The sequence below is a fragment of the Passer montanus genome, unplaced genomic scaffold (genome assembly GCF_014805655.1).
Source record: "Passer montanus isolate IOZ18808 unplaced genomic scaffold, ASM1480565v1 scaffold14, whole genome shotgun sequence".
In the NCBI taxonomy this organism is placed as follows: Eukaryota; Metazoa; Chordata; class Aves; order Passeriformes; family Passeridae; genus Passer; species Passer montanus.
In genome coordinates this window covers 1,521,430-1,586,220 of record NW_024360941.1, presented here as the reverse complement: position 1 = coordinate 1,586,220, position 64,791 = coordinate 1,521,430, and the positions used below count along the sequence as shown (strand labels likewise).

The following is a 64,791-nucleotide window of genomic DNA, read 5'->3' as shown; positions in this document are numbered from 1 at the left end:
CCCCCGGGCCCCGCACACCCCGCAATGGCCCCGGCCCCGCCGCCGCCCCCACCCCCCGCGCCCCCTCACCTGGGCGGGCAGCAGGAGCTCCCCCTCCTCGGCTTGCCACAGCTCCACCACGCCGGGGATGGGCTCGATGGCTGCGGGGGCAGAGAGAGAGAAAGCGCGGATGGGCAGGGGGCGGGCGGCCGGAGCCGCAGGCGGCGGCCCGGGGCTCCCCGCGCCGGGGCGGGCCGGCACGGACGCGTGGCCCGGCGGGTACCGCGGGGCCGGCAGGAAGGGAACTGGACTCGGGGGGAGAGGGGAGAGGTGAGCCGAGTCCCGGCTGCCTTTGTGTCCCCGGGCTGCCACCGCGGCAGCCGCCCGAGGGACGGGGGCGGCGGCTCCGCTCTCGAGCCCGGAGCGGGCAGTGCCGGCATCCCCGCCCCGCTCTGCCCCGCCGGTGCCCTCACCTTGTCCCTGCGCCTCCCCGGGCCGAAAGCAGGGCAGGAGGACGTGGAAGACGCCGAGCAGGAGGTTCATGGCCGCGGCCGCGCGGCAGTAGCCGCCGTGCTGCGGGAAGCGCAGCCCCGCCATGCCGAGCCGCGCGGCTGCGCCCGCCCCGCCCCGCCCCAGCCGCGCACATGGCCCGGCAGCCGCCCCAAGGCCCCGCAAGGCGGGAGGGAGGCGGTGGGGGAAAGCCGGAGCCGTTCTGTGTAGCTCGGCCGTGCGGCCGAACGGCGAGCTGCCCTGCACCCCATGCCCTTAGGCCCGTGTGCGATGTCACCGCGCCGGGGCTCCACGGTGACTTTTAGAAACAAAAAAAATGTGAAAAGTGCGAAGGGAAGAAACCGCGCGAAGGGGGAGGGGAGAGCGCAGCGAGGAAGGCGGGGGCGCGTGGTAGCGGGGAAAACAATCAAAGTCCCCCCGGTCCAATGGTCCCACTGCGGATCGCGCAGGATCGTTAGGAGCGGAAGGAAGCTCTGCACATCATCGAGCGCACACCCTGCCAAGGCAGGGTCACCTCGAGCAGGTGGCACAGGAACTCCTCCAGATGGCTGTTGAAGGTCTCTAGAGAGGGCAGCCTCTATCAGTGCCACCAGTCCGGTTAATTTGCCTCAGTATTCCTTGACTGCTTGGCAGCGCTGTATGTCGAGGGTCGCTGCTGCTGTTCAGATCCGTTTCAGATGGCTGTTGGATCTCTCAAGGAATTACACGGTGTTTGCAAAATAAGTGTAGAACAAAGCCCAAAGATAGTTGTGCGGGTCACGTGGTTTTAACATGTATCTCACATACCCTTCTAATTGCATTTTAAAGTCCTTTTTTAAAAGTCCCTTCTGCTAAAAATAATAATAAAAAAAATGCAGCCCCCTTAAATGCTTAAATTACAGGAAAAAACAGTTGTTAAACTAGTTCTGCAAACCTCCAGGAGAAAACTAAAGCAAATGCTCTGCTAACAAGGTTTGCACAGGCCCCAGATTGCCTCTGGTTCTCCCCTTACCGATCACACATAGTAACTCACACAAACACTGGCAGCATGGGAATTGGTCAGCAAAGGCTCGTAAATAAAGCCAAAGAAATGACATAAACCATTTTTAGCCCTGAACTGAGACAACACATGAGGACATTTGGGACCTTGGTCCCCAGCAGCAGTGGGTCACCTGCCCAATGCCCTTTCTGCTCAGTGCTTGGGAAAGCTTTTCCCACCCAGAGGCCATTCAGGTTTGACTGGAGATGCAGGTGGGTCTCCACAAAAGAAATGCTGGCTCCCTTCCTAAAGGAGAAGACTTTGGCATTTGATGTTGCACAACCACCAAAGTATAGCCAGTAATGCAGCCTTGTCTCCTGCCCATATCCTCTTCCTTCTGTCTTCTCTTCCCTCTTTTTCCTGCTCCCTAATGATTAGACAGGTCTTTTGTTTTCCACGCTGTCCCCCTGTGTCTTTAATCTCATTGTCTGGGCTTTCCCACACGTGGGCAGAGGAACACTGAGGCACCCCTCCACCTGTGCCCGAGAGCACCCCAGGGCTTGCAGAGAAACACAGCCTTTCAAAATAGGAATGGTTGGATGTTTCTCTGTTGGCAAACATGTCTATGCTTGGACAGGTGCCTGAGTACCTGCTTTAGAGAAAGAGAGCTACAATGGCATCAACCTTATGTGACAACCCCATCCAGGGGCTGCATGGCACCTTGAACATGCCAGTAGGAAACAGGTCCCATTGCTTCTGCAACTGGTTCCAGTTGGAGTACTCATTAGAGCTGTAGACTAATATTATTTTGACTTAGTAGCTTTTTCTTTATGAGTTTTTAAAATGTTGTGCCAGCATGAGCTGATGATTTTTTGCCTGTCTAAAAGTCAACTCCATTTTCAGCGCCTGCAGGAAGGGGTCTGGCTGGACATAAGTAGGGATTTAAAGGGAAACTCCTAGACCGTCTTGGTTTAGCTAAGCAGGTTTAAAAATGTTAGGTGATAGAGTTGGCCTGAGCTGTAGTCCAGGTTGGGACAAGATTCACCCTGGAAATGCTTCCCCCTTGCTCTGTGTAAAGCAAGAGGCATGTTTGCAGCATTCCATGTTTGGAAAGGGTTGGGGAGCAGGGGAAGTGGGGCTTTCTACAGTCATGGTAGAGCCACTTTCATCAATCAGCACAACTGAACGCTTTGCTTTCTGGAGGCTTTTTCAGATGCAATGGGCAGGACTGGGAGGAAATCAGGGCCGAGATGCAGAGTTGTGATCGCATGGGGAGATACTTGTTGTGTAACAGGCATCAGATGGGAGCAGCCTGATTACATCGCTGCTCTTGTGCCTCTGTGCATCCCTTTACCAGCAAAATGTGCCCCAGACTGTTCCTCATGTGTGAGATGAGATGAGATGTACCTGATGCCATGTACATGGAAATGCTCAATTTTATTTAGCGCAACCTCTCTTGTCTGACTGCAGAGCCATGGGTGAGAAGGAGCTCGCCCATGTGAAAGGTGTGAAAGGGGAAACAAAGGCTGCCGGCAAGTCCCTGCCGGCCCTCTTTGATGGGCTATCATGGTTCTTTTCTGTTCCTCAGAAAATACTGACTAATCTGGAGCGAATGGATTCACCCGACTCACCGGGTAAAGCAAACAATTGCTAAAATATTTGGATGAGGAACTTGTTGGACGATGCACTGGTGGGACATGGCCCAGCTTGTGAAGCACCCCCGCTATCTGCAAACATGACAGTGCTCTTCCAAGCTCACAAACCTATTGATGATGCTGTTTTTCAGCTAGAGAAGATTTTTCTGAGGGTGTAGACATACTTAGTATTCATGCAAAACAAATCCCTGTGCTGTCATACTTTAAAATCTTTGAGTTGTTTTTTCAGGAGTAGGATGTGCTGCTGAATTATTTATTTTTACTGTTTGCCTTGCCCTTGAACTACAAGGAAAAGGAGCTGAGTTTTACCTACAGCACTCTGGAAATACTGCTGTAAACTTCTGCAAATCATAAAGCACACAGAAATTAATCCAGCCCTAAATGCCATTACAAATCCCCATTACTTGCAGTATGGGAATAGTTACTTGCTTTTCAAAAAAGACGTAAGATTTTACAGAAACATTAGGCAAAATTAATTTCTGGGTGAACTGAACCCAGCAGAAGACTTTATAGTATGCAATCATATCATTTGCAGCCATGTATATGCAGTCAACGCTCCACTAGAGTTGAGTATATTTAGGTATTTCAGTTAGTTGCAGTTTGAGAGACAGTATGCACTGAAGGTAAGATATTTTTCTTTTAAAAGCCCCAGGAAAGTGGTCAGCTCACTCTGGAGTGTTACCTTCACTTTGCCAAGCCCCACTGGCATGAGCTGATACACCCATCCTGGGGTCTGCATCAGGCTCCAGTGGAGCTCCTCCTCCCCAGCGCCTCCCTCCCTTGCCAAGTTCCTCTTATCAGCCCCATGGCTACACATCCCCACGCCCGGGGCCAGCCCTATCAGCAAGTGCAGCGCTGGGCAGTTCCCCCTGATAAGGCTGCAAATCCCTAGGAGAGATTGAGAGGTGATAACGCCTTGCCTTGGGTCATCTCCTCGCCCAGCTAGCTCATTCCTCCCCAAAGGGCAGCCTTTCCCCAGACACGCCCTGCTGGGCGACCGGACCGTCCACCGAGGGCTCAGTGCCACACAAGGACAGCCAGGTCCTTCAAACCTGAGCACACACCTATGTGAGACCAGCTCATGGGTGAATGCACAGGGAGGGGGGGGAAAAAATGAGCGAGAGAGGACCTGGCAGGGTACAGCCGTAAAAGTCTGCTCGGGACAGCTGAAGATAAGCAGCCCTCCCTTTCCTCCCTGGCATTCGCCCCGCTGCCTTGCTTAGCCAGCCGGCGGCCTGGGAGCAGGCACTTTCCCTCCATCGCAATGTTTGTGTAACTCCCAGCAGAGCGGAGCTGCGATCTCCGCCGGGGCCCCTCTGCATCATTAGAATAATAAAGCAGTACGGGAACAAGAGTTTCTCTCTTCCTTCTGGTGACAATTACTGTCATGCGCTCCATCACTGCACGCTCCCCCCCGCCCTAGCAAAGATTCTTAGCGAAGATTGTGAGTGCAGCTCGAGCTGGGCTGAGCCTAATTCTTTTAAAGACTAATTCAGCCTGATAAGAGTGTCTGGGACAAAGCCTGCCCTGGCAGCGTAATTAAAGAAGTACAAATTGTTTCTAAAACCACACGCTGGCAGAATTTTTACAATTAATGACCAGTTGTCTCTGCTGGGGCTTGTCAGGGAGGAATCGCTCTCGTCTTACGCGTCCGATCTGGGTCAGCAGCCCATCCATCGCCTCTTTGAGGACGGGAAGGCGAACAGGCAGCGGCACTGCCCCAATAAGCTGTTAATGACACCGCACTCATTACTGCGGATAACAAACATCTTGTTTCTAAGCAGAATTTTTGCCAGCTCGCTTTGACTTTCTAGGCTGTGATTAAACACAGACAGAAAAGTAGCGTGCTTACCTGGCCTACTTTTTTTTTCATTTTCCCTCTTCTCATGCATTTTTGATTGAAAAAAAATCTGCATGGTAAAAGAAGCATCTATATGATCACACAGAAGGCTTGATGAACATAGGACAATATTAAGTTATTTTAATAGTGCAACTTCTGAAATATTGACAAGAAAAGTAGTATGGTTAAGTGATCTATTAAAAAAAACTGCTTACTCTGGAATCTCAAGTATACATATTTTTATATATATCTCTCCCAAACTCCTCCGTGTACTGAAGAAGAAATGATAGTAAATATTTTTATTTCAAAAAGCTATGTTACCATTGTGGTATCAATCAAATGCTAGGTAATTAAAAAAATATGCTGATGTGCTCTGTCCTTTCCTTGCCCTGCTCTGCCTACATTTTTTAGCACATACACTGCATCCACTTGAAAGCGTGGTGGATCCTTGCACACAGCAGGATTTTGCAGTCTCCTGCGGGACCCACCATGTTACAATAGCGTTCAAAGCTTTATAAGCTTCATTTAGTTTCAGCAAGCCTGCTGGAGCATTGTCTGTGCTTAAAGAGGCATTTAAAACTAAAGCGAAGCTTTGAAAGCTTCAGAGACAATGACGCTGGACTCCCTAAACCCATGAGTTCACTGCACGGTTTGAAGTGATGGCATCATGTAGAAAACATGACACGCTGCTCTGAGAGCCTGGCAGGACCTAGGCACAAAAGAGGAGGGGGAACAGAAAATCTGGGGTGCACACTGAGTTTCTATCACTCAAAGTCACGCCTGGACTAAAGGGAAGAAAAGCATTCTAAATGTTTTTCTGCCTTTGAGATCTGTACCTATGCATATTTTTTCTCTTGTTCTGGAATGATTTCTAAGCCATTGATATGTGTGTTTCTAAGCTGTTGTGAATAAAAGAAAACAACAGCCAGAGCGCACACAATAAAAACAAGGCAGGATGCAGCAGCCATGCTTCCACAAGATGTCCAGCTTTTGGTCTAGGTGGTTTGCACATCCCTAGACTGTTCAAAAGGCAGCATTTAATGCAGAATTACACTACCTACAAGCTAAGGGAAAGAACACTAAAACAGGCATCAGTAAAACTGTGGTTTCCTGAAAAGACATTCATTCATTTTTCAATGTACAAGCCTGCTTGTCACCATTTCTAGGCAAGGGCATGCAGTTTGTATAACCACAGTGAGAAACTGCATTGGTAACATCTCAAGGCAAGAGGAAAAGATCCTCTTGAATCCCAAAAATAAGCATCCACCCTACCCATGCCACCTCACTCAGGTGGTGAAGGTTACAAGTATTCTTGGGCTGCATGAAGTCCCCATTCCTGCCTTGTCAGGCTTCCCTGGCAAAACCCCCAGTGCTCTTGATCACCAGGGAAAATGAGGAGGAGAGGGAGACCCCCACAAAAATGGCAATGATCCATGTGAAAACAGCACCTGTGGATCAAGTCAGCTACAGGACGCCCATAAGTAGATTGAAAGGACAGTCTGTAGCAAAGAGGTGTAATAAATACCAGCTTTGTAAAAAAGCCATGGTGCCTGAGCAGGTTTAGAAATAAAACAGTAAAATTGGATTTCACAGCATGACAAATGCTGTTCAGCAGTGGCTGGGCACACCTCAGCAGCACTCAGAGAGCCATGTCGTGTCTCGCAGGCTGCATCTCATTCCTAAGACCACAGTATTTCACTGGGGCACAGCTGCAGGCAAAGCTCGATGGGCTGGAAAAGGACATGGCGAGAACCACAGCAGAGTTACCATGTGCCTAATTTTTGATTTTGATAGCTGTAGAAGGTTTTACTGGGGGTAAAATGTAGTCTTATTTAACCTCAGTCCTCAGCCCAGTGGAGCTATTTTTCACTGCAATTGAAAATAATGAACATAAACTAGTTGGAGGCAGATAACAGGCCTCCAACTAGTTTGAAATTTGAGCTCAAAGGGGTGAAGCCTGGACAAAGTGTAAAGCAACCGGAATCAGTTTAGTACCACAGTATGTCACAAAAAAAGCCTAGCTGTCAAGAATGCAGCACTTCCACATGTGTGCAGATGTTCTTGAGAGAGGAAGATGCACTGATGACATTGAAAAAACATAGCACAAAAGTAAAGCACATTTCAAAATACACCCAAATTGGAAACAGTACTGTTAGAAGCTTACTAAAACACAGTAAAATATTGTTGTAGCTCTTTTTTAAGTCCTGAAGTGTTACTGTAACAAAAATAAACATGCTGATGAAACAGTAATGCCAAACTCCTGGAGAAGTGAATGGCAAATTTGCCAGAGCTGTGCTTCCAAAACTGCCTGCGCAGTCCAGGATCCTATGGTAATGGGTCACAGATGTTCTCCTTTCACAAAAAGAAGTTGAATGTGTTTATTTCTTTCATGGTACCGGCCAGAGGGCAGTTAGGGGAGCAATTGGAAACCTGTGAGTTGCAGTTACTTGATTGAATAATCTGTTTAAAAAAAAAGATGTTGCCGTGCAAAATTATCCTCCCCCCTCCACCACCCCACTGCCAGTTTTGACAGCACATAAGAGTTTCACTTCTATCCAAAACTGAGAGGGAAATTTAGGTAACCCAAAACAACGTCATGTACACAGTCTGTGAAGTACCAGGGATTTTTCACGCCACAGACATAAGGCCATCTTGTTTTTAACATGCCCAAAGAATCCAGGGATCTGTTTGTGCCCAGCTCAAGATGCACATGCAGGTCAGGTTCTCCAACTGGAGCCAGGTTCCCTGCCTGCTGTATTATAGTTGCCATGAGGATCACCTCTAGGCATGGCTTGACTTCTTGGCTCACCTATCTGCTGAAAACTTGTGTGGCTGCAGCCACTAGTTTGTCACCAAGTGTGGTCCTCCAGCACCTAGCTCGTTCCTCCTTTAGGGAAAAGAAAAGCCACAGTATAACAAAGGAGAAATTAAAATCCCTCCCTGAGGACAAGGGGTGCTATTACAAAGCCTTCCTGACCACCCCAAAGCATTGGCATTAAACAGCACTCATGTCAGGGGTGGTTTTAATGTGGGATAAGGAGAAGCAGTGCCTTGCACCCAGGCTGCATGGGCAGCAGTGGCATGGGTGACAGGGTACTTAGAGCAGTACAACTCAAATGACATGAGGAGAAAGCTGATGGTTCCCATACTGAACCCACGGCGTGAACAGTCCTTTCTGGATACTTACACCACAGAGCAGTAAAATCCTAGGCAGGAGTGGAGTATCTCATGACACTTCTGCAAAACAGGGTACTCAGGTCCTCTTCAGGGGCCCAGCTCCATCACTGAAGTCCAACATCACATGTAAATGTGGGATGCTTCTTCAGGGCTGGCAGGCATGGGTGCCCAGTTACAGACAAGCTTTCCTCTGAGGCACAAAACAGACATGAACCCACACCTTGCTGACCTGGAACTGAGTGGTATCCACAGACAGCTCAGCCAGGGGTAGGGAGGCAATGCTGGGACAGGAGCCACATGACTCCCCTCACCTGAAATGGTCTGGTTGCTGAAGGAGTCTCTGCAGAAGCCCTTGACACGTGGCAGACCCCAGAGCACCGTGGGGAGAAGGGAGGCCCAGCCTGTCCTGGGAAGAGCTGAAAGAGTAATTTTTCTCTCTATTTCCTATAGCCAAGAATCAGCTTAGATATTTACAACTTTCTAATTCACTTTTGAATGCTGCCTAGAAAAGTGCTGAAGAAAAATCAGGAGATCTGGACATTTTGAAGACTTGTTTTACTTCCCAGGGCGCAATTTTAGGCTTGTTCATTTCTTTTCACAGAACATCTGCAATTCCCTGCAACTGTAATTTCTATCATTGTCTTTTGAAAATGACACTTGTACAGCCTCCTTCCAAATAATTGCAGAAACTTTCTGTTCATTAGGGGAGCATATTTTCAATGCACAGGTCTTCACCTCACAGCAGCTCTGCCCTTTCCCCAGGGATGTGCAAGCATTCAGCTGCTGTACTGACATCCCAAGGGCTGTGGCCCCTTGCTCACCAGCTATTCCCAGTGGCATGGCACTCACAGCTGGACAGGAAGCAGAACAGCTCCAGCACAGTCTGGATGAGAAGCCGTGCACATCGTTAGCCACAGGAGCTGGATGCCTCATTCTCTGCTTGCTGTGCCAAAAATGTACTCTGCCAGGTGCCTGAAGGCCATGCAGGGCTGCTTTTCCAAGCCTATTGTATACGCTGAGTGACATTCAAATGAAATGCAACTGTGCTGCTCCTCTACAGGCCTTGATAAAACATCACACCTCTGAAAACACCACATCTGCCCTAGGAAATACATTTTGGTTATTGTAATTAATTACATTTTTACATCCGAAATCTGTTTCGTTTCCAGCAAGCAATCAGAAGATGGCTAACATGAAGTATTTCCTTAGATTCTGCCATCACAGCTACCTGGTGGCTGGATAAATGCACAAGGATATGGACTTCCTTTAGGACACTAAAGACAGCCCTACAAAGAGGTTACCAATAATAAGTTGTGTTTCTATGTAAAACTGTTAGCCTTTTAACATTCAGAACTCCAGCTTTGCTCTCAGCTTTCCAAAGCATTATTCCTTATGCTGCTGACTGCACACTTGCACTTACATGTTTTCTTATTTTCTTGGCTCAGTGGAGCAAGCAGTCAGCTTTTCCCTCATTCCTGAGGGATATCAGGTTACAACGAATGTTGTCCTGCTATTATATACTTACCCAGTGGCATATTAAAAATGCATATTTTCCATTTGATTTTTCTCCTTGCCAGAGTCAGGTTTAAGGCCACTTTTCTTCTCCCACTTGCTAGGTACTGTTAACAAGCAACTAGCTTATTCCCACAGGTAAAAAGGCAGGCAACAATACATGCACTGTTTAACTCCAGCTGGGGATATAGTCCCTGCACCAGTTCATTTAGACCAAGGAAATTTACAGTGCATCCCTGCAGCTAAATTACTTTTGAGTGTATTAATTTTTGGAGAAGTGGGAGAAAGATGTACATATGGTGAAGGGCTGGTGAAGGGCCAGCTTCCTGCAGCTGTATGCACTCCTGCCCTGCCAATGCAGGTCTCAGAGGGTCTCAAGTCCCTGCTGGTGGGTGCCATGTCCCCCCTCTACCCCGCCACATGGGAGCAAGCTGACAAGTGAGAGGCCATGGATGAGCACTGCTGCTGAAGCTCTGGGGCACCTTGAGGGCCCTGTCACTTGCAGATTTGTTCCAACTTTGAGATCTATTCAGTCATTAAAATTGAGCAGCAAATTCAAAATAAATGCAGCCAGAAATACAGTGCAGGCTTGTTAGAGCTGTGTGCTGGAGCCTGTGGGACAGGGAATTTCCTCACCCACCACTAATATTGCTCGGTTTAGCAGCTTCATCTAAGTGTCAGAAGAATGAAAGCAGCATAGAATCCCAGTGGACGGTTTAACTCCCCACAGGCATTATCCAGCACTGCTCCAGCAGCCTGCACCACGACACAGAGCCCCATATCTGACATGAGGAGAAGCCCAAACACCACAGTGCCAACATCTGCCCATGTTTTCCCTTTGGGTGCTTCCTGCTGTGGAGGGGTGGTTCATCAACCCCACATTCCCAGGTCAAGGTACTGCAAACACATGGGGTAACCCTGGTACCTTGTTCTCAGTCTCCAAGCCCTTAATGTCCAGAAGCACATATGTGTGCACTCAGCAGTACGATAAAAACCCCAAAACCTTACCAACTGACTTTTTTTCCTGGTCACAATTAGGTTAAATACCTTGAATAATTAAGTAGAACTGATGCTAAGAATTTTCTTTTACAGATATGCTAGAAACTGGTAGTATAGGAATCTCAAGAGGCAATTTAATCACTATCATGATTCCCTGAAAACCAAAAGGAGGGATGCAACTGTTTTTCCTACAGCAAAAAAAGGGTGAAAGGTTCAGCCTGAAAATACATTTGTGGTCTGGTAATTGCCATGTGTAAAGAGCATGAACTAGAGGATTACACAGACAGAGAGGGACAGTAAATCATATAGATGTAAAAGCATGTTACCACTCAAGCTAGAAAAATACTCCTTAAAGGAATTACATTGTCTGTTGGCATATTTTATTTGTTCTTAATTGAGCATATCAAGAAACAGATCATTACTCAGTGCAGACCTCTGATTTGGTGCCTCACTGCTTGGATTTGTCTGTGGCCATACAATTATGGATGATCAAAATCAATTAAATGCATTCACTAAGTAATCACCTTAGCAACTGAAAAAAAACTCACCAAAAAAAATTCATAGGAGAAAATGTTCTGAAATTATTTATATATTTATATTCTAACATGACATGCAATAGCAAGGAGGACAGGCTGGTATTTCTAAAAGGACAAATTTTTGTGCAAGTAACCAGAAAAACATGAAGTAAAAAGCTAGAATCTTATATTCCCCACAATTCATAGTCCTGAGAACCAGAGGTTAGGAGTTTGCATGGACATACTCTAACTCAACCCACAACAGGACTTATCTAGTTTTTATGCCAACTCATCAGTCTTCAGTCAGGTTAGGAATTTGCATGGACATACTCTTAACCCACAACAGGACTTATCTAGTTTTTATGCCAACTCATCAGTCTTCAGAGGAGAACTAGGCTATCTTCCTTAGCTTTATACAAATCTAAGCATCCAATTCTACCCATTTGGGAAAAATGTATAAGATTTTCTTTATTATACTTAGCATGACAAGCATGTGAAAACAGAGGATCCTTCATGCAACTTTCTCAAGGAAAAGAATGCAAACTCACCTCTAAGTCTCCTAGGAAACACTCCCATTCCAATCAAGAAAACATAGGGAAAGCATAATGGATTAAATTTGAAATCTGATTTATTTTGATTTATGCTTTTAGTAATTGAAGGTTATGCATCCATCTTTCAAAAGTATTAAATGTGGATGAGACTGATTGTCAAACTGGGGAAGGACACGACACTACTGTCAATTCCAAAAACAGTTATTCCAAAAAAAAAAATCTACTGCTGTTGAGACCTCAAATCCTGTCCAATGTATTTTTGGGCCCTAGAAACAGTAGTAAGCAAAATGACATTAATCTAGTTTGCCTATTTCTGCTGTATTCAGAACCTGGCTCAATTGCTCCTACAGAAAAGGATGATTTACAATCCTGCTGTCCATAACAATAGCAAAATGGGGAAAAAACCGTCACAAAATCTCCCTTATCTATTTTAATGCATCTGGTAGGGAAGAGACCTGAGACTAACTTACACAGATTTTTAGGCTCCCAGTAATTTCAGTAGAACTTGGTCTCCTGAAAAGCTCTGAAGAAACACAAATGCCCAAATGCCTCCCATGGCATTTAGCACAGCTATACTCTGAACCACAGGGATGTCCAGGCAGATGTTGAAAAATGCTCAATAACCTGCCTGGGGGCTAGGAGCAAAAGATGCTGTATTGTACCTAAAGCACGCCAAGAAAGCTTCAGCTGAGAAACTGCACTGTAGAGTAAGATCTTTCCCTAAGTTTGCAGGTGAGATGGAGGTATAAGTAAAATGTAATTAATTTAAAGACAAAAAATTAGCAAGACTTGTTTATGGTGTTCATGCAAAGATACGTTCAGGCTGGTCTCTTCCATAGGCCAGGTTGTGCAACTGTACTTTAAGAGGCATTTGACTGAAGCACATTTTCCACAAAAGCTATTCAGTCTCAAAGCCACCTGATGCTGCAGAGAGGCTACTTTTCCCCACAGCAAGCTAAAGCTAAAGCTGCCTCTTGTGTTTCGGAGCAACACCAACAGCTGTTTCTGCAGCAAGACATTACAACACATGCAGAGTTCAAGACTTGCTTGCAGTCTCTGCATGACTGATCTCTGAGCAATCACTGGTTTTCCTCAAGAGAATCTCCACACTGTAGCACAGATCACTGGGCTCTGCCTTGGCATCCAGTGCTGTGGCTAAAAGGCATCCTGAGGCCGAGCTGTAAAAACAAGTCAGCAATAAAAAGGGAAAGGTGAGAAGCTTGATATCCAGCAGCATCCTGCATTACACAGCCTCACAGAATTGCTGCAGAGAGCACTCCAGCAAAGTTATTCTGTTTTCATAAAAATCAGGTGCAATTCAAGAAGCTTTGGCCAGAAGGTTAAGATAGAAGCCACATGCCAAGGAATTCTGGAGCACAAACATCACAGATTTTTATCCCTGAAGCAAAAGTAATGATTTAAACTCAAAAGGCAGAAAGGAGTAGAAGAAGGAAATTGTAGGGGTGAAACCTTGAACACACTTGGTGGAGGTGAATGGAGATAAGAATCCTGATTCCCTAGAGGCAAACAGGGTTCAAGCAAAAAGGGAATTTTACTGAGCAGAGGATGCCTAAAAAGGAAATGATTTTCCTCCTTTTCATCAACAGAAAGATTGTTCCAGCGACAGAGTTACCATGGAAACCAATTTTGAGAATAACAAGAAAGCATTTATGGTACAGAGCTTATTTTAAAGGATGGTGAATGACCAGCATCCCATTCCTCTAACTGAACCAATAACCTGACCAGATGACCCACAGAACTAACACAACACATTTTAAAGTGGCATGGAATGGCAGTGCTAAATGTAACAGTCACAGCTTCCTATTGCTGTGCTTTTATGACCTTCAAAGCTATGAATATGGGGCTCAAAAGCTTCTCCCAGGACATAGCTTTAGCCAGGCTGAGTGCCACTGCATATCTCAGCATGCAAAAACCAGAGACAGGTGAGCACCTCTGTTCAAGGTAGTTCATACAGGCTGTAATTTTCTTCTGTCATTCAGTTCTACTATGAAGGAACAGACTGAAAATTCAATCAAATTCAAGGGCACATGGGACTGGCTGAATCTAGGAGGGCAGCACTCCTGGTGCCTTTACAGCCACAGATTTTGCTTATTCCTGTGGCTGCCACTCAGACAGGGCAAAAATGCCTGTTACCCAAGATAGTGGAGGGAGGAGGGATTCCTAGGCTCTTTCTCTTGTTAAAATGTTGACTTCAGAGTAGAAATCATGAGGCTTTTTCCTCACCCTCATCTTCACTCTTTGGTCTGCTTTGCATTTACTTTATATTTCACTTTTATTGCTTCTCCTTGCACTATGAAGGCTGAGGGACAGAAGGCTGGGCACAGACTTGAAAAGAGAAATAAATTAATATGAGCTCTAAAGTAAAGGGAATAAGGTTCTACTGGCACTGCCACAAATATTTTCCATGCAAGGCTATCAAGAGCTTTCCAGCTTCCCAGATAGAAGGCTGTTCTCTGCACACAAGAGCCAAGGAGCAGTATCTCTGCTCACAGCCACCCGCAGCACTGGAGAGCAACCCCGCTGCCCCAACTCCCGGGCCAGCCTCCAACGGCTCAAGCCCAAGATAAGATGACACCTGTCAGGTGCAGCAAAGACAAGAGGCAAACCCCAGGCTGGATGAGAAAATACGTTCACTTAATCAGATCTAGATGCTTTTTCAAGTACTCAGAAATCAAGCAAGCTGAAAGGACTTTAATGTAGAAATGTCTATTTTTCAAGGAGACAGAACCTTTTGAGCAGAATCATTCTCCACTGGCTTCCTGGCAAAACTTCTTTAATTTTGGTAAAAGCTAAGGCCACGTGTCCCATTATCATTGCTGTTGTTCATACAAGAGGTGACAGAACTGTGCAATTAGCATTGGCATGGTGTATGAAACTAAAGCCTCTGAAATACTTTACCTTGAAAAAAAAATTACATTATAAAGGAGACAGCTTGACATCGAAGGATTTCTTTCAGTAACTCCATAATACACTTGCATGCCTGGTCCTCAGAATTTTTTAAAATTTAATTGTAAATCATTGCTTGCACTGTTGCATACTGGTTTATGATGCAAAAGCACCTATATTAGAGTATGACTGCTCACTACTCACTTGCCAAGATAAGCATTCGTTAGGGTAAGTTTGTCAAAAATAAAGCTGTCTAGAAGGGCAGAGAGGGGAACTCCCACCAAAGGTGGATCTAAGCATAGCTCTTACTTGTGCTTTTTGAGCAGTGAACCCTCCTCCCTCTGGCCCTATTTCAGGATGGAGACATGCTAGGCAATAACAGTAACAGTAAAAAGGCAAAAAACCTTTGCAAAAACTCATTGCGATTGTTTTTTCTATCTGCTCCCTATCAAAAGCTGGATGATGCAGCTGGGGAGTTGGTATAGAAAATCAAGTCAGGAATCTATGCTTTTCATTTACGGTTTTCTGATTTGGGAAGTTAGTTCAAACCAGAGGTCAGACAATGCCCACTCTGTTGGCTGAAGACTGACAAGGGAAAAGTCCCAAAAGAACCAAAAAATTTGACATTAAATACCCTTTTTTCATTTCCCCATGTTGCTATCCAGTTATCAGTCAAATTTGCATAGCAGTAAAGGCTATTTAACAGAAGAAAATTTTCTTAGTTCTGTACAAGCACTGAAGAAAGAATAAGCATGAAAACACACAACCCCAAAATGCAGATTTTCGATCATGCCTGCTTGAAAGAGTGAAGACCTATTTCCTACCCAGACAGGCATGGTTCTCTTAGGTTTGTAAAATCTTCTAATGATTTAAACAGTTTATGACACGGAAAAGGCTCCTAGATTTTTTTGGTTGAACAAAAAGAGAGCTTCAACAATGTGATATCCAGTTTTGAACCTAACATTCTAAATCTTGAAGTTTTGGTTGTGAATCTCTCTTCATTTTTATCACCTCCAATCTAAGGTAACTTCTATAAACAGCTTGAAAGTACCAGAAGAAGTTGATAGATTACAAAGATGGATTTGAAGCTGCTTTGTTCAATGCTTTGTTTGAAAATAAACTGCTCATTCACTGAGCCTCTGGATGGTAGTTACACCAAAAATGGAACACATCATCCAGGCTTCTTGCCTTTCACTAGATGATACAGAGACTGGTGTTCTGGAACACTTGGTATAACTTTCTTCAGTTTTATTTTTTACATACCCTTTTCAGACAGGTACAGCATCAATGGCCATTGAAATAACAAACAGATCTGCTGCAGAGCCTTGATTTTGGATTTTTTTAATCACTGATCTCTGGAGCTGACTGACTTTTAAAAACCTAGAGAAGAGGATATTGCCTAATAATATTTCAGGAGAAAAAGTATCTCACAGAAGAATATAGCTTATTATGATGATTAATTGATGTCCATGCAAAAAAATTAATCAAAAAACATTTCTGCCACTGGGAGTATGTCTTTGATAAAGTACAACACAAGGAAAATAAATCTGATTCAATAGATAATTAATTTTTCTGAGAAACTGAAAACAAAGTATGAAAATTTGACTTTTTATCTTCCTTCAAAAATCCTCCAGAATGATAGGATCAGCCAGAGGCATTGTTTTGCATGGCTAGTAATGATAATGCAAGAAAGCATGTGATTGACTTTTTTACTCCCCTTTTTTTTCTTAGCAGGAAGGGAGAGAAAAGGGAGAGAAAGCATGACCATTTTTCTCATTGTAGAGTGCAAAAAAAGAGAAAAAAAATTTTCTTTTGCATCTCAACATAACAATCCAATCTCCAGAATGCCAGTGAGGTGCAGCCTGAAGGAAGGTGACATGATCAAAGGTGTCCAGGTAGAGTGGGATCCCTGTAAGACACGGCTTCAGTATGCAGATAGTAACTCAGGCCTTTTTCAATTCAAACACAACCTCTTCCATCACTAGCTTTCTCTAGAAGTCATAATTTTAAACAGCTTTTCCCTTTGAGCTTCAGCAGCAGTGCAGCAGAAGTTCATCATCTCACTTGAAAAAAGGTGCCCCTTGGACGGGTTACAGGATTTACTTCAGCCCTGGCTGCCAGACCAGTAAGGTTTTTTTGAAACAAAAGGATGGAGTATGTTTTAAAAATAAGTTTTTCATATGGAAAGGCTCATCCTTTCTCCGAATAACTTGGGTTTTCATCAAATACTGGAAACAGAAAATAACCCAGCAGGTTTTGCTTAAAAACTGCTCTTTATAAATACTTCAGAAGGAACTTTTTTTGGTAAGGAAAATTCTTCTAACTAGGTTAAGTATGACCACCACATAGCATAAAAACTATTCATTCATTTGTGAGGCGTTATAAAAGAGTCAGAAGTGACATTGAGAAGTTCAGTGGTGCTTGTGGTGGTGTTCACAGATCTTTCTGCTCCCTGGTCTTCTTGGCATGCAACCTTCTGTGCATAGCTTAAAGACAAGTCTAACACAGAGATAGATGCTTCCCTTCCTGTATGCCTGTGCACTGGAAGGTGTGTGTGCTGACAGCAGTGTCAGCAGGAGGAGGAGTAAGACAGACAACCATCTGCACAGACTGCAGCGCTTCGCTTGCTCAGCCTACGTGGTTGCCACAAGCAGATCTAAAAGGGAAATGACAGTGGAGGGGTGGAAAACGCAAATGGGACAAGGAGAAAAAGAAGCTGAAGAGAAAGGCTATCCTTGCTGCAGAGGCAGACTCCTTATCCACAAGAATATTTCTACAGGAACTGTGTCTAGCTGGCAGTTACCTGCTGCCATCATGGAAGAACCCAGTCACGTGTGTGACACTGAGGATTAGTTGAGGACTTCACTTGTTGAAGTCACCTGTTCCTTCCCACTGAAAGGATGCACACACCATCCCATCTCAGCCCCAGCAATGCTGCCAGACCCTCACATAATATTCCATCACCATCTTTGACATCTTTCCTTCCTCCTCCCACCCCCAGCATGCTCTACCCCTTCTCAGGTCCCAGAAGTGGAAGGTGGGAAAGGGAAAGCCTGTATTTATCAGGCAGGCAGCCAAACAGAAGAGATAAATTGTGAGCTTGTACCAGGGCCCCTCAGAGTAAACTTAGCTGAAATCACTGGGTAATTTAAGAACAGCAGGAGGGAAAAGGAGAAGATATATGACAGAAAAGTATGATCATACAAACCTCACCTCTAAAAGAAACAAGGTGAAGATAAGCACCAACCAGATCACCTGACTGGTGGAAATATGCCTGGGTGACAGAAGGACTCCCTGAGGAGCTCTTGCATTGAAGTTCTTAGTCACCATCACAAACTACAAACTGGGTTTCTCTTCCCCTCATTCTCCCAAGAAGTTTCGGTTCCACCTCTGTCACGTGATTACAGCATCACTGTGCCATTTGTGTCAGAGCCCGGATTTTCCCTTTTAATACTCCCCCAAACAGCAATGACATTTTACATGATGCATTAGTGAAAGGCTTAGCAATTGACTTGTGTCAAAACCTAAACCTTTGTGACTGTTAACATTTAACACTCTGCAAGTACCACAAAGGGAGTTCTAGAGCTGATGATTGGTGTTGTACAGAGCATGCAGATGGCAAGTTGAAAGACAAGGAAGAATGTATTTGCCCTGAAACATCCCAATCAGCAACTTTCTTCAAATAATATAGGTTTCCTAGTAGATCAGCTAGACATAAATATTTTTTCCTGCATCTATCTTATTTCACAGTGGCCAATCAACCTCAGTCCCAAAGAAGAGGCCTATCCAACACCTCAGCTTAGTACTGTAAAGATAAACTCTTCATGAGATTTTAAAAAGCTGGACCTGATACTGTTCAGAGCAAGAGACTCTGCTAAAAACAGGTTTGATTTTCACCCATTGCACTAGTAACTGCTTTAATTATAAACCTGAATTGTAGTAAGGGCCTGACCTGCTGACTTAGCTATAACAGTTGAAAACATTTACCTTACATGGGCAAAAAACCCTATAGGGCACAAGAGAAAAGAGGAAGACATACATAAAATAGCTGTGACATAACCACAAGAATAACAGTAGAAGTAAGCACTTAAACTCCATTGTTTTCTTCTTAGATTCTTTAGAAATATTTCATATTCTATCTCAAGAAAATTCTGAAAATACAAATTGTGACAAAAAATCAGCTTGAGTATTTTCATTTTTACTATAGGCTAACAGCAAAAAAATTCTCAGAAAAAATAATTTTAACTGTTACTGACTTTTAACTCAGCAGAAGACCAAAGTCCCAGCTTCTCCTAAAAACTGAAGAGAACACACATCTCAAACCACACAATCCAACATGTTTTCATATTGTGGGATTTAGCAGTCTGCTGTGTAACTTTTTAAGAAGACAAACTTCCAAAAGTAAGCAGATGCAGCAGGCTCAAAGTATCTTGGAACATACAAGATACACAAATTGTCTCTTCTTCTCTCAGAAAGGATCTGACTTTGCCTTTCCTGCTGAAATTGACCTATGCTAAAAATCCAGAATCACAAAAAGGTAGCACAAAATAAATCTATTCCACTAGAGGAGTAAGAATCAGTTTCTGGTAATGCATCACCTCTTCCGTTCTTCTGTTTAGCTGAGAAATTTCTGTTCTGACTGTTCTAAAATTGTGTCCTTACAAAATCAGACATATTCTCCCTCCAGGTTTGCTAACCAACACCAGGAGACAGAACAGAAAATAAAGTGCAATGGTGTGTCTATGTCTGTTCTGTACATGTAAAACAAACCCAAAGCTCTAGAGAAAATTTCATTGCTAGAAAATTACATTGCTGTTCAATTCCCTGCAATTGAACTACCTAAGTTTTGTGTTCAAAGTATAATGGCTGTGTTTGACATTTTTAAAGCCAGCTCATTCTGGTTGACTATAGTATCTCTGGGCAAATCTACCTCAAGTACAGTTATTTAGATGGTAGTTATTATATTTAAGGGTTTTACTACAATCCACAATGCTTTTACCCTACAGACAGGAAGCCACAATATTGCAGCTAAACTTACATAGCTGGTCATCTTCGTTTCCCTCTTGAATTTGGAAAGTAGCCAAAGCAGTGAAGTCAGTAAGAAACCCTCAATCCCACAGAAGTACCAGAGGAAGTCTTGGTGCACGAGCTGCTGCGGACCATAAATTACCTGAGGCCCCTTAACAAGCAGAAGGTCAGCCACATGAAAGTGATTCTAACAGGCAAAAACCATCAGTAAGTTCATGTGCTCAATGCTCCTTCATACAAACAAGCCTTTTGAGACATCATCATCATCTCTAGCGCATGGCAGTTATGTGCTCTTGAACACAGATGTGCCAAGGAGCTTCTCAAACCTGTTAGGTGGTACAGAATAGTCACTCCAAATGTTTACCAAACCAAAAAAAGACTCACTTGAGAGAGATCTCCTACAAAGAACCAAAAAGCCTGCCTCTTCACTGTTTCACAGCACAAACTCCAAAGAGCATCCCAACCACCCAAGTTCCAGGTGCATCAGTAGTTCAGTTTGGCACCACAGGGAGCTTTGCTGCACAGCACCCCCTCCCTGGGACAAAAGCCAGGCCTGCTCAGGAACACTCCAACACTGCACTCAGCTCAGCACTACACTTCCCTTACACCTTTACCAGTCAGCAGCTGTACTCAGTGTTCAGTACTGGACACATTAGGAGTAAAGTCCTTCCAAACACATAAAAGGAAACATTGCCATTGCAATTTTAAGCTTAATGACATCTTCCTATGTGCCAGACGTCCCAAACATTTTCCTTAGGTAATGGATAGCTTGCTATGCTATCTCTCTGAGAGGGAATCTTCCACCCGTTATCTTCTCGGTAACTTTGCTGTCCTCATAGACATGAGATGACAATAGCCAGGGGCATACCTGAAATCCTTGCATTTTAACATGTACTGAACTGCTAGGAAACTTTTTAATTGGAAAGGTCACAGGAGGCAGATTTCTGGGCACATTTCCAGATAAATGCCACATTTCAGCAAAGCTCTCTCATCAGATGTTACATGAAAGACAGACAAGACACTTTCCAGTGATAGCTTGCAGCAGGCCCACCTACCTCCTAAAGGTAAAGCTTAAATCCTCCAGAGCCATACAGCAGAAATGCCATCTTCCAATCCACAGCTGTGGAAGGTAAACACCAGTCTCCACTGTCCACCTCTCTTGCTGCAGCCATTCACTGATCAGAACTAGAAACCAGAAGCTGATACAAAGTGAGGTGCTTCAGAAACTTCACCAAAAAAAAAGGAGGTGTCATAATCTGTTACTATTTTGGCTGGTTGTGCTTTTAACCTGAAATTGAAAAATGTGCATAAACCCAAAAATGCTCAGTTTTAAACAGTAAATTGAGTTCAGTCTCTCACATCCCAGATAAATATCCTAAATCTTGGTGCACAGTGGTGTGAAGGGATGGGTGCTCTTTGCTCCCCCTTCTATGCAGATACACTCTTGACCACATCAGCTTTCTCAGCATCAAATCCAATATATTTTCTGGAACCAATTCAGCTCTGTTGCACTAGTATTTTCCAACAACAAATATAATTTTATCATTAAACTTAAAAGCAGTTCTAGCAACACAACAAAAAATTACCAGAAACTAGACCTCAGCCTTTCTACTCACCTCCTGACTGTCTCACTGTTTTCCATCAATGGTGAGACGAGGGAAAAATTCATTCTACTCCATATTGTTCCCAGTTATTCCCACTCCAAAGCCTTCAACAAGTTTAAACATAAATCCCTCGAGCTTCTAGCTCTTAGTACTTACTACTCCCAGTTAAGCAAAGGAAAAGTTAAATCCAGTCTCAAGACTTTGTAATAATTATTCCCTATAACCTTTGTCCATGCTAAGCCTGTCTTACAGAAAAAGCCATTTCTGTAGAGATTTACTATCTACAGAGTACAAGAAATAAAGGGCAACAAATATTTTTAGTATTTTATTAACTTTAACAGAACCAGCAAATTAAAGGGTGGTCATCTTTTTGGACAGGATTCACATTTTAATGGCAGGTATGAATATATAACAAACTATATACAACTGTGTCAGCCATCAACTGAACACTAATCAATGTAATCCAAATCTTCTGGGATTCCAAAACCTTTATCTATTCTGCTCTCTTCAAATCCAAATTTACGCTTGGCCCAGGACTTTATTGAAAAGATGTTATCTGTAAACAGAATGAAAAACATTCATTTTGAGTATTTAGGAAAGCATGAATTACAGTCTCGGCTGCAACAAAATCCTTCCATTTGCAGTATCTCTTGTCTGTATGAAAAAGGTACACAGTGGGGAACATCATTATCAAGTAGATTTAGAACAGAAAACATGAGGTTTTTGTTAATAACTTCCAAAAAAGAGGAAATAATTGATTTAGCACCGAATAAAAATATGTTATCTTTATCTTTTCTTGCTCCTCTTTTACAAGGAGACAGAAAGCTACGATTACAGTGTAAGCCTGCTACAGTGATGAGGTAAGTGTGAATATGCATAGTAAGTATTTTATAGGTCCTTCTTCAACTAGACACCTACTATGTGACTGTCTACAGCTATAAAAATTGGATTTAAATTTACTGTAAGGTCCTTTCTAGTCCTGCGTGTTTGTTCACACACTGTATTTTTTGAAAGTTAAAAAAGAAAAGACATTCACGAAGCTTTATTTTAGTCAGGACTTCTCTTTCTAGCATCGCATTACTTTAACATACACATCTTGTTCAATGTAACATAATTTTTCACTGCAGCATTTACTGAAACGCATGACGTCATTTTTAACACCCATAAATTGCAGCATTCCTTAAGGGAGGAAGTGTTCCCTGTCTCTGCAAAGCTTAGAGATATTTTTTCTTTTCTTTAACCATCACACATTTGGTTTTAAAACTGTCTCTTCAAAAGAAAAATATGCTGCAGCATAAAGCCAAATTGTCTAATTAAATAGCAAAGTACTTTCTACAGGCTGAAGCACAGTTCCTTTACCTCATCTGAGGCCTTGAGAACAGCCTGTCACCAACAGCAGAAAGCCCTGACAACTCCCAGAATACATAATTTTATTTCCCCATATGCAGTAAACAACCCAGATATAACATAATAGTCCCAAGACTAAGACAGTGATATCCTGCTGCACTTGGCACAACCAATGACAGCAAGCAGTCCGTCAGCAAGAGATCTATTCTAGACAAAAAATTATAAACAATATTCTAAATAATCTTAAAAAACCATAAGGACACATTGTTTGTACTGTACTCATTCCCATTTTGCAAAGCAAACAATTGTTTGCTTTGCAAAATGGGAATGAGTATGGCAAAGTCAAGCAACAACAGAAAACTGGGTTAAACTTCCACACGAATTTCATTACACAGGCATTCCTCAAAACTATCCATCATTTTACCTGTAAAAACTGATCAATTAGTTTGAGAAATATCTACTTTTTATCAGCATCCATCACATGGTAGCAGCAATAGGATTCCACAAAACATTCTACTCTTTAGAAAGAAATGAACATTAAGAACAGAATTAAACTTTCTGAATATTTGGGCATCACCATTTCCATCTCTATTGCGTTCCTCATCTTAAGAGATTTTAACTCATCCAAGGAAACAAGTTGCAGGATTTAACACAGTGCACAAGACAGCACCAGAAGAACAAATCTGTTATGGCATATAAAGTATATTCAGTAACTAAACTGAGAAGATTTATTCTTTTTGTTGAATCATTGTAGTTTTATAAGTAAAATAAATGTCTCCATGTTTTTGTAAGTGAGGACTATCCCATGTCAAATCCTAATCAAATTTAAAGTTCTTAACACTGAGTAGGTCTTTTATTGAAGCTGTTCTAGTGAGAAGCTGTGTGACTGCAATACACACCAGTCCATCTGTTGGCTGCCTCCTTGGCCACTTGGTTTGTTTGGCCTGAAACAGAGAAAAACACCAACAACAATAAAATCATACATCACATAAAATCATCACATAGTTTCAAGGCACAGAGACTAAATTTTTATTGATGTCATTTTTATGGAACCACACAATGTAAGGAAGATATTCTATTGCTTCCAAATACTTGTTTTACACTTTTAAGGTTCCAGCAAGCACAAAGCTAGGTTAAAGAAAAAGAGGAGCAAAGAGCATAAAAGATATCATATGAACAACTATAAGTTTTTAAAGTCTATTTTAAAATAAAATAACCCCAGTTTGGCTTGCCTAGGGGCTTAATTGTCTTCACCAAGATTGGAACTAGATACATGGCCTGAAGATACCAGAGGCAACAGAGAGGGAAAATATTTCATAATCTTCTCTGTACATAAATAAACCACCACATGGGTACGCATAACTCTATACAGATAAGGAAAATGACAAGGCATCAGTCTATCATATCAATCCAAAAGTTCATCATATAGCTCTGGAATGTCTCTATGATTTTGAAAACACCCGCAATGAAATTAAGACAAAATAATGTTTCTGGCTATTAAACTTGGCTTATGTCCCTTAACACCATTCCAGAACTAAACACATAATAGTAAATTACCATTACTACAAGCAGGTTTTGTATAGTTTCCATGAGGCAAAACAACCAAGAAGAATTCCTCTTAGATCACCTTGCTCCCATTAAAGTAAGTACTAAATTGAATCAAGCAGTTAGGCTGTAACGTGGGAATTTATCAGAATTATTCTGGTTCTCACGCCCACATGCAACTTAGTTATTCCCAGTCAGGCTTGTTAGTACTTGCATGATATACTCATTTGAATGGTCAGCATGAAACTTGTCTCCAGGGTACTGAGATATGAATACATGATCAGGTATCCATTGTTATACGCATTAAACTTTAAGCAAAATCAAATTATGTTGAAAAATCATCTGCTAGCACATAGGAAGGGAAGTACTCATTATTCCAACCTTAATACTCCTATAACTGATAGGAAAAATGTTTACATTGGAGTAATACACTATTTCAAAACCAATATAGCTTCTAAAATTGGCCTACAATTAGAAAGTTTGAGCACAGCACAAAGCAAAGCAAAAAGATGAGCAAAAAACTGAGTGAGAAAGAAAATGGCATTTTTGCTTGCTTGCATGCATCAGAAATTTAAGTTGTTCCTAGCCTGAGAGAGGTATCTTTTATTTCCTTTGCTGAGTGCTTGCTGCCATCCCCACTTGTTTAGTTCCACAATTGGCAGCACTGACAACAAACTTGCATTGTGGCAAGGAATGGCATTTGGAACAGTACTTAACCTAACCCTACTTAAAGCAAGTCTGCAGAGTAAGAGTTCCACTTATCAGTACTTTCTATGTGTAACCTACGATACTTCACTCAGCATTTGTCTAAAATTCTACCATAAAACTTGACAGCTGTATTGGCTCCAAGTAATAAAGTTTGAAATGAAGTGGAGGAAAGTGGGATAGCATTAAACTCCATGGATCCAGAGCTGGTGGTGGGTGAGCCAACCTATTCCACAACACCTGCAAGGTCTCAGCAGAAAGCTCAGCTTTGCTGGAAGCAACTGACCAGCCCAACAGTGGTGGCATGATGCCCTCACCCTGCACACACTGCTCACGTGTGCTAAAATATACATACGTGATCATGTGTTCTGAAAAAGTGACTTCACACCTCTGTCAAAGAAAAGGCTGAGGTGATGACAGATATAGGCTGGACAAGAAGTCAGAATGGCAGTCACTGCCTATAACTGAGTTGTAGCTAGAAATGAGAATATGGTAGTGAGAGCAGGAAGCTGTAATGGGGAAATACAGACAGACAGACATATAATCCCCAGTGTCTCATGGCTACAGGTGACCATTAGATATCTGAAGACTATCTTAAGTCTCTTGGGATCAGTCTTAAGTATTGCCTTTGATTCCACTGCATAATCTTGTGTGTCCTATCTGAAGACAAGATTAAAGTCCCTTGGGATCAGTCTTAAGTATTGCCTTTGATTCCACTGCATAATCTTGTGTGTCTGCTGCAACCAATACCATGCCTGGAAGAGGAACAAGAGACAGGCTTTGATAGTTATGGACCTGCATCTCCAGCCACATCTGCATCATTGCCAGCATCTTCCAGAGACCTCACAAGACTGTCAGGAATGAAGAACTCTGTACCTTCACTTTCTGGAACTCTCTTATAGTTGCTTGCTGGGACTTTCATTGGTTGCATCATCTGTATGTATACATGCACAGAGGATGAGGGAAAGCAGGAGTAGTAAAGCAGACACCCCCGGACACACCTAGATTGAGTATGGGTGTAGCTAACTCCAAGTCATGCTACTTCTGACTGCTTGTTCTCTAGCTCCAGGGGATTACACAGCCAGGTTGGTTTTCAGACTGCACTGAAAAAGAAGCTCAAGATCTGAAGAGAGCAAATAGCATGGGAACTCAAAAATATACACTCCAAAACATAATCAGGACACCAACTGTGTGAAGCTGTAAAAAAGGAGAAACACAAGGGCACACTGGCTAATTGCCAAAACCATCACAACCATGTAGTCCCAAACTTGGCTGGATTCCTTCTGATCCTCCTGCTCACCAGAGCTGCTCTAACTGAGCTTGATTTTTGGCAACTACTAAATAGTACTCCAGTACTGAATCTGTACAAGACAATGAAAGGCCAAATATGCAGTAGAGGTGAGCAACAGGGGAGGCAACATTTTCCAGATGCTTCCAGATGTTCTCATTATCATCAGGCTCTAGTTACAGTCTGTATCTATACATCTGCATATAGGCTGACAATATAAGTAATTGCTGTCTGAAAGCTGCAAAACAATCCATTTGTTCTGGACATTACATATTTATTTCACCTATTTGTGTGACAATGAATCAACAGACTTTCCCACTCCCATGTCTGCGGGATACAGTCATATATTTGGCTGAGGCACATACCTGTATCCTCTGCTGACTAATTTCAGGCACATTTGGCATTTTCTAAGAAAGAAAATGGAAGCTTGCATTTTTGTCTCCAAAAGTGAACAAAAGCAACCACTGTATGTACTGCAAGGCCCAGGAGCAGCAAGATGTGAAGTGCTGGTCTGTTATGTCAGCAAAACACAGCTGGAAATATGCCCAAAACAGTGAAAGACTACAGTACAGAGAGTTATTTTGACCAGTCCTCATGAAAGTTGTTTTTTTTTTCCCCCTCAACCCCTAGTATCTCTGGAGAACTGCAAGGAACTCAAAAAGCCCAGATTCTGGGCTTTGGGACCATTACCCCAAGCATATTGTGATTGTCCTTGTCACTGGGACAATCCCCTCTATCCCCACAGAGGAAAGCAATGGCACAGAAAGGAAGGTCCAGGCACAGTAAACGTCTAAAAGCAAAATGAGGGTGGGTTGGAAACATGTTTTTCAATGCAGGTAAGTGGCACTCTACCAGTGACCTGCAGGTATTCTGGAGCAGGCCAGGAGACAGAGGTGACAAAAGGGCATGTGGACAGGTGTCAGAGGTGCACCAAAAAGCTTCTAAAGCAAATGGACAGCACCTGGTCAGGAGGCAAGACCAGCAGCACAGAACATCAGCACAGCAGTGTTTCTAACAAATCTCAACAGGCATTATATACTGACTCAAATCATTGTAAGGCCACAATGTTTCTGATCCCACACAGGAAGCCCCTACAGTCATTCTCAGCATAATGCAGAACAACAGCCTCCTCTTTCCTTCTTCCCCCAGCCCCCAGATTCTCTCACTTTTTTCACTAGAAGGGAGAGATAGTTTGAATTAAAAATCCTATTTGCATTCCAAAATTGAATGGCCAAAAGCTGTAGAAGTCTCAAATATTTCCACAGGGCAAAAATCAATTGTGATAGTAACAACCACCATCTCCTCAGAAACATTTTCCCCATATACTTTAGGTTTTTCCTAAAAACATTTTAAGTCTCACACGTATCATTACAGGTACACTAAGGATACAGTCATGGAACAGTACTCTAATTCAGATTGTAAAGGCACCAGATTATAGTTCTAGTAGCTACAGTAAAAGGAAAAAACCAACAACAAACCAATGGCCAGACTCAGCTCACAATCACCTGAGCTGGCAGAAATGAACAAAGAGCTGTAGCTTTCTTAGATCTCCTAGATCCTACTCTGGCATTTTCTGGATAACTTTAAGGACTTCTAGGTCTAGGAACCTCTACTTCCCTAGAATAACAAAAGCTAATTGTATTTATAAAGCTTACACACTTCAATGCCAGTTTTGACCTATCACAACTAATGCCACAAGAAAATGGTTTGGACTTCCTCACTTAAAAGGCACATGAGTGCAGAGGGAATTAACACCTTACCAAGGAGAGAGCCACCCATCAGCCTGTAGGGTGTTAGCAGATCTATGCAAACTACAACTGCAGTCTTCAGCATGTGGGCGAGGGAGTAATTTTACAGCACGGATTGCAATTCCTCTGCATGAAACGCAGGGAACAGCTGCAACTGTTCTCAGGGACCAGGGAGGATTATTAGCCCAAAGATTCCCAGTCTCTCTCGTGAAACTGGTCAGGGTGAATTAAGCGCATTAAGTGGATTTGAATTCCTGTCATAAATATGCATTCACTTAGACTGAATTCAAAGATGAAAAATGGCAACTACCATAGGAACTGTATGTGAATTTGAACCTCCCATGACTCTGGATAACTCTCCTCAAAAGGCAGTGGATAATCATTCTCCTGCACATGGGTTGCCCTTACTTTCCAGAAACATTACCTTGCCATCATGACAGTGACAGACTTGTTTTCCTACTTCTCCTGGGGCAGCATCACTATAATATCCTGTGACGCAGTTTCTAAAATTCTTCCCACAAATGAAAACATCTCATGCAAATAAAGATCCCATCTCCAAAGGCCAGGGTAGAAGGTGAGCATAGAAATTATACACCTGTCACCCTCAGAGAGTACAAAAGGTTATTGCCTAGTAATTCCTATCCACATGTCCATTCACAAACTGACACCACAGACTCTGATCAAGAGCCTGTGGCTTGCCATTGGAGAATATTTATGGCAATGATGTGATGAAGTGGCTTCTTAAAGTCCACATTTGAGTATCCTTGAGAATAAGTAATCTACAACACTGTTAACAGGCTGAACTGCAATGTGGCAAGAAGAGCTTTACAAAAATGTTTTGTAACCCTGTACCAGGCAGATACCTCCATACTATTGGAAATCTTTATCCTCCCCCATGCTTCCCAAAGAGGCATTTCCTCTTATAAACAGAATAAAGAGCTGCTATGTAGGAAAGTGATAGCACATCAGAATTCTGTCAACTCCTTTGAATTCAAAATAACACATCACTCTTCCCCCATACTCCAGTATCCTACACAACATTTTTCCTCATGATATTAATCAACAGGTCACAATGCTTCAGAATTCATTACTAAATTCAAGTCAATGTGTAAACTGATTTCTCATTTAAATGGCATCACAAACTCAACACAATTTTTTATACTGACTTATATTAGACTCTGAATAAAGTTTCAGCACTACAAGAAAAAGCACTGACAGTTATGAATGCTACCTACTGATCTACAACTATTCTGAAAAGCACAGAACACAATATAAGCTATTTGAGATAGAAAAATAGTCAAGAATACTGATATATGAATTAACTAAATCAGAATTTTTGCTGCACACACCAGTGTATATATGCTTGAAAATGAACCTGAGCATATAGACACCACAGTGCCAATCTTGTCTACCTGGTGAGACGTAGCAGTGCACAGTAAAGCTACTAAGAAACTGATCCACATAGCTGAGAATATGCTTTTACAGGGTCTACGATGTCTGTCAGTGTGTTTGAAAAAAGTGTCAAGTCTGATCAGCAAAAAACTCCCTCTGTCCTGTATGGAAAGGTCACACTGTCAAATTTCATCAGTACTTACACAGGTTCTCCTTGAAAAATGTCCAACAGAGTTTGTCAGAATTGCTACCAAAAAATTCCTCTATGCAAGATATGCTCTTGCACTTAAGTTTACTCTATTCATGTACCTACAGAAAAAGACCATTTACATTTCAGGTGTTGTACTTGAATACCCATGCTGAAATCTCAGTTGCATAACTAAAATACATCAATTTTCATCTAAAGAACAGAGGGAAGCAAAGAGCTTGCAAAACAGAAACAAGCACACCAACTTGATTCAGGGCTGATTCAGGGCTCCCTGACACCACTCTGTTTTTCTTGCACTGGACAACTCTTCCTTCTCCACTTCATTCACTAATAAATGCCACTCCTCCAGCACAGCTGAAGGAACTTGCACACTTCTGAGCTGCTGAACTGTATTTCACAACTGTATTTCACATCCCAGGGCACGATAGTTTTTGGCCAGGTGTGGATTGCAATCTGCTGTGACCTCACTTGTCACAGACATTGTAGACAAAAGTCTGGAAGGCATTGCAAGAGGTTCTCTGGTCTCTGTCACCACAACTCAAGGCATGTTCAACTTTACCTATGCCATTTCTGAGGTATTTGTTGCCTGTTTTTAAGGTTTCCAATTTTCTGGCCCTACAATTTAAGATTATTACTTTTTGCCATCTTCTCCATGAACCTGAGTAACAGGCTATTCCATTTCTTTTCCTGAGGAGATACAGATATGCAAAACCCACCAGAAACCATCTTCTTTGAGCCCTATTTTGGTAAAGTTTCTTTGTCTCTTACAATGTGATTTCTCAATGTCCTTTTGCTCTACTCTGAGCACTTAATTACATGAATATATGAATGCTTTGAAAAAAATTAGGTTATATCCAGGTAGGATATCCAACACTGACACTGTGTTACAGCTGAAGCCATGCTAAAGCCTTTAGTGCCACAGTTTCTGCGTCGAGGAGAAAGATTATTTCCTACATCTCATTGTAGGTTATACCATTGCTTTTGTATCTTAGTGAGGGGGTTTTACTTGGCAGAACAAAAATTTTTATATTCAACCTGTAAACTACAGTAACTCTGACATCTTTTTTCAAATCTTTCCCCCTTAACCAACAGCCTCAGATCATTTGTGTAGCACAATATCCTTGAGTACAGGTAATACCCTTGCACTTGACACTACTGAATGCTATCCATTGTTTATTAGACCATCTTTGCAATTTGTCGTGATCATTTTGAAATTGCACTTTGTCCTTTATCCATGCAGTCTCTCCTAGTGTCATCATCTGCAAATATAACAGAAGAAAATCTTCTATTGTATTATCCAGCTCACCAATATAAACACTGAGCAGATGCACCTGTATGACAGACCACATTACAGAGCTTCATCAATTCCACCTCCCTTTCTGATACCGAAATGCTCACACATTATAGTTTGAGATTCACACAACTGCTGTTTCATCTGGATTGTATTTCCCTACCTTCCTTAAAACAGTGTCATGCAAAACTGAGTCAAAACACCAAAGACAAACTTCCCTCAATCTACAAAGATCTCATACAATGGCAGAGAGAAAACCTCTGTGTTGTTCTAGGTGTTTCCAACTTATTTTCTGTTCTGAATTTTTCTCTGACATCCTGCTCTGTTCAGTGAAACTAGCTCATATGACATTAAAGTGAGACGGGAAGAAAAACCATTGGAAATACTGTCAAATGTGCCAACATTAGTCTTGCACTTATACAATCTGCTCTGCAAAATCTTCAGTTAAATAGCACAGAACAAGGTATCTACATTAGGAATATACAGTCATTATTCAGATAAACCCATAATGAAAACATAACATACCATCCCATAAAATATGGGAGATATTTTAACATAAAATATTAGCAATACTTTTTTTTTTAATCAAGGCCAGGGAAGATCTCAATTTGACAGTTCTGCATGTTAGCAGCAAAGACAATGAACTAAAATCCACAATACACTTCCCGACCTAATTTTGCATGTGAAAGTCATGAAAAGCTATAGACCAGTACATTCCTTCAAACATCACCAAAATTTTATCAAAATTATCTGAATGAGTGCTACCATACATAACTAACCTAGCAGGTCTAACACCAGAAGACAGAAGCAAAATACTTACTCCACAAAAGCCTTTTTGTTTCATATATAAATGGATCTATAGATGAGATGCTTTCATCAGGGCACTCCTAAGGACAAGAGTGTCATAAATGTAGCCATAAGCCAATTTACTCCTAAATAAAAGAGTGTCATAAATGTAGCCGTAAGTAGCCATTTTCCACATCACAAATTTTATCAAATGCCTACCATTCCCAAGCAGCTCAACAGCTTTTGCCACAAGGATTTACTGGCAGAGACAATAAAGCTATTCCTACATACTTCACCTATGAGCCTCTCACTTGAACGACTTTTTTTGTCATTCCAATATAAACAAATAAGAAACAAAATAAAGAAAAAGAACAAAAACATGTCTTGTGAGCATTCTCATTTGATTTAAAGTAAAAGTAACCTTCCAGAGTGGTAAATTCATTTAAGCGAGGTGTTTGCTACATATGTTCTCTAAAGATTTGGTCCTCCAACTGCCTTCTTTCTGAGTGTCCAAAAAAGCCCCAGTGACAAAACACAGCTTTTTGCTTGCTAGCTAAAATGCAGCTTCATTTTAAAGCAAGTTGGCTTAAGCTGACACTCCCTAAGAATAGTCTGGCTAGAATGTATTTGAGGTATAAAACACAAGTATGCATGAGTCTAAATATTTAGGACAATTTCTCATTGCAGAGTAACCTCTTATCTGAAGACCAAACACAGAGACAGAGAAATTCTCTGAAATGCTGAAAGCCAAATGACCCTTCTGGAGTTAAGCTTTCCAGCTTCAGCCAAAAGCCCCACATTTCACTTTAAGCTTTATGCCTTAGGTACGTATGTACAGACACTTCTTAAGTTGACCAGTTTGACGTGGTAGCCCTTCACTCATTATTCTTCATGGCTGTTATATTTTCCTTTATTTCTAGGTGCCAAAAGCTGCTCACTCATTTGCATAGTCCTTTTGCTCCCTCATTCAGTTTTTTTCAAATCCATTTTCTAACAGTTCAATTCATTGCAGAGTTCATGAAAATGCCCTTATGAAAATTTGTCACCTCTTCCTAGTTGGTCAGAAGATCCCTGGTTGCTCTTCAAAACTACCACATGACAATTCTGTGAGGTACATGGCAAATGACCACATGTATGAAAGTCTTGTGAAGAAGGCAGTGAAAGAATTAATCAGATTTTCTGGATGGAAAGAGAGATCTCAAAGACCTCAGAAGAGTCCATCACAAGACAGGGGCATATACACCATCAGTTCCTAACTTGAGCTGACAACTTGCTTTTATCACTGGTGAACTTCAGCACTGGAATGAAGGGCCAAGGTGAGAACTCTGTAACTTGCTTTTGTCAGGGAAGGTCCTTAAACCTCTACATTACAGCCTCCAGTAATCACAGCCAGATTCTGCTTAGCAAGTGTTTCTTTAGTCAGAAGACCAGCTTTCTCAATAGCTGAAATGAAAACAAGCCTCCTTCGATTTTCAAGATAAAAAAAATAATTAGAAGGGCTGAAGACAAAGGAGCAGATACTCTGACTAAACTGGCAATTCTATCCAGTTTCTTATGATTACCAAAGGACCTTGAATCAGTAATCCAAGTATGCATTTGTAGCTCCATTCATTAAATATCCTGTTTCTTTTCTCAACTTTACTTAACAGCTATAATTTTAGCGTTACTGTATGAAGCTATTTTTACATACAAGTACATCTATTACTCCTAATTCTTCCTAGAAACTAAGTTATGTTTAGTTTTCATAAGTTTATCTTTTAATGTAATTTTTGAATCATTAATTTGTCAACCTTCCAAATGAATGACAAGCCATTCCAAGAACAGTATAGGGAGCAGGGGAAACAAAATAAAATTCTTAGTTTGTTGAGAACCACTAGAGTAAACATGTCCTTTTGTTACTGGTAAACATCTATATATATTCTGGTACTCAATGATGAAGGAGGAAAAAAGGTGTGGGTGTGTGAGCTGTGTAGTTTTGCTTTGGTTAGTAGAAGATAGCCTGCAAGTCACATACATGAACATGCATTGTCTATTTCCTATCATATTCTCACACAGACTCTCCGGAGATGAATATATTAAATATACAATACTCTGTAATATGAGACTAACTAAAAAAAAGGAGTTCTTTTTAACTATTAGCTTTTATAACTATTATTTTTCTATGTACTTTTAAGCAAGTAGAAGTGTCTGATTCACTCCAAAGAAATCTTAGTTTAACCCACGAGGACTAACATAAGTGTGAGTGATGAAGTCTAACATCAACAGAATGACTAATTTCCAACTGCAGACCTTGGTTAATGGCATTGCTGTACAAACTATAAAAAGCACAGCTTGTCTCTCATATGCCAGGTGCATATTTCATGGTCAGTAGCTAGGAAACATCCTCCTAATTGCAAACTGAACATACTGCATCTAAAGGTGATTAAAAAACCATTTTCTCTAAAGCCTTCATCTGTACACTATTGACCCGGTGGCACCCAGACCAGACTTAAAATTATTTGCAGACTTCCACTTTTCCAAGTGGAAACATTAAATTTTTAACATAGGTACTTAATAGTTCATTAGCTGATATCGCTGACAAGGCTTTTTAGTTTAAACCACCTTTCTGATACAATTTCTGAACAACAATCCATCTTTGAACAACAACCCATTAAACCCTTTCGTAAATTATTGGCATTCTGATGCATTTTGAGTAAAACTGATGCAACTCATTTTGAAGTCTCTCCATTAGCCAGTATAGTCCAATCGTCATTTAATTTCTTCACTACTGTTTCTCTTCTGAGAACAGGAACTATTCCCAGCATTAGTAAGAGTCCCCCAAAGAATCTAACACTTGGTACTAAAGCTTTTATAACATGAAATACATCTGCATATGTAACATATTTTCAAACTGATTTGAACATAAGAGAGTAGCTGGGTGTATCAACAAATAAACCACCCCCAAAAAAACAACCCCCAAACTATGCATTCCAAAAAATCCAGCAGCTAAATCAACATTAACTTTTCAGCATTCACCCTTTAGATATTAAGATGAATGAAAAAATGGAACAGTACAGAATGATTTTCTCATATTGTCTGTATACCCTGACAATTCCTCAGTTTGTCAAGCTACAATTTTCATTGTTTAGAAACATCAGAATTAGAAATTTTTGAAGGACTTAAAAGGAAAAAAAAGACATTGTCAAGTACATATTACATATAACATGACATTTTCATGGAATTTAGTAAATGGATGTTTTACCCAAATTTATTTTCACAGAATCAAGTAAGTATTAGCTTTAGAAAATAACCTGAACTGGACTGGCAGTAATGCCTCTGAGACCACACATTCAGAGAGTCAAAAGAATAACTATGTGGATATTTGTAGTTTAAAACAGTGTCCATTTGAACCACTTGTCTCTCTTGTCACAGGATAAAAATAAACAGAGAGAGCTAAAGTAAAAGGGTTGACACCAAAATTGCTACATGTGTTGTATCTGGTAGTTTGCTAATTTTTGAGAAAACAAGTTTGCCTAGACATGTTCAGATCACTGTTTTAAAGGGAAAAGCCTAAGACATAAAAGTTATCAGTAACCAGACATTCTAAAAACACACTAAATCAAAAAGGAATGCTGACAGGCAAGATCCCAGGCCCCATAAAATATTAGCAATCATATCACACAGAAGTCACTTCAGTCAGTATGTAACTATTTCTGAAAGGACTGCCCTATCCAAAGGCACATAGTAACAAAGCACGGCTATTGTGGAAAAAAAAAAGCAAAGGCCTAACAATGTTTTAATAATTTTAATTCCTCTTATTACAGTGAAAGAACAAGAAGTTTGAAATTCTAGAAATGTTTAGTTTACAGTGAGCACTGAAAGTGGTTTAGCTGTTTCCAATTACAAGCTGACCAGCAACGCAGAGGAAAGTCCCAACCATTTATATACTTATGGTGCCAGACAAACTTTTCTATAAAATTAATTATGAGAAAAAAACTTATTAGCTTCCTAACACCTCTCTCTGGTGGGCAGAAAGAATTCAACTTATGCAGCAGGGTAATCTTGATATTAGGTGGAGCTTTTTCTGTTGACCTTATGAAAATCTGCATAAATTATGAACTATTGTAAGCTTGCACTCTCCATGGCTTTGTTGTCTACCATAACCTTTAGAGAACCTAGCAGCATCATGTCTCCAACTCTGCATACGTGCATGCCATGTCACATAAGAGACAAATCTCTCTACGATGGCTGCTCTCCCATGACAATACATTCCAGCCTACACAGATACATCTCAAAGGTGAGAAACAATGTTCCTGTCCTGTACCATCTGAAGCAGGGTCACAAGTTGAATAGAAAAGTATTTGTTTGGCATTTTTACTTCAAATGATTCTTGTCAGTTTTACTGCCTTTGAGAAATAATTTATTAATCGATCCTAACTCACATAAGGTATCTTAAACAACATTACCAAGTGGCAATGACAAACTTCTGAACTGCAAAGGTCATTAGAAAAAAAATCCACATATTTTGCTGTTCTAGATATATTTTTACAATACTGTTCCTGTAAAATGGAATTATCTGAATATCTCCACAAGACCAGACTATTATGTAGCTTCCTCTAGTGGTCAGTCCCTAAATCTTGTTGCTTCTGCTATTTACTCTAGTTACTTGTTACACATAAGTTCTGTGTTCAAATGCTGTAAATTTGAGAAGGCATTAACATTTACATTGCAATGTACTTCTAATACAAAAGCCAAGGAAACAAAGCCAAAACTTAGAGCAAAACATTTGTTAGTGACACTAAAACAGTGAACTAACTAAACAGTGAAGTCAGCAAAAATCAGAGTTATTAGTTTTCCCATTTGCCCCCTTGTGAATATGCATTATAATATATTTTGTTACATGGTCAAGTTTGACTTTCCCACCATGAGACTCAGGAAGCAAAGACAGATGTTCAGTTTTTAGCTGAGTCTTCATGTATTTGCTATGAATCATTCAAACTTTTGTTTTGACCCTGAAAATTATGTATGTGTGTGCGTGCACGTTTTAATGAGCCTTGCTGCTGTGCAGTTGGTTTGTTTCTGCAAAACTCTGCAGAGGGAGGCGGCAACCTAAAAAGACACAGCAAAGCATTCACCAAATTTGAAGGCCACTGAAAACAGATGACAATTTGATATAGCCCTAAAATGCCGCTAGAAGAACCAAGGCAGCTCTCTGTCATACAAGATGAGAAATTAACAGGATGAAATTTTATACTGGCATCTGGAAGATTTCCTTACAGGTTGAAGTCATTAAGGAGGAAGAGGGAAAACCCAAAGGTAGAAAGTGACAACTGGCCGTTACAAAATATATTTTACTGAACAATTTAACTGCTAAAAAGATTGCAATTACATAATAGCCATGTCTGACTCTAAAATAGTAGTTAGAAATCTGTTCAGGTGATTTAATTGAAAATAATCTCAAGGCTTATGTTATCTAAATTGTACAGAAGTAGAAAATCCTATCACCCACGTGCAGTTTGAAAATCTGTGAATGAGTAACTTTTTTTCTGTGAAACAGCAGCAATAACTTTTATGTCTAGCTGAATGCATTCCATTGCCTGAGATGCTTTATTGCCTTCGTACTTCTGCCTTTGCACTTTTCTGCACTCTGGAACTGAAAGAAATGCCCCTAAACCTTTTTTTTCCCCCTTATTCATTCTCTTCCATAAAGCCTGTCAACTTCCATTCAGCTTTGACAAGGACATTAACTCCCAAAACTGACACCACCAATTATTCATTCATACATTGCCAGCAACAATGCACACTGCTACTGTAGCAATGCCTGACAAAACATATAATGAAGCAGAAACTTTTAAAATTAAGTTCAAGGACAAATTAATTTTGAGACACTGCTGCATATTCCCCTGGGAAGCCTACAGGTAGCTCAATGGTGCTAACCTCACGAGTTCCTTAAATGCTCATCCCTCCATCACAGAAATCCACATGGAGCTTCCACACATTTGGAGAAAAACAAACCCACAACATACAGACAAAAGACACGGGCATGACCGAGTATTACATTTCCTTCCCTTTTTTCTTTCTTTTTTTCCAGGATACCAGTCTGCAGGTTACCAGCTAATGCAGCTTGCCCTAGCATTGCAGCTGTGATTTGCTCCCTTGTGCCATGTTTAGGAACGTGCTCACTGTGACTGTTTCAGAAGAGAGGCTCTCAAACCATTCTGTGAGATGCTGACTGTAAGGGTACCTCAGCAGTTAAAATACCTGATGTTACACATCCCTCTGCTGTTGGTATCTGCCTAACCTCATTCATTTTTACAGCTGTATCAGCTGGAATGCGTCTTCTCAGGAGAGCAGGCAGCAAGGGATTTACAGCACAGTAACTAACCTCAGGTCTCAAGTTTGCTTATTCCCTGGCATACCATTACATCCTTAGGGAAAGATAACACAGCTGACAAAAAATGTCACAGCTCCTCAAAATAAATAATATGTGTCCATATTTGGAGAGTGCTGCCAACTCTGTTTATGCTCCTGGCTTTATCTCAGAACAGCTCTAAAGCTGTGGACTTTGTTAGTAAAATAAGGAAGAAGAAAGATTTAGCCACATCTCTTTTCAGAAAAAGTTTTGTGCCTGTTTCTTGCCACTTTGTAAGAGAATTTTGGCATCATAACAATCTGACTATGCAGTGGTGCTTGGGTAGCAATGTAAAAGCCTAATAAAACCTGAAAGCTGCCGTAGAGAAAATTGAATAAAATTTCATGCATGCTTTTAATTTTTCATGCTAAAGATGAAAATATTAAGCACATTTCAGTGCCAAATTCTGTATTAAAGTCAGTCATCATTCTCTATATTCCTTTAGAGTTAGAAACTCCAATCAAAACCCAGCATGTCAGAGACAGGATAGTCAGTCAAGAGTGTGATAACCTACTTTTGTGTAAGTGACAATTAAGTGTCTCTAATGAAAAATTTTAAATAGGCAAGACAAAGTAGAAAGATACCCATCTTAACAGCATGGAATTGAAGGCAAACCCTACACACATTGTAGGGTACAGCACAAGTTATAGAATTAACATCGCTCGGGAAAGGATGATCCTGATGTTAATTCTAAAGCAGAGTATTTTAATTATAGGATTGTTTCTCAACTGCTCAGGTGGTTGCAGAGTAAGTATCAATAAACCTCCTCATATATAATAGAACAGAACATTAAAAAAAAAATGGTCAGTGTACCTGTTTTTTACTGCCCAGCTTTAAAAAGAAAAGCAGCTATTCTTTGACTAACCTCTGTATACCAGATTTTAAGCTAAAGAAGTGCAGACCTTTTCAGGCAAAAGATCACTTTTAAACAATACACAACTTACGCATCTCTTCAACCACGTCTGGATCACATTCCCTGTATTTGTCTATTTCTGTCTTTAGCTGCTCTTTTTTCTGCCGAAGGGCAGCAAGTTCCTTCAGCAGAGCTGCACGATCCGCCTGAGGATTCAAAGGATGTTAGGAGATACAAAAAATAGCCCAAATATTAAAAACAGTAATTATCACACAAAGTTTAAAAAAAAACAAAAAACCATAGAAATTTAAAAGCTGCTTTCTGTCTATGAACCTTGAGCATTTTATTTTATTACATAGAATTCTCAGAGACACTAAATAATACTGAATACCAACAGGAAGGAAAAAAAGTTAAGGCCAAAATGTATCAACAAAAGAACAATTTTCTATAACCTTTGAACCATGGTTTAACAAACTCCGAAGAGATCTCTTCATTACTGGGCTTAAAGGTTAAGCAGTATTTAGGGGTGCTATTCTTGTAATTAAAGATGGCATTACAGAAAAACCTACTATCCACCCCTCAACAAATTGAGACACTGTGTATGAACACCCTCTGAATTTGTCTTTTTTCTTTTCCACACCATTTAAAAGCAACGGTCTCAAAAATAAATTCAGACCTTTATGACATGGTAGTCTTTGCTAGGATTGTACACAATATTGACCTCAAAGATTCTATTGATCAATAAGAATCTGCAGACACTGACTCAACATGAGCTCTCCCACAGCCAGCTCAGCACATACTTTTAATTCAGTCTGTAGTTACAGACAAACACTGGAACTGGCTGATATTCAAATAACTCAAGCTAGGGTAGCCTAGAAGAGCCAGACTGCATGAGTTTGTAAGCCATCAAGATTTTACCAATCTCCATGGTCTGAGGTGTTTGTGGATTTGGGGTTTTGTTTACAGTTGTTGGGTTCCCCCCCCCCGCCCAAAACTTCCATATTCACAGTGCTTTTGCCAACAGTTTGGATTCAGCATGTTCTGAAAACATAGAATGGAAATCAAAACTTTCCAGATGCTGAGGTACGGAGGTGAGATGCTTGGAAACCTACATTGCAATCTAGATTTTTTAGGACTTCTTCCTGATGTATAATCAGGAACAAAAATGTTGGAAACATCATCCAGAACAGGATTTCCAGACCAAGAGCTTTCTGTAGGGCAAGCTACATGCTGGAGAAGCCCAAGGCTGAAACAGCTTTGTTTGGAAACATGACAAGCACAACTATGTGAGAAACTTGCCTGTTACTCCTGATTACAGTCCAATGCAAATGAATTAATAAAGAATCCCCATTAAAGACACTGACAAAAAGCAGGTTTTAATTGAATTTGTGGAACTGCAACTTAAACAAAGTTTGATGGCAAGGTTCATTCTATTCCTTACTGGATAAATGAAACATACATAGGGAAAACCTAGAGTGTTTCTACAAAAGAGTTTGGATTTGAAGATTTGGCACTTTCCTACAAAATTCAGTTTCTCCTGAAAGCTTCTGGCTGTGCGTGGTTATTGGAGGTTTCAATACTTTAGACTGAGCATGCAGTCTAAAGTATTGAAACATCTAAGACCAGACCAACATCCAAGTTTGTAGTTACCAGACCAACATCTAAGTTTGTCGTTACCAGATTTGGCAGTTCAGCAACCATTGGCAACTCTGGTACATGCCTCTGGGTAGTTCAAATTTTAAGATATTTTTAAATCTGAAAGTACCTGGAAGTACTACATTAGTATTTACAAAAAGTACATACATGCACTATTTCCTTGTAGGATTACAGCCCCCCAAAGCAACTTACAGTATCTTCACGTCCAATTTTTGATTTCTCAATGCTTTTTTCTAAAGCCTCTTTTTTCTGACTGCTTTCAGCAAACTGATAAAGAAAACAAAAAAAAAAATCAAACTTTTTCAGTAATATTAAACACAGCTATAAAATGTGTATACATATTAATGTATTTAAATAAACAAGTGAATATGTCTTTTTAAAATACATATGTTGAAAAAGATTTCATTTTTAAAATACATATGTAACTTATGTAATAAAAACAAAGACGAAATAAATACAAAAGTGCCCAAATATAAATCTGAGGCTCTGAACCACAGAGAAGAATTACAGGAACTAACTTCAAGTCTAAGAAATTTTTATTCCCGTGGCACATAATCCGGTTATATACTGCATGTTCAGCATAGGACTAAAATCCTATTTCATACCATAATGTGGCATCTCTATGCAAAGGACCCTGTAACATGGAGGCTGTGGATCTGATTTCCATTGGTCCTTTTCCAGCTGTCCCTGTTCAATGGAAGCAGTGACAAAAGCTGCAGCAGGTCCACCTGCTCAGCTGCGGATACCGGTGTTCGCAAAGCCTGGTATGCCACTGGCACGGCCCCAATCCCTTTTACATGCTGATGAACAGAAGCCTCTGTTCAAAGGCATGCAAAGCTGTGGCCCCCTTTTACTGTGTGGCCCTTGCACTGCTGGACCCCACAGAGATCCCTTCCTTCAGGCCCAAGGCAGAGGAATCTCACAGGGCTGGCGTGAATAATCCTTCCATTTTTCTCTTACATCAGGAGAAATAATTTGCCAAGAGAGATCTCTCTCCATTAACCTCCCACCCATCTTGAACCAGGCCTTTCCAGTTCAGTTGGCAGTTTTCCAGAGATACTTTGGAAACTCTTAAGCAGAGCAGGAGTATGACTCGACCCTCAGGGATACTATACTCGGCATCAGACAAAGCACCTCAAAATATTAAATGAGATGAACGAGATTGAAAAAAAAAATCTAATAAAATACACTTAGTGCATTGAAACCCACACAAAAGGAAAAAAAAAGAAACAATAGCATGCTTTTTGAATACCATTTGTTTTAGTTTTAAAACTAAAGCACCAATCAGTACATTGTACTAATTGTGAAAAGAAAAGCTGTCAGAGCTCAGCTTTTACTCTGCTCTACCCCAAGATCCCCCACATGAGTCCTCCACTTCTACATTCCCTTTCTCACTGAGGATCCCACTGAGTGCAAAAGCATTCCCAGATATTTCATACAATCCCCAGCCTTGATAATTTAACCATATGTTCAAAATCATGCAGCTGATATAAATACATTCATGCAACACAATCTGAACTTCTTTGGAGGTATAATCACTTCTCAATTTCAATTTAAACTAGCGTTTGGTCCATATTTTCAGAATATTAAATGTAAATGTATGATACATAATAGGCAGAGTTTACTGCCAAGTCTTGGAGATCAGTCATAACAATAAAAAGAAACTCCATACTGGTGGTCCATGAAGACTAGGATATAGCCCAACTGCAACTCACTGGGTTTAGTGGTTCCTTTCACACCTCAATTTTTAAAAAGAATTACTCTGTGTTCATGCACGCGTGAGCATGCATACAGACAAGAATGTCTCCTTTCTAAAAGAATGTTTTTGTTTTCTTCAATTTATATAGGAATTATACTAATGACAAGACATAATTTGAGGAAAACTATGTCCAGCTGTTTACTTGCTGCCCTCAGTGCAAGACACCACAGAGGCTGCATAGGTTTCACTATGTGGCTTGAAGTATGCCACCATCTTAATTTTGGTGGATAGTCAAAGAGTACTCCTTCCAGGCTTTCCACAAAATTCTTAAAAGAGTAGGTGTGTTAGTCCCCACACAATGCCATCCTAAACAGAAGTATACAGTTCAGAAGAGGGTAAGAACTTGGATGCAGTTTGCCGTTCACAAAGTCCAAGGAAGACAAAGCCCAGAGCACATCATCTGGCATCTCTGAACACAGGCTTTTTCTGGAATAAAACCCACAGAGGAGGAAGAGAAGCTAAGGAGCTTATCTAGACCATTATACTGCAACTGCAAAAAAGCCAATGGTCTCTGAAAGCTAAGTCATAAAGGCGTCACTTTCTCTGTTGTTTTTCCATATTCATTAAGTTCTTAAGGAATCTTTCCACCTTCTCTAAAATGGATGTACGAAGGAGCTCTCAAGGCAGTGCAAACCATAAACGCTGGTTTCCAGCATGGAAGCACCCAATAAGGCATCTCATAATTTTCTTGATCCTCCATTCCACATAATTTACTAATGCAAGGACAGTAATGACAACTATGGGAGATAAAGGAATTTCTTAGATTCTGTCCTACATAACATGCAAGGCTGCCATGCCATGAGGTTAGACCTTCTTTTGCCTAAAAGCAAAGATGATTTTTACATAATCTTATTTAAGATATTGCTTTCTTAACTCACAGATTTTAATTTTTATTTTCAGATTTTTTAACCATTCTTTAACTATTATTTCACATAACAAAAAAATTTATTAAATAAATTGACACCTCAGCCCTTTGTGCATTATTTCAAAGTCATGGTGGTTATCCTCTATAACAACAAATAAAAGCTGAGGATACAGAAAGGAAGCAGAATAGGATAGCAGAAGGAGGCAAGATACAGAAAAAACCCTAACACAGGACAAGGATTCAAAGGGTGAGGAACAGATGGCCAGGGTTTGTACAAAGAATCTATGACTATGAGAGAAGCAGAAAGGCTTGGGTAGAGAAGTGGAAACAGCTGAAAATAACTATAATGAAAGAAGGAAAGACAGCAAGGATAAAGGAGTCACAGGAAGGATGGATACACATGATACAATACTTAATTGAAAGGCAAGTACAAATGGCAAATGACAGTTTATAGGGCATTAAAAAGAAAAAAAGTAGAATATGCAAACACTGTGTATGCATGATAGCAGACAACCACATCTGGACAAATACAGTGACTTACTTTCCCACTCACCAGCTGCAGTAAAGCCTGATTGCAAAGAAGCACAGTAGCAAATGGAATATTTCAATTCTTGGAACAATCTTGGGCACATTTTTCAGGGGAACTGGCAAACAATTTCTCAAGGAACATCAACCACTCTCAGCGAAATCTGACTCCTGCCAAAAGCAGAGAGACTGGCCCAGAGATAAAGATACTGTGTCCCCTCTATGTTTCTTGAGAGAGATGTCTGGGCTGACACAGGAACAACCTTCTGCCACAAGTGTAACTGACCAGGTGTGGAGAAGAACTAGAGATTCTACAGCACTACAAAGTTTCCTGTCTCCAATATGACTGCTCTGAATCAGCACATGGTTAAGCAAGATGCAAGAAAGCAGCAAATACATCATCATGGGGAAAGGAAAAGGAGAGGAGACTAAATAATTCAAAATTAAGAAGTTAAAAATGTTCTCCACAAGAGCATTTTCATGTTTTCAAAACACAGTGGGAGCCTGCAAGAAGACAGTTTAATGAAGAAAATAACTAGCATCTAGAAAACAGGAGAGTTGGGGAACAATTTATTTAGTTTACAGACCAGTGTGACCAATTAAATGGCTGCTAGCCTTAGACATTAATTCAATCCAAAGTCCCCCAAAATCCCCAAAGGGATGATTTTTCCTACTCTGCAAAGGCAGCACAATGTTCAGCTATACATGTGTGCAGCAGTTTGGGTGTGCAAAGTGCTGTGTGCTGGTGATAACCACCAGTTCCATCACAGAATTTGGGGTCTGGTTTGTATCAAAGAACAGATTAGACATACTCACATCATTTATAATCTAGTATGAACACATTAATACCAGGGCTCCACTTCAGCAAGCCACTGATGTACATTTGGAAGAGGAATGTTTAACCCCAACGAACAACAGCATCAGGTTTCAGTTCCATTCCTTCTCAAAACATTCCTGATAGACTTTTATTCTAGAATAAAAAACTACTTTTTTTTTTTTCTCCAGCAAAAGTTTTTGTTGGTCCTCTGCCATCTGATTCCTTGTTTTTAACCACTCTAACCACCAGTATCCCACCAAACATGTAGCTTGTCTCACCAGCATATTAAAATATCTACAAACCCTGTATAAGCCATGCAAACCCAGCCCCTGAGTATGTTCACTGGCCAAGAATCAAGCCAAGGTCTCACATTGCTAACCACCAAGAGTGCTCACAGCTGTTAACTCACTATCATTATGGTCTGAAAGAGAAATATCATCCGTTTGGTTTTCTTTTGGCCAAACACTCAACCAAAAATGGTATTACAAACTACTGTTCTTGTGAGCACCACTCACTGTGGCACTACAGAAGAATTAAAGACATTCATTTTTTAATTATTTCTAACTTGCAAAGTTATTTGCTTTGGTTTGAAGCTCACTGTGCTTCATTTCAGGCTAAAGGCAAGGCTAGTTTGCTTTCAGCTTAAACAAAAGCAGTTCAAGAGATTTAGGGTAACATTAAGCAGTAGATAGGTGTATTTCTTTTCTATGTGAAAACTAACTACTGAAAAACTTAAGTAGAATTGACAGAAAGCATAGAGAGAAAGTACTTCAAAGCATTCCTCTAGATTTTAAAGAAAGATAGAAAAAATTGAAGCTAAAAACAGACTAATAACATATAGAGAGGAAAAATGCAAAGATCAACAGCCAAAGAACAATCTGAAAATATTGAAAACAGACCTTTGTGTTAAAGAAAGGCACAGAACATTACTAAAAGAAATCACTTAATAGTTACTGTTGACTAAAACTTAAACAGGAAGAAAAAAATCCTGAAGTGCAGCGCACTGAAGTGCTTAAGAACTGCTTAAGTATACACTAAGCATGCACACAGCTACTCTTTTTACACACACAGTCACAAATCCATGCTTCCCAGGATTTCCAAATATATGTGAGCAAACTTTGCAGCCAGCTAATCATCATCTCAACAGCGTGGAGAGCCCTCCTGTGACCTGCAGTTCTGTGGCCTCTGCTCTGATCTCGGGATGTCCCATACCACTCATGAAATGCCATTTCTCCATATAACCCACCTAGTGAACTGAACTACAGGAGGAGCTGCCACCAGGTCCACTGGGATCTCAGTCAGGGATGTGACAAACATCCCATTAAACTCTTAGTGAGGTACAAACAGCAAACATACACTTGTTACATAAATACAATTAAGATAGATTTTTTGTTATCTTTTAACATTTGTGAAAGAAAGAGAAAGCAGCATGCAAGGTCTTACCCTGAGTGACTCCAAGTCATTTCAGCAATAGAAGTAGGGATTTGTATTTGGTGGGACTTAGAAGGAACTGCAATAGTTCAGGAACTGCAATAGTTCAGGAAATACAGCTAAGAACAAGAGCAGTGATATGTATTTGGTGGGACTTAGAAGGAACAACTAGGAGACTGCAATAGTTCAGGAAATACAGCTAAGAACAAGAGCAGAGATCAAAGCAAGATAGAGTAAGAATTTTTAACTTATAAACTGAAGAATAACCAAGATTTTTTCAGCAAGAAAACATCATAAAATGGAAGGAAAAGACTGTAGAAAAAGAGAAAGGAAGAGTTAGGGCATACCATATTTCTGTATTTGTAAGAACTTCTCTTTTTTAAATACTGCAATATAGGCATATTGGAAAAATGTTCAAGAACTCTCTTCTCTTTATGCATGATATAAATTTTACCAAAAAATGTTTTTTAATACAATCTTTCAAAGAGTCAATTCAAAACCTGGGAGAGGATAGGGAATAAACTCAATTTTCTGGAGAAAAAGGATCACAGAATTGGTCATATTGGAAGGGACCACAGTGGATCATCTGGTTCGATGTCCCTGCCCAAGCAGGGTTGCCCTAGAGCACATCGCACAGGATTTTATCCAGACTGCTCTTGAATACTGCTGTGTTGCTTTCCAGCAGGTCAGCCCCTAGCCTGTGTTGGTGCATGGTGTTTTTCCTCCCTTGAGTGCAGGACCCTGTGTTTGTCCCTGTTGAATTCCAGAAGGTGGCCAGATGTAATTTTAGATGGGACTTGGCCTTTCAAGTCTCATTCCTACTTCTCCTGACCACCTCTCAATACTCGCTCCAAGTGGCTTGGCCTTGCTTCTGTCTCTTAGAAACTTTTTGCTTTTACTTGAGTAACAACAGCAGGTCCTTATTCATCTATGGTGGTTTCTTGTGCCCTTGGCCTGACTTCTTTCTCATTGGGATGTACCATTCTTGAGCCTGGAAGAAGTGAGCCTTGATCATCAACCAACTCTCCTGGACCCCTCTTCCCTGCAAGGCCTGGTTCCCATGGGATTCTTCCAAGAATATCCCTAAAGAGGCTAAAGTTAGTTCACCTAAAGTCCATGGTCATCATCTTTCTTGCCATCCTGCTACCTCTTCATCCAACACTGACGTCTACAATCTTGTGGTCACTGCAGCCAAGGCTGCCCCCAAACTTCACATCTCCACAAGACTTCCTTGTTAGTTACTATGAGGTCAGTCAGCACATCATTCCTTGTGGGATCCTCTACAACCTGTGGCAGGAAGTTATTGTCAATGCTTTCCAGAAAGCTCCTGGACTCACTGCGTATTGTTGTACAGCTTCTCCAACAGATGTCAGGGTACTTAAATGTCCCCCACAAGAACCAAGGCCTGTGGCTTTAAGACTTGCTGCTAATTGCCTGTAGAAGGCCTCATCCCCATCTCCTCTTGATCAGGCAGCCTGCAGCACATACCCACAACAGCATCCCTCTTTCCACTCTGCTCTTTTATCCTGAGCCATAAGCTCTTGACTCCCTCATCATGCTCATTAAGACAGAGCTGAATACATTCCCTTTCCCCCATAACACATCATATTTGCTATTCAAAATAAAAGGATGGTACACTGATTATTTTAAGTAAATAACATTTGCTCCAAAACATCATACTACTAATCCTGTCAATGTGTAAGTTCTGTCTTTTTTAAGAGGGACCAAGAGATAACAAGAGTGAATTCTTAAGTTTAGCACTATAAATATGTCAGTGATTAAAAAAAAGTATCTGACACTCATGCTGTATGAGTGGAGGTTTTTTTCAGGGGACTAAACTGAAAATATATCTGACTCTCCATACAATTGTTTGACAAAGCACTACAAAGACTCTCAAAAACTAGTAATTCTTAAGTTAGATCTCTGCACTCATAAGCAGTATTTCTATGTTTTGCCAGAGTATCCATGTGGGAAAAACTGATTTACTTGTCCTTCCCACAAACACAATTCATTTTGCATTTCAATATTAAATTTAGGTCTATAATCCTGATTTAGTTAACATGCTAACAGATGAGAGCAAGTTGAAATATGATACAGTAAATTAGGCATGGCTCTGTTCTCAGGTCGCGTTGACTATGAGTCCTGATTTTTTTCTGGCAAATGGAATAAAATGTGGGGTATTCAGAAGACACAAATTAAAAATTCCCCCTCCATAGGAACTTTCACCCATCCATATGAAGGTTCAAATGTACAAACCTGATATTGTTACCTACAATTATTTTTAAAATATTACTATACAGCAAATCCTTCTCCATTAAAACTACTTTAATTCAATTATTTTTCATCTGTTTAGATTTGCCATAATAATTAAGTTAATTTAGAGAAAATGTCTTGCCAAGAGCTTTTGTTTTTGCTTCATTCATTTGCAACACCATTTGATAAGTAGTGGTTACACACCAAAAAATAACTGCTCGAGGCCAACCTCCTTAAAAGACAAAAGGTGAAAGAAACAGTTGTGCAGGCTCAATGAAAGAACTGAATTTCTGTGGCTGCTTTCAGAGTTGGCGTAATTGGCACGACCTGAGGGACAGATGGCTGTCTACTCAGATACAAATATCATGTATGCCCCAATCAACCTAAAAACACCAACAAAAAACCAGCTGAAACACCTCATTCAACGCTGTTTCACAAATGCAAGCAATCTAATAAGGAAAGCTGAAAGAACTTCAAAAGACATTCACATGACTGACAGAACTACAGGAAATTTTCATACCTGGATATGAAGGATATGCTTGTTACTGAATATTAGCGTATTTTATAAACCTACAGTGTCCAAGGTGGTAGTTAATAGGTCTGTTCAAGGCAGGAAGAACACAGAAAGATGTTTTCCCTTGGAAAGAAAGGGAGGGAACTAAGAGAAGTTCAATTTTTCCCTAAAGGGTTTTTAAAGATTGCTATCCAAAGCAGCTGGACCATACACTGACAAAGCCTTCAGGGACTAAGTAGAGACAGGCACAAGTTAAAACACAATATTCATGCAATATTCCCTGAGCTCACATCTGCTTAAAGGCTTTAAAAACCAAATCAAACTTTATTCCACTGCCTTCTAGAAATGCCCAAATTCTACATGAGATATTATCAGTAAAATAATAAACCTCAGTAAAATACATCTATCAAACTTCAGAGTTTTGACAGCAGTTTTACATATTGACTCTTTATGCCAATTTTGTCATTTTTGAGTAATGCTTAGACAGATCACCCAGTCATCTCCAATTCTTGATAAAAAGAAGAGTCTTTCCATGTGTTCAAAAATAATGAGCTGTTTGGCTGTGACAAGAAAGACCTTTTCCTCTAAAGCCTCCTTGTATCAAAATAACTTAACACATTTTGGTTTTATACTCTGGGTTTTTTGCTTAGTTTTTCTTTAATTTTACTCCTTTCATAAAAGGAAAATTCTATGAAGTGAGACTTTTACAATTGCTTGCTAGTAGCTCATTTCTGCATGCATGTTAATTTTATAAAGTAAAATACGCTATATTAATTGAATTAAATGACTTTAAGGTGAAGGTCAAAGTTTACATTAAATAGAGCTACAATTCACTGTGTCCATCAAACCCAGCTTTGAAAGTAGTATTGACTGCCTATCATCAGGCTGGAAGCTTCTGGCCTTACAGTACAGGCAAACTTCCAGACAGCACAGAACATTTAAGCCTTTAAAGTTTCTTGGGATGCTGCTTTTCTGCTGAACTGCCACTCCCACTGGCCATTCTGACCATGGGGCACAGGGAGATGTGCAGGGCTGTGTCTCTGCTGGACCTGACTGGGCTTCTGCAGTGAGAGCCCTGTTTTCACTTCCAGTTTCTTTTCATTTCAGATTAACAATTTCACTGCAATGCCAGGAATGGAGCTACCAGCCAGAGTGCAAACCTCTTCAAAAAGGTAAACTGTGTGATGATATTACCTAAATAATTCAGTGTCACACACAACCCTGTTTGAAAAACCTAGTGGTTTTCCTGCATTATATCAGAATAAATATCAATATATCCTTTGTAGTATAGTAGGACTCTTCCTTCAAACCTACATTAAATTCTTTAGAGTTATTACAGAGACAGTTTTTTTAAAATTGCTCTTAAATCATGCCAATTTTACCTTATGCTTATCAAGAAGGAAGGAAAGGAAAACCTACATTTCCATTTGCCATCATGCTAATTACATATTAACAGTAAAAGGAAAAGCATGAAATTCAGCTAATGAACACCAAATTATAAAGTTGCTTAATTCCAACAGAAGCCTCCAGAGCACTGTATTTTTAGAAATCTACCATGACAGCAGTAACTAAGCATACTCTCCAGGGCTTTGTAGCATGCCATAAAACATAATTCCAGAAGGCTCTAATAAGCTACAGCATTAGAAGAGTCTTCTCTGATGGACATTTTAGGACATAGTAAATGTAGAACCATTTTAAGATATCACCTTTTTCAAGTGCAAGATGCAGAAGTAACAAAAATTGTGGACTATTCTAATAAAATTTTATTAGCATTTTCCAGGGGACTAATAGAGGGAATAAGCCTTACAGGATCAACGAACAAATGGGCACAGATGTAATCAACATATCGACAACGTTTAAATTATGCAAATTCTCAGCTTCTTGCCCTAATTGCTATAGCTCCCCCTGGATGGTTTGAAGTGAGTTAGTCATACCATACCAGCTCTGCAGTAAGCCATTTCTTTTTGAGTCTGGTCCTTCAGTTCAAATAAAATGTACACATCAGTGAAAGCCAAAAGGCTGAACATGGGAAGGGTCACTAATTGTCTCTGTTGGGACAGTAATTACTGTGCAAGAAAAATACAGAGTGAGTCAGCACAGAATGGAATCACGTAGCTCACTAGGGCTGCAGATTATCAAAATGGTCAGGGCAATCCAAGGAAGGATAACTAACTAACTAACTAGAAAGCTAAATGACACATCCTGAAATAAGAGGGAAAAAAGGAGGCTCAGTATGCATATGGGAAGACTGCTCTAACAGCTTAGTCAACACACTGGGATCCTGCCTACATGTTACAGAATAATAGAATAGTAAGAGTTGGAAGGGATCTTAAAGACCATCCAGTCCCAAATACCTCTGCCATGAGCAGGGACACGTCCCACTAGACCATATTGCTCAAGGCTTTATAATGGCATTAAAAGAAAGACCTCTTCAGCCATCAGAATTTTATTTTTCCTGGAAAGGAAGATTTAATATATTTTCTGCAACCTAAAAAAATTAAATCGTAAGCACACATATGTCTAAATTACTGAATGAGAAGAATGTCTAAATAAGTAATTCCTAACACAAGTCACATGCATTAGTTCTGACTTGCGGTTCTGCAAACGTCGTTCTCTGGTTTAGAGGACAATTCTTTAAGCATGCCACCTACTCACTAAAAATAATAAAACATATATGAAAAAGATAGTGCTAAGCTTTCTAAATGTATTATAGCAAAGCTGAAGATCATGATAAATCTTAAGACATTTTATGCCCACAACTCCTTTTTTTTCAATAAATAGACAAATAATTTTTAAAAACACACTGAATACAGCTTTTCAATGGATAATGTGAAAATATTACACTACAAAAATAAACTGTTCAATCAAAAGCCATGGATTCCAACGGTGTTGCACATGTACCTCTAGGAATAGCTCATCACTACTGAGAGGCAAAAAAACCCAAAACAGTGAGAGCCTGCATTCAGAACTATGAGAGGCTGAAAACTGTAACAGAGACCTGAGGTGTGTGAGGAGCTCCGCTAAGAGCTGATGCTGCACCATCTGCTGAGGACATTTCTACAAAACAATGCCAAAAGCTTGCTCCACAGAACTAGGTCCCACAGGCTCTCCCTGCTGATGCAAAGCTCCATCCAGGGCACAAAACTAGTCCAGTATTTACAGCAACATCACCCGACTTCAAGCACTATCAGGCCTGCTATTCCCCACTGCACATCTGCCACCTCCAGGGATTTGTACCTCAGTTCAGGATTGGTTACTTTTAGGCAGCCACTGCTGAGCACTTGTACTTAACTGCAGTGCAGGATGAACCTCCAAACCATGTGGAAATACCCTGACAATTGAGTGAGTCAATGGGATGAAGGAGGAGGCTGCTCACACAGGAACAATGGGGACAGCAGAAGTTTCCTGAGCTTCAGTCAGTGGTCTCAAGCAGATTTATTCAGCAACTTTCCAGTCATGGTATTTAAGGAGGAAAAATATATCTAAAAGGATACAAATAAACCAAGCTGCATCTTGAAAAAACTTTCTGATGGTTAAAACTCAATTTTTTTTTGTGTACATCCTAAACAAAGAAGGTTCTCTCCTTTTACTTGTGTTGTCAGATATCTTCAGGAGGCTTCTAGCCAGATTACTCATAATATAAATATTTTTTCCATTAACTATTTTCAAACAATGTGCTTTCCCAACATAAGCATTTCCTAATATCCTAATACAACATTCCCTTCACTGCTTTTTTACTAAAATAAATTCTTTCACTTTTCATATTTCAATGCTCATTAGTACAAACACAATTTAATACATGTGAAGTCACTTGATTTCAACAAGTTCATTCCTGGCCAGAGGGTGGGGTTTGTTGAGTTGTTTTTTTTTTTTTTTTTTTTAAACCAGTTGGCAAATGTGAGCCAGGACGTACCCAGTGCAAAATCTCCCCTTGGTTCAATATATGAGTCATGGGAAGTGAAAATCCCTCCTTTTACCAGCCCTAGGGCAGGGATTTAAGGAATGAAGCATCAACTAATCTTTTCTACCTTAACTAACAGTGGCCCAATGCAATGCTTAGTGGGAGAAAAACATTGCCAGAAACTCTCAAGTCTCTTGCAACCTAAAAAAATTAAATCGTAAGCACACATATGTCTAAATTACTGAATGAGAAGAATGTCTAAATAAGTAATTCCTAACACAAGTCACATGCATTAGTTCTGACTTGCGGTTCTGCAAACGTCGTTCTCTGGTTTAGAGGACAATTCTTTAAGCATGCCATCTACTCACTAATAATAAAATATATATGAAAAAGATAGTGCTAAGCTTTCTAAATGTATTATAGCAAAGCTGAAGATCATGATAAATCTTAAGACATTTTATGCCCACAACTCCTTTTTTTTCAATAAATAGACAAATAATTTTTAAAAACACACTGAATACAGCTTTTCAATGGATAATGTGAAAATATTACACTACAAAAATAAACTGTTCAATCAAAAGCCATGGATTCCAACGGTGTTGCACATGTACCTCTAGGAATAGCTCATCACTACTGAGAGGCAAAAAAACCCAAAACAGTGAGAGCCTGCATTCAGAACTATGAGAGGCTGAAAACTGTAACAGAGACCTGAGGTGTGTGAGGAGCTCCGCTAAGAGCTGATGCTGCACCATCTGCTGAGGACATTTCTACAAAACAATGCCAAAAGCTTGCTCCACAGAACTAGGTCCCACAGCCTCTCCCTGCTGATGCAAAGCTCCATCCAGGGCACAAAACTAGTCCAGTATTTACAGCAACATCACCCGACTTCAAGCACTATCAGGCCTGCTATTCCCCACTGCACATCTGCCACCTCCAGGGATTTGTACCTCAGTTCAGGATTGGTTACTTTTAGGCAGCCACTGCTGAGCACTTGTACTTAACTGCAGTGCAGGATGAACCTCCAAACCATGTGGAAATACCCTGACAATTGAGTGAGTCAATGGGATGAAGGAGGAGGCTGCTCACACAGGAACAATGGGGACAGCAGAAGTTTCCTGAGCTTCAGTCAGTGGTCTCAAGCAGATTTATTCAGCAACTTTCCAGTCACGGTATTTAAGGAAAAAAAATATATCTAAAAGGATACAAATAAACCAAGCTGCATCTTGAAAAAACTTTCTGATGGTTAAAACTCAATTTTTTTTTGTGTACATCCTAAACAAAGAAGGTTCTCTCCTTTTACTTGTGTTGTCAGATATCTTCAGGAGGCTTCTAGCCAGATTACTCATAATATAAATATTTTTTCCATTAACTATTTTCAAACAATGTGCTTTCCCAACATAAGCATTTCCTAATATCCTAATACAACATTCCCTTCACTGCTTTTTTACTAAAATAAATTCTTTCACTTTTCATATTTCAATGCTCATTAGTACAAACACAATTTAATACATGTGAAGTCACTTGATTTCAACAAGTTCATTCCTGGCCAGAGGGTGGGGTTTGTTGAGTTGTTTTTGTTTTTTTTTTTTTAAACCAGTTGGCAAATGTGAGCCAGGACGTACCCAGTGCAAAATCTCCCCTTGGTTCAATATATGAGTCATGGGAAGTGAAAATCCCTCATTTTACCAGCCCTAGGGCAGGGATTTAAGGAATGAAGCATCAACTAATCTTTTCTACCTTAACTAACAGTGGCCCAATGCAATGCTTTGTGGGAGAAAAACATTGCCAGAAACTCTCAAGTCTCTTGGTCATGAGTATGTTGAATCAAGCACAGGAAACAACACAAAATGTCCATCCTGTATCCTGCTCTACAAAGATGCTGTTCCATCTTCGATGTGGTTCAAAGTGACACCATTTTGCTCTTAGCAGCTCTAACAGTTTTGGCTGTTAAACTTTCCCTTGCGAAAGCCTTGGAACACAAAAGATTAACCCACAAGAGAGCAACACCATGAGAAATAAAAAAAAATAACAATACAGTGAAATGAACAGCTTTAAATTGAACAGTGAAATGAACAACACCACACAGAGGAAACCGAACAAACTGGTTGTTTTCCCAATCGCTCATATACTGTCAATAGTTGCACTAACAACCACAACATCTTTGAAGTGCTTAATATTTCAGGTCCCTCTCAGCACAGATGCAAGTGTTTTGCCCAAGACACAGATGAAAAAATGAAAGAAAATCTAAGCCGAATCTGTTTATACTAAGGCTATGTCAGAAAGATTTCTCTTTTCCTCACTCACAACTGTTATACCAAGAATAAACATCTTATTTTGTCAAACTATAACTGATCATAGGTAACTCCAGGCTTCTGAATCAAACAGCCAAAAAAATATTGATAAAGACCACAACATTTCACCTTTTCTTAGGGAAGGAAGACTAACCCTCAGTTAGCTTCAAAACCCCTCAGATGCTTCAAAAGCTCTCTTGACAGATGAGGTTGCATTAAAATTTTCTTCATTCATAAACATTGTTAAAACATTATTTCTCAGTCCACACCCTCATTCTTTCACCTCTCACACCTGTACCCAATCTAAGCAAATGAAACTTCCACATGCAAACAAACCAAATGTATAAACCCGTCTCACCAAAATGCAGCTTCCAACATATTTCACTTTTTCAGCTGTCCTCTTCCCAGATGCATAAGGATAATCAAGAGGTGAAGAATAAGCACCTGACAGAAGGCATAAACCTTTAGGAGCAACCACGCCACTGCAAAACAAATCAATACAAAATCCAAAGGGACCTACTTAGCAATTCTCACTGTGGGAGCTATTGGAGGAAATAGCTCTAGCAGATGCTACACAAACTAAAGACATTTGCTATCCTCGCTTTTCAGGAAAACAGGAAGAGGCCCAAGCAGTAACTTGGGGTTAGAGGGCACCACCAAGATCCTAATTAGATCAGCACAAGATCTGCCACATATACAGCTCAGGGATTAGTGCCCCTCTCCAAACATCTGCCTCCACAAAAGCAAGCCAAATGATGGGGTCAGGCAGGGAAGCTGTCAAAAGAAACTTAAGCATTGTTTTTAATTGTGGTGTCTCTGCACACTGATCATGTAATAAATCCTTCCTGGAAAAAGTCTGGAATACACAGAACCCCTGTGAAGTGCAGCTTAAAACATCCAGACAAAACTGGCTTGATCTTCATTATGAATACCAAGCCAGACTTCTTTGCTTCTGCATCTCCAAGATGGGGTGTGGCTTAATAATCACTAAAAAACCTGAAACAAAATAATTGCTTCAAGAACAGCTCCTTAAACAGTCTTCCACAATCACAAGCTCTGTAAAATGCAGAATGCTATGAGCAGCCTGGCTGTAATGTTCTGAAGTACCAATGTAGGCAGGCAAAAGGTCCTGTAGCAGGCCCAACTTGTCAAACATAAGCCTCAGTGCTGTGAATTAGTAGGAGAATTTGCATCATGAAGAAGCCTGTTCTGTTCCTCCACATTGTTTTCTAATGACAATTCAGCATTTGAGATCACTCCTTTCCCTTGACTATTTATCCATGCCCTCAGGAAAAAAAGATAATGCCTCCTGGTAAAAAGCCTTAATTGCAGCATGAACTGAACTGCTGGATTTTAATACATGCTTTAAGTAAGGCAGTCTGTGGCTTTTAACTGCAAAACAAAGAGACCGACTCATGTAGTTAACAATCAATCTGGACAAGACACAGAGAAAACACATCTCTCAGCATGCCACAAGCTCTATGTGGGAATGATCAAAGCCAAGCAACATGCAACAGAAATGGTACTATAGCTGACTTTTCCTCTGCTTTGTATGTTCTGACAAGAAGTTTTGTGACAGTCAGTGACTAGATTTAGAAGTCCTTAAGAAAATCTGTATGTGTGCACATCAAGAAGAGTACAAACACCAAAAGAGCTAATTTGAACTCGCAGACAAAACCTGTTATCATCTTGTAAAAACGTTCAGAGAGCTTCTCATTGAAAATGCCACCTTTCCCCTGTGTCAACAGAGAAGTTATTTTCAGCTAGTGAAAATGCTTTTCCCCGAAATGCTGAAATATTTCCAGTCTCATCAGAAAAGCAAGGTAATGAAAAGAAGTACTTTTGAAGACTCATACCATCATCTAAAGAGAGCTCTCATATCAATAAGCCCCTATGTCAGGGGCAGGGTGCAGTTTGCAAATAAGGTTCTGGTAATAAAACTATTTCTGGAACAGTTTTATATGGCAGAATTGTTCATATCAGAATAGTATATTTCTATATAGAAGCAACATCACAAATCAATAACTACATGCCTATTACACTTTCACAATAACAGATGTGTTTGTGTAAGTGAAAGTACATTTAAAGCAGTCCAGCATATTTCTGTAGGCAATTCCTGGATACTTACTATGGAGCACATTAGGCAGATTCTGCAAGACATTCCAAGGAAGATATTCATCAGGGAATGCCAGAGACCTGCTTGACCAATTATGTTCAAAATTCACAATGGGACTAGACCCAAGGGCAAGGACAACAAATACAACTCCTTCTTTCAGCTACTTGGCTATAATATGGAGCGTGAGCAACAACAAAAAGGATCCAAGAGCAAATCATTTACATTCAATGAAACAGTGGCACCAGGGAGTTTGGTGAACAGAGCAAGAGTTTTGGAATGTATTTGTTCAGTTTCTCAGTTGGCAATTTATGTGCTGGCAGAGCAAGTAGTCTTGTCTAAAACTTGTGTGAATGTACTAATAAGTTGAGTAATTTTACTAGGAAGTTCAGTTCCAAGTCACTGCAGAGTTAAACTAATCTGTTTCAGACAAATGAAACTCCACTGGAGTAAAAGCAGTGCATTGTTACTACCAGTCTATAAAAATCAATTTAAGTCCAATTGTGCCAGATTAAGTCCATGCCTGAAAACAGTAAAACCATATTCAGCTAAGTCAAGCTCCCTTTTCAATTCAAGATGGGGGGAAAAAGCATTTTTCTTTTGATTATTTTGATGTAACTGTATGAATATAAAGAAATAGCTGAAGTTGACAACACTGTACATAAGACAGCAATGCTTGAGATTCATTCAGAGCCATGCCTGAAAAAATTAATGGCTGTAAAAATGTTCAGATGCTACCCGCAAATCTGCATTAATTCATATGATTCCTTGAAGAACATAATGCTAAATAATCAAGGGAAGAGTTGGCAGTGCTGTGGTACAATCACACCACATGGTCTCAAAAAGCTCATTTGCTCATCTTGTTATCTTATTCTCCCATCGCAAATAAACTGATGAATAGATGATTTCCCACTCCCATTAGAAGCAGAAAGAAAGACAGTTCCCAAAAAGTAGGAAAGAACCAGATCCACAGACAGCAATGCTGCAACAAAAGATGCCCAGCTCCTCTGAAGAAGAGCCTCTTCTGTCTCCTGCTGTCCTCTGCCCTGGCGAGGCCTCCTCAGGAGCGCTCTGCCCTGTTCTGGGCTCCCCAGTTCAAGAAAGAGAAGCAGCTACTGGAGAGGGTCCAGCAGAGGGGTATGGAGGTGAGGACAGAACTGGAGTATCTCTCTGATGAGGAAAGGCTGAGGGAGCTAGACCAGTGGAGCCTGAAGAAGAGATAACTTTACAGAAGACAGGGGACCTTATCAATAGAAATACCTTAAGGGCAGGTGCCCAGAGCATGGAGCCAGACTCCTTACAGTGAGGCCCAGCAAAAAGACAAGGGGCAACTGGCACAAACACAAAGTTCTATATAAATAAGAGGAAAAACTTCTTTCCTTTGAGGGTGACAGAGCACTGGAACAGACTGCCCAGGGAGGTCATCAGTTCTCCTCTGGAGATACTCCAGATCCACCTGCACATTATCATGTGCAACCTGCTCCCACGTTCATGGGTGAACCTGCTTTAGCAGGGAATTGGACCAGATGTCCACAGGTCCCTTCCAACCCCAACCATTCCTTGATTCTGTGATTCATGATCAATTTGCTCTTTTCTCCTACTAAAAGCGCAGTATGGCATTACAGAAGTGCTCACAAATTAAGCCACCAATAAAGGCAGATGAAAACACAATGGCCTAAGTAGAGACCACTGCTTCATCTACTCAGGTTATGCATTGCAGCTGTCATCACTCTTAAGTTATTACCTCATGATAGCCTACATTATATAAAAGACACAAAAACATGCTACCTTTGAGTCCTTAAATGATACTTTGCATCATGACTAGCACACTTACAGCAGCAAGTAGACAAAGCTTTCTCAAGCTCCAGTAAGAACCTCCAAAGTTTTCCTTAGATAACAGTAAGATAATGGCAATGCCCTACCATGAGTGACAGATAATTCCTACAGTAAAATCTCTGTGTGTGGACATGTACATTTGTACACATGAGAGATATAAACAAGAATGACAAGGAGGTATAAGAAAAAGCAAACTCATTCAGATGATAAACAAGTATTTTTCGTAAAACAGATTTACCTGAGACTCCAACTCTTCCAATTTACGCTTCCTGGCATGAAGAGCTTTACTTGGAAAAGCCCAGAAATAATTAGAAGTTCCAATTCTATCAGTATCCACCATGCCATCATCAACAAGGCTCTGCAGAATCTCTTTCACTGACATCGAGGCTAATAAAAGCAAAAATGTAAAATCAGAACTGCATAGCTGCAGGACTATGGAGAATTATGAATAACACAAACTACTGTCTACAATCATCTGTATTCTCCTCCAGTGTCAGCTAGCTGGAAGATTTCACAAGGACAAACATGCCCAAAGCTTCACTTGAAGGAATGAATCTCTCTGAAACCAGCAGTTTGCTCCGAAACGCTCTTATTCTGCACATCTGCTACCAGATGTTTGCAAAAAACACTGCTCAGGAGTATTGCACAAAATACATGCATGTTACACCACAGTACCATAACAAACCCATGAGAGGTATCTGAGAAGTTGTCCTGCAATCTTAATTCTAACTTGGATTCACTTGTTTAAGTTTCTTGATTGGGAGTGTAATTATATTTCACTTTGTAATGCTTAACAAAGTATTTCATAGCAGCAGAGGCACTAAAGCCATCTGTCTACAGACTTGGGAAGGACAGATTCTAATTATATTCACTTCCAATATAAAACATCATTTACACTCACAAACATGAACATTTCTGAACACAACTGATCATCTCCTTTCAAACACGTGGTATAATTCACCATTTAAAAAAAACGGTCCCTGTTCAACAAAGCTAAGTAGTTATGTTATCCTCAGGTGCTGCAGATATAAAGACTTTTGAGCTCAATTATGGGTTTTGGTACCTGATGTTCAATTTCAAGACTACAGGGGGCCCATAACTTTTGGAAGTTATAGGCTGGATGCCAGGATGGGAACAGCTTAGTAATTTTTCTTTTCAGAGTAGCTGGGGCTTGGATTGTGTGGCTAAATGCCTTCAGATGCAGAGGCAGGATGAATTTGCATTATTCAAAGGTGTTAATGGCTTTACAAACTTTAAACTCAATTTTACTGCAAATTACAACTAAACATATGCATTGACAAAACAATCAAGACAGCATCACAACTCTTCAGAAGCCTACAAATGCCTCTGTTAGCTGCTGACACAACTGAAAAACTCTGCTTGTGATGTTCACATCTGCAGTTCTCTCAGCAAGTTCATTTGCTCTTGCGGTGCCACCAAGATAAGCTAGAGAAGGACAGTGGTATCTACCAAACATTATGCTTTGCCTCCCTTTTGTCAATGAGCATAGAAGGAAAACTAATAAGGAACATACAAAACAATCCAAGAGGACAGATAAATCCTCTTGGACCTAATCTTAAACCAACAGATCTCATAAGGAAGGTTTTTATAGAAAAGACAAACCCCTTCAATTTATAGCTGTCCAGCCATTTTTGGAGGGGAAAAGCTCAAGAGCACACTGCCCATGTATATTTGGACTAGCATTTTAAATATTTGTGATATTACAGGCAGATATTTAATACCTGAGTGCAAACAATGATTTCATACACTGAAAGTCACTGCAAGTCAGGCAGCTCAGAGTGTAAGCAAGCCCCCATCCCATGTCACTTTAACACTACAGCCCTGCCACTGACCAGTCTCCCATTCTAGCTGCATTTTCCATTATTAAAATCACAAACCTAAGACTGTAGCCAGGAAAATTTACACTGTAGGACCCATCCCAAAAATGATTACTTGCTCAAGAGAAATAACTTCTATAAACACTTACTAATCCCTTTTTCTTTTGGAGCAATCTTCTCTAGATCCTTCAACTGGAAGACATCTTTCTGTGCAAAACATAAAAGACATTTCAGTTCCAAATGACAGCATCATCTAAGCCCGAGTGATTTTTACACTAAATCAATGCCAACAAAAGCAAGTAGGAAATACTGTATGTTTTGGTTTTGCTTGAGAGCCTGCATATCCCTCAACAGAACTGGAACATTCCGAGAATTAAATAATAAGGAAAACACTATTATTGTAACAAGCCCTGCTCTTTCCTTTGGTGATCTGAAGTCATCATATTTCATCTCAAGATAAGACTATAAAGCCCTTAAATCCCAGGTTAGACTGTCAGCACAGATGCACCATATTGCTCCAGTACTCAAGTGTCGCAGTAGCTTTTCTAAAAGGTAAAACATGGTGTATTACACGTGCCACCAATACAACTGTAGATCAGCTTTTGGATCTCCAGCTTTCTCCTCCACAGGGACCCTTTCCAACTCTGCTCTCAGTTTTTCTAAAGCTCAGATTTCGTTCTCCTCTCATAAAATGCAGCAAGATACTTCCTAATTTCCTGCTGTCCCCTCTTATGGTAAGAGACTCAAAATGAGAAGATGTCCATAGGCAGCACATGAAGAATTTTAACACCACCTGTTCATCTTCATTCCTTGGCTCCACCTGGGGATGAGCCACCTGATCAGAAGTTAAATGAATGAAGTTTTGCCCCTGTAATTTTCACCCTGATGTCACAGGGCATCAGTGAAATGCTTGCTAGGATATAGAGCTCAGCTACATCCCCAGTTAAGCTCCTTTTAGGACCTGTTTTCCCACCAATGTAAATGCAGGACAACTACAAGTTACTTACTGTTTCAAAAAAAATCTCCATCATGCGGGCCCTCTTCTCTTCAAAACTCAGTCCTTTTTTCTTGGACTAGAACAGGGGAAAAAAGAGAAAAATAAACCAAGACATTCAGCCATCAGAATAATTAGTATGCGCTCAGAATTCAAATCTATTTACCTGCAAGTTATATTTGCCATCCTTTAAAATACCTTACCACTAAACTCAGTGTAGAGATTATTTGCAAAGAAGGAGTTTCTCTGAAAGTCTAAGTTCATCTATTAAATGGAGGGACCTACCCTTAAGTTTGGAGACAGTCATTCATATAACCACACCCCACTCCAGCCTCAAGGCTCCTTGGCACGTATCAATCCCAAAATATGAATTTATACCAAAGCGCACAAATGTTTAATAAGTCTTAAAAAGATAAGGAGTACCTTCTGTTTGGTTTAGTTTGTTTTTTTTTTTAATTGCTTTCTATCTTGTGATATGCAGACAGCAGTGTGAGTTGTAGGCCATTTGGGCTTTTTTAAGGAGTTAAAGAGTATTTTGAGGTATGCCTTTCTTCAAAGGTCCAAACCAATTTCATAATTTCAAGGTCACATTTTAAAAACCATGCTGCTTTTATTTCTTTTCTCTCTGGTTGTGTGACCAAGCATTAAATAATGTGGGTTCAACTACAGGCAAAAGGCAGAAATAGCTATTCACAAGCTAGTATCAACAATACCAAACTGAGAAACAGTCTCCTCTGGTCACTTTCAGAGATGCTATTTTGATGTGCCTCTTATAAAATTAGGGTATCAAATATTTCACAGAGAAATGGAGTTTTATTAATACCATTTAGCATAATCCTCAACAACCCAAAAGCAGCAGCCACAATTTGAATCTGAAATTTCCCCTTGCCCCACTCTCTGATTCACACATTGTGTGCATCTACAAAAAAGGGAAAGGGGGATGGAAAGGGCCAAATAGGATGTTGGCAGAAAAGGTCTCATTTTAAAAAACAAACAAAAAAAAGGCATATTGTCACCTATAAAACAGTGGAAGTGGATAGTCTAATAACAAGATACTTTGAGAAAGACATGGTTATGTTTCCAAGTTTCCAACAGAATGGAGTCAACACTATCTTTACTTTTTAATAGCAGTTTCTTTTTAAAAAAGAACACAATCAGGCAGCAAATAACACTTAAACATAGACCAAGAGCAAAATGGCCAGACTGACTTACTTTTAAAAAACAAATATAAAAGCTAGCTTATGCAGCTGCATTAATACACAGACAAGAACAGAGGCAATTTAATATTCTATTTAACAAAGAGCACCATTACTATTTTTTAGGTTCCTTCTCTCCTCTTTTAGCCAGTGATACCCCAGATCAGCACTGCTGTCTCCTGCGATGTCACTATATTGCAGGATGAGAATCTGGAGCTCCTACATTCAAGCAGGAGCACGAACAGAAAGCAGACGGATTATTTAACTTCCACCTCCGGCCTTCTCCAAGAGCCCGGACAGCGCCAGCAGCAGCAGGAACAAACCGCGCAGGGACGTGGAATGGAAGGGGCGCTTCTGGAAGCGTGTGCTTGCAGCTACGCCCCTCGGGCGCCAAGTTCCACACCGCCACTCCAGCAAACAGAGCAAAACAACGAAGCCAAGAGCACTCCCGATGGAGGTTATTGACTTTCACGTTAATTCCTACCTCACTGGCAGGCGTTCCCCACCACAAATATTAACCACGCTACAAGCATCCCTCTCGCTGCCGCTCCCGCGGGCAGACGGAAGAATGCGGTGCTGTGAGCGCACTCGGGCACACCTGCGATCCGCTCTGCCCCGCAGCCAGAGGCTCAGCCTGGCCACACCTGGGCTCCGGGCCTCGGGGGGAGCAGCGGGCACCGTGCCCACCTATGGCCACTCCTCCGGGTGCCGGCTCGTTTACATCGCTCTTCACCAACCCAAAGGCACGGCCCGCGCCGTGCTGCCGCTGCACCCCAGCACCGGCACGGCGGGGCCTCCCCGGAGCGGGAGCCCTGCTCCCCTCAGAGCCACCGGGGCGGGCGGACAGCGGCCGTCACCCGCCAGCACCGTGCTCGCGGCTCCCCCTGCAGCCCCGCAGCCTTTGCGGGCGCCCGGGAAGGAAAGCGGGGCGAGGCGGAGGGCGGGCGGCCCCGCTTACCATGTCGCGGGCGGGCGGCGCGGTTTGATTCCGGCGCCACCGGGCGGGAAGAGGCCGGCGGGAGGGAGGGAGGGAGGGAGGGAGGCCGGGAGGCCGCGTGCGCAGCGCCGCCTGCCGCCCTCACCGCCCTCACGGCAGAGGCTGGGAGGCCGCGTGCGCAGCGCCGCCTGCCGCCCTCACCGCCCTCACCGCCCTCACGGCGGGCGCGGGGTGGCCGCACAGGGCACGGCGGTTTCGTTTTAGTTTTTTTATTTGTTCGTTAATTTTGGTTTGGGTTTTCGTTTGTTGGGGTTTTGTGGGGTTCTTTTTGTTTTCTTGGTTTTTTTTTTTTTTTACCAGCCGGGTGGTGCTGTAGAATAAAACCGAGGGCACAAAAAGAACGCGTTAACCGTGGTCTAACGCCACGCGTATTGTCACAGGAGCCACGGCGTGTGGAAAAATAAAGCCCTCGCTGCCCGTGGAAGGGAAGGGCCCGGCACATCTGGTGTTGCTTGAAACAGTTTTTGTGGGGTTCTTTTTGTTTTCATGGTTTTTTTTTTACCAGCTGGGTGGTGCTGTAGAATAAAACCGAGGGCACAAAAAGAACGGTTTTGTGGGGTTCTTTTTGTTTTCTTGGTTTTTTTTTTTTTTTACCAGCCGGGTGGTGCTGTAGAATAAAACCGAGGGCACAAAAAGAACGCGTTAACCGTGGTGTAACGCCACGCGTATTGTCACAGGAGCCACGGCGTATGGAAAAATAAAGCCCTCGCTGCCTGTGGAAGGGAAGGGCCCGGCACATCTGGTGTTGCTTGAAACAGTTGTTCATTGCGATGGCTGTTCTAGCGACTTTAATTATTGACGGCTTGCTTTAATTATTATTTGTGTTGTAAATCACTTCAGCTGCAGCAAGTTCTGGGAAATTGCTTTGCAACAGCAGTGGCTTCATATCTGCCATACTAAGTCAAGAGTTTAAATACAAGCAAATGAAAACACGCAAGCGGAGATGTTCAGGCAGTTCCTGTGAATATTTTTGATGCCTTTTACAAGGTGACCTCTTCCCTGAAACCTGAAGTTCT

The 64,791-nt window shown here is 40.9% G+C and overlaps 2 protein-coding genes across 9 annotated transcripts in view; both read right to left on the bottom strand.

Moving 5' to 3' along the window:
• The window catches only part of TMEM131L (transmembrane 131 like), a 79,633-nt gene extending 79,044 nt beyond the window's left edge, over window positions 1–589 (bottom strand). For 4 of the 6 annotated variants that reach the window (XR_005626587.1, XM_039699930.1, XM_039699932.1 and 1 more), the window contains exons 1-2: window positions 453–576; window positions 70–140 (exon numbers count right to left, since the gene is read on the bottom strand). Coding sequence is in view for 4 of the 6 variants with exons in the window: in XM_039699930.1 (XP_039555864.1) it covers window positions 70–140; window positions 453–576 (195 nt within the window). In the remaining 2 variants the exon portion in view is untranslated. Of the gene's footprint in view, window positions 1–69; window positions 141–452 lie in introns of all 6 variants that reach the window. The other 2 variants (XM_039699936.1, XM_039699934.1) reach the window with 2 other exon arrangements.
• Window positions 590–21,545: 20,956 nt separating this feature from the next.
• On the bottom strand, window positions 21,546–63,790 carry MND1 (meiotic nuclear divisions 1). 3 transcript variants are annotated; one of them, XM_039700115.1, is made up of 8 exons: window positions 63,737–63,790; window positions 61,596–61,661; window positions 60,738–60,795; window positions 58,989–59,137; window positions 40,638–40,712; window positions 38,881–38,995; window positions 23,482–23,526; window positions 21,546–21,791 (listed from the first exon to the last, which is right to left on the bottom strand). In XM_039700115.1, the coding sequence occupies exons 1-8, from the start codon at window positions 63,737–63,739 to the stop codon at window positions 21,685–21,687; spliced, it is 618 nt and encodes a 205-aa protein (XP_039556049.1). In that variant the 5' UTR covers window positions 63,740–63,790; the 3' UTR covers window positions 21,546–21,684. The 3 variants fall into 3 exon arrangements, with proteins under 3 accessions (XP_039556049.1, XP_039556051.1, XP_039556050.1); XM_039700117.1 differs by lacking the exon at window positions 63,737–63,790 and adding an exon at window positions 63,466–63,678; XM_039700116.1 differs by lacking the exon at window positions 63,737–63,790 and adding an exon at window positions 62,895–63,215.
• Between the last annotated feature and the right edge of the window lie 1,001 nt (window positions 63,791–64,791).

What these genes read in the sequence shown, in the direction of transcription:
- MND1 (XM_039700115.1), bottom strand. An exon ending in TGGAAGAGTTGGAGTCTCAG is followed by an intron (nt 40,713 to 58,988) that starts GTAAATCTGTTT and finishes TTTCTTTATCAG; the next exon opens with TTTGCTGAAAGCAGTCAGAA. An exon ending in AGACGTGGTTGAAGAGATGC is followed by an intron (nt 23,527 to 38,880) that starts GTAAGTTGTGTA and finishes TCTCTGTTTCAG; the next exon opens with GCCAAACAAACCAAGTGGCC.